The sequence below is a fragment of the Xyrauchen texanus genome, chromosome 10 (assembly GCF_025860055.1).
Source record: "Xyrauchen texanus isolate HMW12.3.18 chromosome 10, RBS_HiC_50CHRs, whole genome shotgun sequence".
In the NCBI taxonomy this organism is placed as follows: Eukaryota; Metazoa; Chordata; class Actinopteri; order Cypriniformes; family Catostomidae; genus Xyrauchen; species Xyrauchen texanus.
In genome coordinates, this window is record NC_068285.1 from 48,395,746 (window position 1) to 48,467,834 (window position 72,089).

Below are 72,089 nucleotides of genomic sequence, written 5' to 3' on the forward strand. Positions count from 1 at the left end.
ATGCTACTACTATGCTCTTTGCTTTTAAACGTGGGAACTGAGTTGCTCTTGCAGGTGTGATACAAAAATAAAATAAAATAAAATAAAATGATAACCTGTCTTATCTCGTTTGTTCCTTTTAAATGTACACTTAGGATATCCACCTCAAAAAGAAAAAATAATGCAAATACAACAGTGTAGTTGTGAATATAATTTAGATGGAATGTAATTTTGGATGGACTCAGTACACATCTTAATCAAATCACTGTCTTAATCAAATGGTAATAAGTAACCTGTTCAGTAGTCTGAAACCAGCCACATGTCACACTAAAGAAAAAAATCAACAGGACAAGTGTGCTCTGAGACTAGTAGCAAGGCAACCATTCCAGGAACATTTATTAGTAGACGGAGCAGCCGTGGCCATCTGCCAGGGGCGGGGGAGACCCCTTCTGTTCCCCGAGAACGTGGCAGGTCATTCCGTCTGCCAAGGGCTGGAGGACTGCCTCTGATCCGCCCAGAGAGGCACGGCTGTCGTCCAGCCCCTGGTGGACGGAACGCCCCGCCGCGTTCTCGGGGAACAGAAGGGGTCTCCCCCGTCCCTGGCAGATGGTCACGGCTGCTCCGTCGGGGTGGACAGTAGTGGCGAGAACTCTCCTAAGGCGTATCCCTCCTCCTTCCCGGGCTTCGGCACCAGTGTAACGTATCCAATGGAAAGTAGGAGGCGAAAACCAGCTTAACGATATCAATAATAGTTTTAATGATAAACTTAAAAGACAACATAAACACACACAACAGGACATGTCCGTTAACGATCTCTCTCTTCCGCACGATCCTCTGCAGTTGACCCGTATCCCTCCCAGTGGCTTAATTAGCCTAATACGGGACCGGGTGTGTAGGATCATGACCCGGCCCTGCCCTCTGCCCTGCCACAAATATTTACCCAGATCTACCCCATCAGTTAGCTTGTTAAAAGTGAGGGTTGTGCAGGCAAGATAATGTCATTAGTGCAGGCTATTAATGTCATTAGTCAAGTGCTGATCAAACACTTTTATGAAACAGGAAAGGTAATTACATAAACAAACAATAGTCAAACAATACATAAACATTCCCAGTACATATAAGGATTCTTGTAGTTGGGGTGACCTCCATGACATCTGGCTCAGATAAGGTGTATCAAGTGCTCAAATAGCTGCATCTGAGATTTTACCAACAATCATCCCTCTTCAGTGTACTTCACCTCTTTATCAATACCAAATCGTGCGAGGACAGGCCGTGACTCCTAGATTATATCTCACCGTGGGATGCAGGTTTCGGAGGAAGATGGTTTTGAAGTCAAGTTCTTCTTCGTCTCAGGTTTGTTTCGAGACTGGTAGTAGTCTTGACATAGTCTGTGGTAGTAGGCTTGTATGGTTTCTTTTCATCCCTGTTTGGTGTTCAGGGCGGTAAACAGTTCTTGTCCAGACTCTGGGTCTGAAAATTCTTTAACCAGGACGTCTCTCAGATGTTGGTAGTCAGACTTTGTTTAATTAGATTGTCTGTTAAGAAAACTTTTTACCTCATGGCAAGATGTTATCCATAGTAGGTAGAAAGTGTCTCTGTTAGTCATCTGAGGCCTCATATTTAGGTGGAAGTCTATGTCACGCAGGTAAGCATGGATCTTGTGACCCTCAGCAGGATATGGTGTGAACTTGTCAATGTTCCTTTCCAGCTTGTCGAGGTCCTTAAGATCCATTCCACATGCTGCTTCAGGGTTCGTTGGGATGTTTACCCTATCACTGCAGTTGTAGAGGGGATCTTGGAAGAGAGCCACGGAGGTTTTGTGCTGTGGGCCTTCGTGTTGCTCATCTTGTGGGGTGCTGCTGTGGGATGCCCGTTCATCTTAAACTGTCGCCTTAACTCGTAAGTGTGTTTCATTTAATCTCTGAAAATGTCGAGCTCATCTTTGGTGAGGTCAGGGTTTTAATTTCTGTTCTGGATGTGTCCAGATGGGATTCCAAGGCCTTGTTTCGAGATTTCATCTGTTTCAAATAAAACATGTCCTTTTCCAGTTGCGACTCGTGTGTTGGAGTTTCTTTTCCAGGTCCTCTTGGGCAGCTTTAGCCTGCTGCTTTCTGTGCTTGGCAGCTGTCAGGGCTTCCTGGGGCCATTCAATTTCTCTCGTTTACACTTGTTCCAGTTGTTTGGACACCTTACGTCGTTCTTGGGCTTCAGATTTTAGTTGGTCTATGTGGCACATGGCATGTGTTAGCACCTTTTGGGTCTTTGTGGACTCTAGCTTTAGGTTGTTTACTTCCTGTGTCAGATGGGTGGCATCAATCTGATTCATCTGGCCAATAAGGTTGTGGGCCAGGTAGTTGGTGACTTTTCCCAGCATGTCACTTCAAGTCTTTCCATTGGGCTGTGGGGTCAGTTTTCAGCCACATGTTGACACACTGTATTGGAAGACTAGGGAAAGAGAGCTGACACAGATCTACACAGGGTTAAGGGCCTATGTGTGGTGTTACAACTAGATGTTGGCTTCAATATGTGGGGACACAAATGAAGGGTAGTAACAGCTAAAGGTTGTTTTCAGTGAATGTGAACAAATAGTGAAGTGTAATTAAAATGTTTCTTACTTTTCGATCTGGCAGGATTGACACCATACACCTTTTTATGTGGTACAGTTGAACCGCTTACCACAGATGCCTCAAAAGCACGCTCGGGGGGGTTGGTGACATTACCTGGTGCTTCTCTCTGCAATTAATTTCCAGACATGGCTGTGTTTGGATACCGGAATTTGTATTGATTTGATAAACACAAAGAAAGTAGTTGCGTGATGTTCAGACTAGGGAGAACACACAAAATGTGGTTAATGATTTGACATTTCAAGATGACTCTTATTGGTTACAAATATTTTAACCAGGGTTATTTGTGGTTCGACAGGCTTTGTCTCTAGACTGTAAACAGTACGGATAAAAAGTTAGAGGGAGACAGAGATTCGAAAATGTAATGGAAAATATACAAAGACTAAATGAGCAAACTCCACCAATAAATATTATGTCGTTATGCTTAATAGCAATAACAGGGATCCTGATTGAGGCTTGATTCTCATTGATCGTGTAACAGAATTTTATTGAAGGGATTTGATTAATTTTTAATTCCACAATGGGGAAGTTTTGTTCTGTATTGTCAGGAGATTGAGTCGATTATGTCTAAAGTGGAGGGCCCATCCACATAGAACAGAATCACTCAGTACCCAACACACAAGTGACATATAATGAAAACAGCCAATAAGAAATTAAAATAAACTGGAAATGAATGGGTGGCAGATAATAACAAGAATGAGAGGCAGCTGTACATTTTCTGTAAATGTACACTGTTTCAGACTTATTATCATCAGGTAGTTCAGTTTAGATAAGAAATTGATAAGTGGAAATAAAACAAAGGTGAAAAAAATATACATTTTATTCAGCTCTCCAAACTCATCTTAAATTGACTTCAACTCAATTGCTTATTGAGAGACAGTAATTTGTGTTATGAGATAATGGAGAGGGAGAAATATTGAGTAAAATGCATGAGAGACAGAAGTTTAAAGATTGAGATAAGGGGTTGCTAAATTGCTTAAGTTTGTTCACGAACAATCAGTATTTAACTGTTACAGGCTGCTGGATATTAATCGCTAGCTTTTGGTGCTAGGGTTGTTATAGACTTTCAGCGGTACTGTGTTATGCTATTAGCTTTAGCTGTGTTTTGCTAATAGCTTAGCTGTACAATGAGCGTCGGCAGGTTGCGCATACATGGTAAGTTGACCTGGAAGAGTCTCTTTATGACTTCCCTTGATCTTTCGTCATCATAGCAACACACACCGGTGAGATGATCTTGGTTCACACTAATGAAAACAGCTTAATCAATGGATATGAACGTCGCACATTCTACAAAGCACAAATAACTTAGTAGTTTGCAGTGTGGTAGTATCACTCAAGTTCTTTTAAAGAGCAATTCTTCAGCAATGCATGTTACTTGCAACTCGTTCGGAGCGAGATTAATCTATATTTAAGCAGCAAGTTAACTGCAGATGTTTAAACAACGAAATTGTGTCAGATTCTGGATAAACAACAGGGTCTTTCACTGAAGTTAAACCAGATACAAGTTCTTTCTCTCTGGTTGTCATGACAACAAACTTGCGCATTTACGTCACAGGCGCAGGACTTTGTAGTTTCTATGTTATGTTTCTGGTTCAAAGAAAATGACTGTATAAAATGACAAATAACTAATTTAGATTCTTGCCCGCATACCAAAATGGGTATTACATATATAATTTAGAGATTTGGACAAGATCAGTTATGTAAAGTATTTTGCACGCATTCTACCACCATTATATGTAGGGTAATTTGCACGCATTCTACCACCATTATATGTAAGGATATTTGGTATGCTAAATTTAGAGTCTCGAAATATGTGAGCTATGAACTAAATTAAACTGTCCTTATTGTACCTTATTAGGTAAGGAAATGTATAATGGAATTATAAATTAGATAAATGACAAATAACTAGATTATTTGTCTTTAATATATTCTCCAACATTGAAATCGTAATACAACGTCAAGTTGTATCAGCTCACAACTTGTACTGTAAGGAATTAGATTTAATAAGTGAATTATGATTAATTCTCTTATTGGAGTGATATTATTCTCATGGCTTACTGAAAATAATATAATATGTATTAAGATACAGCTTTGAAGCAAAATCTTTTAGAAACAGGGATGAGATTATTTATAAAAACATACCACAGTCACATTGTCTTTGAACAAAGACAAACTTTATTACTATTCTAAACATAATCTAACACATATATACATAAGACAGGTTGGTGCAAAGAGTGATCAGTACAGTGAAAATTAACTTTATGGAGTCTGTTGACAATACCTTAAGAACCATTTATCCTTCTTTGAGTCTACAATGATTTGCCGAAATCAATGTATCGGATTACCCAAATTATTTAATTAATACACCAGCACTTTGAGCACAATATTGAAGATGTACTTGTGTTCTTTGTGTTGCTTGGTTCTTGGCGCTTGGTCGAAAGTTCGTTCCGTCTATGTTTTTATCTCTGTTTGATCAAAGTTTACTGTCTGTATGAATTAGTGAGGTTAGCTGTGAAGCAAGGCATTATCACTCCTTCTCGGGATGTTGAGTCCCGAGCTTCCGTGGATCTCACATGGCATGGACCTGATCCCGAGAAGACCACGAGGGAAGAGTCAGAGCGAAGTCTGAGCAGTCAGGAGAGGCTGGACGAGAGATGACGACAGAAGAGCAGAGAAGGAAGAGCAGAAGAGAGGGTGTTCTTCCTGTTTGGAAATATTTGAACTGAAATTGGCCGCATCCCCAAAGGTGTCCTGCGCCAATCAGAAGTGACTTTTTAGAGTTACGAGGTCAACTGGGCTGTTGAGTTATGGTCCTTTGTTTCAGACTCTTATTAATTTCCTGCTCAAAAATAGTGCATATTTAATCATGAGCTTTTATATCTTGAGAATGTTATTCATTGTCATAAGCTTTCTCTGCATACACCAGCAAACGCTTACATACTAAACATGACATTTTTTTAATGGATGTTAAACGTGTAGGTAACAAAACATGAAAATCCCTGGTTACAAAATCACAATGTTTTACACATCATTGCATTTTATCAAGTTAAGCCTTATAGATATCATTCTTAGTAGAATGAGATGAATCATACAAAATTAAAGATTATATTTATCAATTATAGGTGATTGCATATCGCTACAAAAATTTTACAGAGGTCCATCAGTCTATAATCATTCATTTGTCAGGTAAAAACCACAGTTCAAAGCGATTTTCAGCATTATCTAGCAAGGTTAGATTAAGATGAAATGTCTTAGAGTTGTGCAAACCTGATGGTCCTTGTAACTTTACACAGAACAGCCTGGTTTCACTGTGTGGGGGTTCTGGCTGAAGGCCTGTGATTTACAACGTTGCAACATTCCAAACTGAAAGGCTGTGTGTAATGTTTCAAATCATGTTGCTGGAATTCTTCTGCATATATAATCTTACAATGGAGATGAGCGTTATAACCTGTCATGTATTCAGATGTGCGGTTCAGTTGAGCGCACTTTCAGCATTTTAAAGAGATGATACGTGTGCCTGGATCACAATAGTGGATTAATGCTGTTCAGTTCCAGCAGTTTGTCATTTGTCAAGGTGGTCAGCTGCGTCCTCCGCAGTATAGTGCTCAGAATATGTTGCAATGATGCATTTTGACTTGTAATGCTTTCTTTTGCAATAAATACCTTGCATACGAGTGGTTTTAGTTAAAAGTTATGTTTCTGAAAAAGAAGCGCTCTGAAGAAAAATGTCTCCAAACACGTTCTGAGCTCAAAAGTCTCTCTATCCATCTCTCTCTCTCTCTATCACTTTCTTTTCTATCTTTTCATCATTTCACTCAACCTAGCAACCATTTAGTGCACCCTAGCAACCAAACCCATTGATTGCCATTCAAAATGGCTTAGATGGATATCTCATGATCTGAATGTCATAGAGATTTCAGGTTTGACTTATTACACTCAGCCCAGCAAGCAGCCTTTTTAGTATCACCATGGAAACTGCCTAGCAACCAAATGGACTTACCCTATCAACCAAGTAGCAAAACACATATCTTTGCACCAGAACATCATAGATATTTAAACTTTGGCTTATTTGACTCAGACCAGCAAGGAGCATTTAAATATCATGATATAAAATACTTAGCCACACACTAGCAACCATTTAGTGCACCCTAGCAACCAAAATCCATTAACTTCCATTCAAAATTGCTTAGATGGATATCTCCTGATCAGAATTTCATAGAGATTTCAGGTTTGACTTATTACACTCAGCCCAGCAAGCAGCCTTTTTAGTATCACCCTGGAAACTGCCTAGCAAGCAGATGGACTTTCACTAGCAACCATATAGCAAAACATCTGTCTCCGCACCACAACATCATAGAGACTTCTGGGTTGGGTCATTTGTCACAGGGTAGCAAAGAGCCTTTTGAGTATTACGTTGGTAACTGCCTAGCAACCAGATTGTGTTACCCTAGCAACCAAGTATCAAATCAAATTTTTCTGCACCAGAACATCATAGAGACTTCCGGTTGTGTTCAATTGACTCAGTGTAGCAAGGAGCCTTTTGAGTGTCACCTTGGTAACTGCATAGCAACCAAATGAGCTCACCCTATCAACCAAGTAGCAAAAGACATATCTCTGCACCAGAACATCATAGAGAAATCCGGGTTGGGACATTTGAATCAAGCTGGTAAGTGCCTAGCATCCAGATGGGGTAACTCTAGCAACAGAGTAGCAAAACATATATCTCAGAACCAGAACATCATAGAGACTTACAGGATGGTAATTTGACTCAGGCTCCTTGCTAGCCTATCTAAAGTTGAAGTCATAAGTTTAAATACACCTTAGCCAACTTCATTTAAACTTGAATAGAAAACATTCACTCTCTTAGGTCAGTTAGGATCACTACTTTATTTTAAGAATGTGAAATGTCAGAATAATAGTAGAAAGAATTATTTCAGTATTAATTTATTATTAGTGGGTCAGAAGTTTCCATACACTTTGTTAGTATTTGGTAGCATTGCCTTTAAATTGTGTAACTTGGGTCAAACATTTTGGGTAGCCTTCCACAAGCTTCTCACAATGTTACTGGATTTTGGCCCATTCCTCCAGACAGAACTGGTGTAACTGTGTAAGGATTGTAGGCCTTCTTGCTCTCACATGCTGTTTTAGTTCTGCCCACAAATTTTCTATCGGATTGAGGTCAGGGCTGTGTAATGGCCACTACAGAACCTTGAATTTGTTGTCCTTAAGCCATTTTTACACAACTTTGGAGGTATGCAGGGTCATTGTCCCATTTGAAGACCCATTTGAGACCGAGCTTTAACTTCCTGGCTGATGTCTTGAGATGTTTCTTCAATATATCCACATACTTTTCCTTCCTCATTATACCATCTATTTTGTGAAGTGCACCAGTCCCTCCTGCAGTAACATGATGCTGCCACCCCCATGTTTCATGGTTGGGATGGTGTTCTTCGGCTTGCAAGCCTAAACCTTTTTCCTCCAAACATAATGATGGTCGTTATGGCTATATGGCCAACAGTTACATTTTTGTTTCATCAGACCAAAGGACATTTCTCCAAAAAGTAAGATCTTTGTCTCCATGAGGACTTGCAAACTGTAGTCTTTGACTTTTTTATGGCAGTTTTGGAGCAGTGGCTTGTTCTTTGCTGAGCAGCTTTTCAGGTTATGTCAATATAGGACTCATTTTTACTATGGATATACTCGTCTACATGTTTCCTCCAGCATCTTCACAAGGTCCTTTGCTGTTGTCCTGGGATTGATTTGCACTTTTCACACCAAACTACATTCATCTCTAGGAGACAGAATGTATCTCCTTCCTGAGCAGTATGATGGCTGCGTGGTCCCATGGTGTTTATTCTTGCATACTATTGTTTGTACAGATGAACATGGTACCTTCAGGTGTTTGGAAATTGCTCCCAATGATGAACCAGACTTGTGAAGGACCACAGTTTTTTTCAGATTTCTTTAGATTTTTCCATGATGTCAATCAAATAGGCACTGAGTTTGAAGTTAGGCCTTAAAATACTTCCACAGGTAAACCTCAAATTGACTCCAAATAGCCTATCATTGACTATATAATTTCTGGCTAATTTTCTGGAATTTTAAAAGCTGCTTAAATTCACAGGTAACTTAATGTAAACTTCTGACCCACTTGAATTGTGATATAGTCAAATAAAAGTGAAACAATCTGCCTGTAAACAATTCTTGGAAAAATTACACATCATGCATAAAGACTTATCAAAACTATAGTTTACTAATATGAAATCTGTGGAGTGGCCAATAAATTTGTTTTAATGACATCAACCTAAGTGTATGTAAACTTATGACTTCAACTGTATATTACTCCTGTGAAGATGGGAGGAGTAGACCATTATATTTCATTCTATGCGGATGTTGTCCTTTTTTTCCAGAACCAGAAAAATCACTACCATCATTATTTGCTCTCATTAAAGAGTTTGGTAGAATATCTGTGTGACGGCCCTAGGGGTGGCCGCACAAAAGTGGTAATGTAGAAGCATCATTTACACACACACTCATCTACATGGAGGACATGTTCTTATTCAATTATGGTTAATCTCTTTATTTAATCTTCTCTCTTTCTTTCTGTCCACATTTATCTTGGTTACAGTATAATAGTGGTTTACAATAACCAATGGAATCAATCTGTATTCCTTAATTCTTTATTGCTTTAGGTTTGCATAACTTTATTTACATCACAACTTTATTTACATCGTTACTGAATTGGAGTGCACACAAATGAGTTTCATTGTATCTGTTATTTATATGTGTTTCTATTTGAGTTTAAGTTTACCGGTGATGAGTGGTGATGGTAATCAGACACGGATTGCAGAAGCAGTATACTGGGGTGACGAAAATTAGAGTCCGGGAGGAACGAGGAATTTAAGCAATATTGGTTCCGTCCGGGCATACCATTTGCTCAGATTGCATGAGGGAGGAGGAAAAACTGATATTTTTATTAATTGACTTCTTAAGTTGTATATTTATTATATCTTATAAAATTAGCAGTTTTTCATTTTTTATAAATTTAAGTTATGTGTTAAAAATTTACATTTACTTGGTTTTCCCTATGGGCCCCGTGTTGTACGGGGCCCATACTTTCCTTCATAAGCTGTTGCTTTGTTCATTTGTTGGGGGATGCAGCTTTAGTTTGTTAGTTGTTTTCAGTTTGAAGGTTGTGGATTTTGTTATGTCATAAGGAATTTATGAGTTTGTAAGTCTTTTTTGATTTGGGTTCAAATAAAGACCCATTTTTACAGTTAAGCACTTGTGTTCCTTGTTTCTGACCCTCGGTCCCTCACATATTGTGGCAACAGTGGGATCTCCAGTCAGTCAAGTACACCAAGCTTGTTTGTTTTTCTTTGTCCCTCGTGAGTGGTGCCTTGAAGAAAAGTATGCCTAAAGCTCCTCCCTTGTAGCAAGAGGAAGAAAGGGGAGAGGAGGACCAGGTCATATCAGAAGCAATTGAAGGCAACAGGAGACATAGATGTTTCAGTGACTGAGTTGGCAAATCTGCTTCGAGCCCATATGGCCAGGACGGAAGGCCGGGAGACTGTAAGGCACCAAGAGCATGCAGATTTGGAGCGAATATTTAAGGCATTCCAGCAACAATTCAGTTCAAGTACGTCCTACTCCTAATCTTCATTTTTCTGATGTGGACCAGTAGGCCCGGGAAAGGCCAGACATTAATCTTCTAGATTCGGAAGGACACTATTTGGCTTCTTCTCATCAAAGGAGTTTTAATAGGCCCGCCATTATCTCAGGTACCTCGATTGGAGAAACTGAGGGACACTGATGATGTGGAGCACTTCCTTGTCACTTTTGAAAGGATTGCTGTTGCTTGTAGGTGGACCAAAACTGATTGGATTTGATGCCAATATGGATTTCAATGAATCTACTGACTATGAAAAAGTCTGCTATTTTGAAGAAATATGATGTCAATGCGGAGACTTATCGACAAACGTTCCACTCCTTATCAGTAGATCCATCTGAGAGTCCAAAAGCACTTTAAAACAGGTTCAAAGAACTCTTTGGAAAATGGATCCAGCCTGAGGGGAAAACGGTGGAGGAGGTGAGTGAAACCTTTATTCTGGAGCAATACCTTACAGCCGTGGCCCAAAATATTGGCAGTGAAAAATTGTGTTTTCTGCTTCAGTTGTTGTGGTGTTGATTCACATTGTTTCTAGATTATTGTGCAGAGTGATCAGATGCATTTTAAATCATTGTAAAAAGCTTCATTGGCCCCCTAAATAAATGATCACAAACAACCAAATTTCACTGTTTTTTAACCCCTGGCACAAAATGACCAGCAAACATAATTTCTCTAATCATATCAGCAGCACCTGGGAACGTGTGAACGAGTACTAGTCAGGTGAAATCACTCTATCATTCTGATTGGATTATAAGAGCAGACTGATTGCTATAAAAGAAGGGAAGAAGTGCTTCCAATCATTGTGTTCTTGTTAGCAGTGGTTACCTCTAAAGAAAGACGTGCAGCCATCATCGCTTTGCATCAAAATGGCCTCACATGCAAGGATATTGCTGCAAAGAATATTGCACTTGAAAGAACCCTTTACCGGATCATCAAGAACTTCAAGGAGAGAGGTTCAACTGCAGTGAAGAAGACTTCAGGACGTCCCAGAGTGTCCAGTAAGTGCCAGGACCATCTCCTCCTGAGGAGTCAGCTATGGAATAGTGTCACCACCAGTGCAGAGCTTGCTCAATATTGGCAGCAGGTTGGTGTGAGTGCATCTGCACGCACAGTGAGGCAAAGACTTTTGGACAATGGCCTGGTGTCAAGAAGGGCAGCAAAGATGCCACTTCTCTCCAAGAAATAAATCAAGGACAGACTGAAATTCTGCAGGAAGTACAACGATTGGAAAGCAGAAGACTGGTGCAAAGATATTTTCTCTGATGAAGCCCCCTTCTGACTGTTCGGGACATCTGGAAAATCGATAGTCCGGAGAAGAAAAGGTGAACGCTACCATGAGTCCTGTGTCATGCCAAATGTGAAGCATCCTGAGACCATCCATGTGTGGGGTTTCTTTTCATCCAAGGGAGTGGGTTCTCTCACAATTCTGCCCATAATCACTGCCATGAATAAAGAATGGTATGAAAACATCCTGCAAGAGCAACTTGGTGATGATCCGTCCATTTTCCAGCATGATGGAGCACCATGTCACAAGGCAAGTGTGATAATGAAGTGGCTCGGAGATCATTACATTGAAATTTAGGATCCGTGGCCAGGCAACTCCCCGGATCTTAATCCCATAGAGAACCTGTGGTCCATTCTCAACTTTCCTGTGGACAAGCAGAAGCCCACAAATTGTGATCAACTCCGGGTACTAATAAGTCAAGAATGTATCGCCATCAGTCAGGATTCGGCCCAGAAGTTGTTAAACAGCATGCCAGAGCGAAACAGAGGTTATGAAGAACAAAGGTCAACACTGTAAATATTGACTCTTTGCATATATTGAATGTTTTTGCCAATAAAAACCTTTCAAACTCATGGAAAGCTTATCAGTGTTTTCCAGTATACCATAGAAACATGTGAAAAAATTATCTACAAATACTGAAGCAGCAAACTTTGCAAAACACAAAATTTATGTCACTGCCAATACTTTTGGCCATGGCTGTAGAATGCTGTATACTGAACTCCAGGTGTGGATCCAAGAAAGTGATCCTTGAACAGCAGCAGAAGCAGCATCTTTGGCAGATGTATTTGTTGCAGCCAGGGGGAAGAGTAAGCCTTGGGCTTGGGAATCTGCTAATAACCGCCGTTCTCTCGACATGCTGCACTTTCAGCAAAGGAAATTATAGGGATCAGGTTAGCCCCACATGGGAAACCCTGCTTCAGCCAAATTGAATTTTGCTCCCAAACAAACTCCCAAATGTTATCTACAGGTATGTGGTCAAGAAGGGCATACTAAACCAAGGAACATGGTCCAAAACATAGCTGTATAAACTGAACTAAGAAGGGATGTAACCAATATCACCGGCAGTGATCAGACTCTGGTAAACAAAGTATATACCATCATATTTGATCAGCACAGTGAACAAGCTACCCATTTGTTGTGTTCATGGAGATGAGAGATTGTTGCCTACTGTCTGATTGATCAGACTTACCTGGTGGAGGTGGCTGATAACTTATCCTTCCCTGTGATTCTGGATCGAGATATACCAGTGCTGTTGGAGTTACTGCACCTGGCACGGGAGTGTCAGATGGTGGTGACCAGAGCGAACAAGTCAGAAGAGGTTGGGCACACGCTGAGTACTTTACCTTTTTTTAATGCTGAAATTGAGACCGGGGTGTCGAAGAGGAGAAAGACCCAAAGGGAAAAGAGAAAAGATAAGGTGAAATATGTTGCTTCTAAAATGTCTGAAGAGATGGCCTGTAACTTGCCTGTGAAATTTCAGTTGCCCACTAACATCATTCAGATACAGCAGAAAGATGCCAGTCTCACAGAGTGTTTTACCAGAGCTGCAGAGGTAAGAGAGAAGCCTCTAAATGACAGGACAGCAATATATGTGTTAACAAAGGGAATACTCTATCGCCAGATTGGACCACAGAAACAACTGGTGGTTCCACAGTGTGTTCGAGGGGTGGTGTTACATCTGAGCCACTCAATTTCTTGGGCTGGCCACCTGAGAAAAAAATAAGATCACTGCAAGTATCAAGAAATACTTTTATTGGCCCGGTTTGAAAGTAGATGTGACCCAATTTTGTAAGAGCTGTCCTGTCTGTTAAAAGATTTCCCTCAGGGGCCCATTTAGAGCACCACTACAGCCCCTTCCTACAGTGCATCTGGAAAGTATTCACAGCGCTTCACATGTTACAGCCTTATTCCAAAATGGATTCAATTAATTATTTTCCTCAAATTCTACAAACAATAGCCCATAATGACAACATGAAAGAAGTTTGTTTGCAAATTTATAAACAAAAAATAAATAAAAATCACATGTACATTAATTATTCACTGCCTTTGCACAATACTTTGTTGAAGCACCTTTGGCACCAATTACAACCTTAAGTCTTTTTGAGTATGATGCTATCAGCTTGGCACACCTGTTTTTGGGCAGTTTCTCCCATTCTTCTTTGCAGGACCTCTCAAGCTCCATCAGGTTGGATGGGGAGCATTGGTGCACAGCCATTTTCAGATCTCTCCAGAGATGTTCAATCGGGTTCAAGTCTGGGCTCTGGCTGAGCCACTCAAGGACATTCACAGAGTTGTCCCTTAGGCACTCCTTTGTTATCTTGGCTGTGTGCTTAGGATCGTTGTCCTGTTGGAAGGTGAACCATCACCCCAGTCTGAGGTCCAGAATGCTCTGGAGCAGGTTTTCATCAAGGACGTCTCATGTACATCGCTGCATTCATCTTTCCATCGATCCTGACTAGTCTGCCTAGTAACTTTTGGCAAACTCCAGGGTGGCTTCCGTCTGAACACTCTACCATACAGGCCTGATTGGTGGAGTGCTGCAGAGATGGTTGTTCTTCTGGAAGATCCTCCTCTCTCCACAGAGAAACACTGGAGCTCTGTCAGAGTGCCCATCAGGTTCTTGGTCACCTCCCTGACTATGGCCCTTCTCCCCTGATTGTTAAATTTGGCCGGGTAGCCAGCTCTAGGAAGAGTCCTGATGGTTCTAAACTCCTTTCATTTACGGATGATGGAGGCCACTGTGCTCATGGGGACCTTCAATGCTGCAGAATTTTTTCTGTACCCTTCCCCAGATCTGTGCCTCGATATAATCCTGTCTTATATCTACAGTCAATTCCTTGGACTTCATGGCTTGGTTTGTGCTCTGGCATGCACTGTTAACTGTGGGACCTTATATAGACAGGTGTGTGCTTTTCCAAATCATGTCATATCAACTGAATTTACCACAGGTGGACTCAACTCAAGTTGTAGAAACATCTCAAAGATGATCAGTGGAAACAGGATGCACCTGAGCTTAATTTTGAGTGTCATGGCAAAGGCTGTGAATACTTATGTACATGTGATTTTTTTATTTTTTATAAATTTGCAAAGATTTCAAACAAACTTCTTTCACATTGTCATTACTGGGTATTGTTTGTAGGATTTTGAGGAAAATAATGAATTTAATCCATTTTGGAATAAGGCTGTAATTCAATAAGTGAAGCGCTGTGAATACTTTACAGATGCACTGTATTATTGGCACCCCATTTGAGAGACTTGGGATGGATGTCGTTGGTCTGGTTGAAAGGAGTCAATCAGAGAACTAATTCATGCTGGTGATTACAGACTATACCACAAGATATCCAGAGGTATTTTCTTTAAGATATGTGAAAGCAAAACCTGTAGCTGCTTCTTTGGTTCAGCTATTCTCTAGGGTCGGGTTTCCTGCAGAGATCCTAACCGATCAGGGCACTAATTTCATATCTACCCTGTTGAAGAAGGTTAACCAGCTCTTGGGAATTAAAAGTCTGCATAACACTCCTTATCCCCAAACAGACAACATACTTGACAACAGTCAAGTAATGAACTTAGCTAGCATCTTTCAAAAAATTTAAATATGCAACAGTAATTTTAATTAAAACAAAAAGGCAGAACACAGAATGGCAGAGGGCTTCTATTCCACTGATCTATATATAACTATAATATATAAATATATATATAGATCAGTGCTCTATTCTGTTTATGTAAACGTATGTACACTTTAAGTGAAAATTATTGTGCAAAACAACAGTGCAAAACAGCAGTAATTTAACTAAATCCAACCTCAACTGTAAATGACAGATGTATCCTCAAGTGAAGAACAAGTGTAATGTAATTGCTATACACATCAATTTGGACCGCTTTCTATTTAACTACAAGTGACAGGTTTCTCTTCAAGAGCAAAAGTTGCTAAACTTAAGAACATGAGATGCTGCACTGAACAGGCTCTCACTCTCTGTGGTGCTTGGGCAGATAAATACCTGTGCGCAATCCGCGCAAGCAAAGGAAAGCGGTCTTTGTTTATGCGACCGTAATCAAGGGGATTGTCGCTTCTGGCAATGGGTAGTTCAGCTAGATACGTCTCAAGTTGTGGTGTAGCTGCGGATCGGGGCGCTTTCCTGTAGAATCTCTTGCTGTACTCTGTGTATAATAATATATATCTTAAATTCTGCTGAACAAACACTGCAGATCGCAAATGTGATGTCCTTATCAGAAACTTTGAAGAATTTCCACACCGCTGACATGATTGGCCTTTGTTTGGTAGCGCCGTGATAAGGGCTAGATCGATCCAGAGTGAAATCGGAGCACTGAGGGGTGGGGCGAGGAGGTATATTTTCGGCCTTTTTTCTCTTTCGGCCGAAAACCGAAAGTGCCATTTTTGGCGGCCGAAATTTCGGTGCATCCCTATTTGGAATACCTAATTTCCACTACTTAGGTCCTCGTGGTGGTGCGGTTACTCACTTCAATCTAGTTGGCGGAGGACAGTCAATCCACGCATTTTATCATGTGGCTAGTCGTGCATGGCACAGTGGAGACTCATGCCACTCCACAAGACACGCACAACTTACCACGCACAGTAATGACCGTGAGAACCACTAATCGTTACTCCATGTGACTCTACCCCCCCCCCCCCAAGCAACAGGGCCAATATGATTTATTCTTATTTGGTATAATCTTAACATTTGTTTAGGAATACAAACATCCGATCTCAAAAAACAGTTGTACAAGATAGGAATGTTGAAGGGTTAGCCTCACCTCATTTTTAAATATTTTTGGGCAGCCAACAACAGGTCTATTCAGATGTCAGATATATTGGTGGAATGCATGCACAAGTGAAGTACTTCCCCCTGCCTTACCTTTACTCTGAGCATCCCATAAAAAGTTTGGTTCTCTCAAGTGTAAGAAATGGGATAGTGTTCCTTCAAAAGCTTTCTCCGCTGAACAATTATTCCTACATCCAAACCAAAAACTACTGGCGTACTGTCCCTTACTTTTTGCACATGCAATTTATATAGGAATTTTCTTTAGTTGTGTAGTCTCATGTGGTCCTGTGTTGTTTTTATGTAGCACCATGGTCCTGGTGGAAACTGTGTACTGTTTTGCTGTGTACTGTACTAACTGTATATGGTTGAAACGACAATAAAAACCACTTGACAAACCAATTAACCATTCATGAAGCCTTGCGGTTATCTGAATGTTAAAAACGGTAAGTGCGCATTCCTAGTAAATAATTTCACATGAACAAATTGCAGTAAGTGTAGAATTTTCAAAAACTAAGTAGGCAAACAATTTTAGGACCAGCGGTAGCACATCACAAGTTGTTTCAAGGGTGCATTATTGGCATTCCTGTGCTACATTTCTCCTTTCCCTGTCCGACAAAGAATAAAAATACATGAACTCCAGAGATCACCAGCTGATCATTTAAAATTTTTGCTTAATATGGCCTGAAAGACAATTTCAAGACTGCCATTTTAATTCAAGCCAAGCATTTAGCATGGAGGTTTATTTGCACTGAAAATAACTTTAAACTCCAGAAACAAATAATAGGCATTTTATTTATTCAAACAAGTTCAGACAAGACCAACAAACCAAATCCAAAAGAACTGGTACAGCAAGTTTTGCCTAGATGAGTGAGTTTGAAGAGTTCATTCATAGATCCAGTCTAGCGCACAGCTCTTGTAAGCCACCAGCTCTTCAGGCTTGAACCACAATTCTATCTCTTTGTTGGCACTGTCCACAGAATCGCTACCGTGAATGATGTTCCTAAAACACAAAATAAAAAGTGATGTGGCTGCTGCCTTCAGAATTATGAAAACAAATATTAAACTATACATAAACCAATTTTTAACATACATGTCAACAAGTTGCCAAAACAAATCCAACCCAGTTTAAATGGGATCACAACACTCGATATACAGCTTGTCAACACAAAAGCTTGATTAGTTCACAAGCACAGGAATGAGTGTTGTCTGCTGCAAACAGATATTAAAAAAAAAAAACACACCAAACATTGAGAAAGTCTGTGTGATTTACTTCTCTGGAGAAAGACTTTTATGAAGATAAGAGTTTAAACATCTACACACGAGATCAACAACAACAAAAAAAAAAAAAACTTCCCCCTCCGACTCTACCTCCCTATAGCAACCAGGCCAAGTTGGTTGCTTAGGAGACCTGGCTGGAGTCACTCAGCATGCCCTGGATTAGAACTCGCAACTCCAGGGAAAGGTAGTCAAATGGCTTCACTCGCTGAGCTACCTAGACCCCCCGATCAACAATTCTTAAGAAATTAGAGAGGTCTGCCGAAATAAAATAAAAATGGTGCAAGCATGGAAATCATTGTTTAACGCTTTACAATAAAGATTTGTGAAGTTATATTTTTGTAAAAATCTAAATCTTTAAAATACAGTGTCCCAAAAGGGACGTTCGATTCTCACACACAGACCCAGAATTCAACAAATATATATACACCCAAACAAAACATCTCTTTTTTGGGTGATGGAGCAGTCATCGAGATTAAGACAATACTAGTTACGACCCAAATCTTTATGACAGTCAGATGGGGCTCCCTCATTTCCGGTGTGGTGTGTGTGGAGTTGGGAGGGTAGCGTCTTTTGAGGAGGAGATGTCGAGCAGAGGGGGTTCAAGATTTGTTTTATAGGAAGCGGTGTAGGTATTTGGTGTTTGGGGGGACTCTCAGGAGGGGCTGTGGAGAGAGAGAGAGGTTTAGCTTTAAATTTTATAGGATTATAATTTTTTTTTTTTGGGTGTCTCTCTTCCATTTGTGACCCAAGGAGTGTTCATTGAGGGTCGGGGTGGGTAAAAGTAGGGGTTCAATGTGGACACATTCTTTGTTATACAGGAGTAAATAAAAAATAATAAAAAAAAAAACATTTGGGGAGGTCATAAAGAGCGGATATATTTTTAATGAAAAAAAAAAAACAAAAAGACTAAATTCTACAGCACACCACTATCCCACATAAGCAAACCATGAACAAGTTCTTGAAAAGGAAAAATATTGATTGTTTTCAGTCCATCTTAGTAGTACATTTCATTTCGCATAGTCGAATTTCAAACATTACATTAGTCACATAGGTAGACTAAGCTGTGGGCACGCATAAGATTGTGCATACAGAGTACACTCTCCTATCAATGTCCTCAAACTTTTCCAAATGTCTTAGCAGCAGCTATTACCAATGTGTAGGAAATGGCAGGAAAAAAAAAAAAAAAAAAGTTGTGCAAGATGTACAATCCTGCTACGAAATTCAAGTGCACATTCAGTGTTCAGAGTGTGAAAACCCCACACTGTTCATTTTTACATGTTGGTGAATAGTAACATTGGAACACACCCAAAAAAAAAAAAAAAAAAAAGTTCTCTCATTCGCCTTAAGAGATGCGGCGAACGAAACGTAATAAATGTGTTAAACCCCAGTTGTACATGTACCTGGAGATCACAAGCTGCTCGGTATCCAAAATGCAAGTATACATTTAATTAGGTTACAGCCATGGCCAAAAGTATAGGCAGTGACAAATTGTGTTTCACGGTTTCAAGATTTCTGCTGCAGTTGTGGTTGATTCACAGTTTCTAGATTATTGTGCAGTGTGATCAGATGCATTTTAAATAATTGCTGAAAGCTTTATTGCCCCCCCCCCCAAATAAATTCTTAAATCACAAAAACCCAAATTTCCCTGTTTTTGGCCCTGGCACTATAGTATATTTTTCAATATTCTAGTATGTTTTTATATATCAAAATACTTTTGAGTTTCTGGGCCTTTGTGTGACCCAGGAGAGAGAGCATATGGAGGTTACTAAAAGTGTTGATGCTGCAGAGAACACAAAGAATGGTATATAACCTTGAAAAACAGGCGTATTTCTTCAAAAACAAAATGTGTTTGTTAATCAATAGTATACTGATGAGTCGTTGGTGTGTTTTTTTTCAAAGATACTTTTAATCAGTTATTATATGAATGGTGTCTTGTTCTAATAAGCTGAATGTATGATATCTTTGCAGCTGGTGTAATGCTTTCTGTTAATCAGCAGTATTCTAACACATATCCTTGACGATATCTCTTATATGATGTTTTGTCTTGAGTTAAATATCTTTGGAGCTTGCATTTTCTTTCATTAATCAAATGATAATGTGAAGGAACAAACAAGGCCGTGAAACAAACAAGGCCGCCTCATTGTAAGGGTTTCCATGAACTATGACATGTCCAAAATATGTGAAGTTACCGGCTGATGCATGTTTTTTTAAAAATAGACAGGCGGGGGATTTTCCACCAATATTTAATTAATGGAGATAAAACATATCGGTGGCGAGGGAAAGAGACAAGGGCAATAATCCCATTGGTCAGAGATAGTGGGTAAAAGATAACAAAAAAGGTATATAACTGAGAACTTAGGAGGATAATGTCAGAACGGACAGCTGACCGGTCTCATGTTGGTTGGTGTTCAATAAACTACAACTTTGGCATCTGGAACTCAAGACTCCGAGAGTTCTCTTACAACTTAGATTCATCGTGATTTTCCACGACATATTGCTGGCGACCACGAAGGGACGGCAGTGAGGTCAAAGGGGTCGAAAGGTCACTGACAGGACGGCTTGCACGAGTTACGCAAGATCACCGGCGCCACAAAATCAAGGCAAGCGTTTTGCTTAAGGTGATCTTGTGTGATCTGTGATAGCAAGTCCCAGTAAGTGAATTCCCTGAGACTTTTGCCGGTCCGGACATAGAATAATTTGGACTAATTGGCTAAAATAGAGGAGAGTTCCAGATTTCCAAAAATTGGGGGTGGTATTGTTTAAGAAAGTTTATTTAAAGAAGGTAGAAAAAGCCTGGGGGTGAGTCGAGAAGCGACGGCGCGTGAAAATTCCCGGTTAGGTGCATTTATTCAAGGTTTTGCCAGAAGAGTGGCTGAAAATCCTGTACAGGTGAAAATCCTAACACGGGTGGAGAAGTGAATTCGCGTAAAATTCCTCCAGGTGTTAGATTAAGTTATTTATTGCAGTGTTTGACGGAACCCGGACTATGCAGAAAACGGGGAATTGTTGAACTATGTGCATGTTTGAGATAATGAATAATGTGCATGACTAACTATGTTGTTGGTGCATGTGTGCTTACAGTACTAATTGCGCTGTTTTTGGGTTAATTCAAATGCATGATTGCAGTGTTGATGTATTGTGTGCAAAGGCAGAATAATACAGAGAATGAAATGCTAAATGAGAGCAAAAGTGGAAAATGAATTGAAACAGTGAATTGAATAAAACAATTGTTGAAAAAGTATGGCACCTGCTTCTGACATCTCCTTGCCTTGCTCACTGGTCAGCTGAACGGACAGCTCTGTGAGTGAGGGGAAGGGGAGATTCAGAGGAGAAAAACTAGAATAATTGGGAAGATAAAGAAAAGGCTAAATGTTTTCCACTGCAGTGAACAATACTAGAGAAAAATGCAGAGACAAGCGAGTTTTGTAAAGTTTGGAGATCAATGCAGATCTGAAGAGTGGCAGAGAGAATTGGAGAAAACACTGAGAGTCAAAAGGGGATCAGTGATCATTTTTGGAAAGAATCAGAGTATATAGATTATACAGGGCAGTGGAGGAAGTTAACTAAGAAAAAAAAAAAAAGGAACTGGTGACGGGTCTGATTAAAGTAGTAAACTTAGCGGAGACCTTACAAGAATGGCCGTTTGTTGAATGGAAAGAAATTGCAGCAGGTAACATTTCTCTCTCATACAGTACGCTAGAGACTGAGTGCTGTGAAGAGCTGTAGGGGAGGGGCTGCTAGAGTGAGGTCTTTGAGCACGCACAGAGAAACAGAACAACTTTCTTTTCTCAGTTTTCCTCCTGAAACAGAAATCATAATGTGGAAATAAGCTGTTACTGAATTTGAGAGGAGACTAACTGAGAGGAGAAAAGAAAAAGAATTAAAAAATTAATAATAGAAACACAGGGAATTAGTGATCATTTCTGGAGTTATGAAGTTAAGGTGATTTTTAATAGAAAAAGGAGAATTAGCACCAATGTAGAAACAGAAACCCAAAATGGAGGTGACCGATGTGGGTGGAAGTATATGGGTTTTAATATAAAAAGTAGTAACAGATATAGCAAATCAACCACTGTAAATAATGAGTCTTTTTATGGAAATAAAAGCGAGAGAGTGAAAAGAGGAGAGCAAAAGGAGGGGCAGAAGTAATAGGTTTGTTTTAGTATAGTATTTTTTTGAGAGCTCTGGGTTTATAAAGGCCTTGTGTTTGTAGGTTCTGTGTTTGTGAGAGTATCTGTGTTTGAAAGTATGACTGAAGTGTGATTGCGTATGGAAGTGTATGATGAGCCCTATAAATAAATGGAAGCAGAGTGTATGTTATATGAGCCCTATAAATATCCATCCAGATAGAGAGGTTGATCATTTGCTGCGTAACTAATGAGGAGTATGTATGCAATTTACATAAAAGAAAATCTATTTAGACTATTTTCATCAATATAAGAGGCAGAAGAGATCTGATGATTAAAAACAAAGAGGACACTTAATAAATATTCTGGTTGTAGAATGAAAACCAATGATAAAAATATGTGTATGTCTGTAAGTGTGTGTATGTATAAGGATAAATATAATATAAACAAATAGCTGTAAAAAAAAAAGTGCATGAAATCAAAAAGTTAACCCTTAGCGGACTGGACGATGTTTATTCTTGGGCTGTTTTCATGCCATGAAGGAAGCCTAATGTAAGATTAACTAAACTGAGAGGGAGGAGCTGTTGAATGGACATGTGTCAGATCATAATTCCTTTTATATCAAAGTGATGAGTACGAATATTTAGATTATAAAAAAGTGATCACTTTAAAGTGATTGAGTTGCATTTGGGAAATCACATTATCTGGACAAACAATAAAGCTTTGAGTAGAGTGTATTGCATTAAACTAAAGTCAAATAAGTAATTGTATTTTAAACCAAGGTTGTATTTAAGATAAGTGTTGTTATATTCAAGCAAATGGCAAAAGAGGACAAATGATATGATAAAAAAACTAATTAGAAAATAATATTTTGTATCTTATGCAGTTAAACCTTAAATGTGAAAACTTCACATTCATGTGTCTGTTTTATGTTCTGTCTGGTCCAGTTTATGAGAGAATACCATTTTAACATTATTAAATTAAACACGAAAGTTGTTTTTGATTTTTCTATGATTTAAAAAATATCTAGAGAACAATTTAAATGTGAGTGCAGCATTATCGGTGTAAACTTGATCAACCAACTAAAGACAGGCAGAGATTTTTTTATTTTTGTTAGGGACTGTCTGATGAAGGCATTGAGGATGACTTTGAGGGGAAACAGGCCTCTCTTGGTGTCTTCAGACAAACAGAAAGGGGCCCCGACTTTAGAAAAAGATAGATAGATATTTTATTTTTGGTATACACAGAATAGGTCTTGGTTGATCATGGGTACACTGAGATGCTGCATTTGAGACTAAAATTAAAAGGAAATTTAAGAATGATTTGGATCATTTAAAAATTGGTCTTTGGGGCAGGTGAAGCTCATGGAGAAAGGTTAAGATTAAATTGAACATCATAACTTCCTCAAATATAAATGTTAATAACTTCATATTCATGTGTCTTTTGGGTTTCATTTGTTATTATTATGTGTGTTGTTTCACTAACTCATTCTGGAACTAGTTTCTCACCATTGCAGATGGCTGAGAAACATGATTTTATAGAAGTTACTAATGCTGCAGGAGTAAATCCGGAGACAAAGACTGAAAATGATGTGATTGATCTGATATATCCTCCTGCGCTCATTACTGCTGGTAATCATTATTGATTTGCCATTTATAATGTGGATTCAAATTTCTCTGGAAAAGTTTATTTCAGTCTTATATGATCACTTTATGATTTTCCAGAATGCCATCAATGGGGTTCAATGCCCATGTCTAAATTGTTCTGAGGGTCTAAATTTAAATCCAGCAGCTAACCACTGATTTATTGATTTGAAGAATATTACAAACGTATGGCAAAGTTATAGAGTTACCTATTGGATTGGTTACTCCCCAAATTTTCCAGAGAGTACCCTCATAAAGAAATTAACAAAATGTATAGTGGGTGCTACAAAGTGTTGATTGTCTATTTCTATTACTACCATTTCCATTTGCCATAGTTAATACATGAAAGTATCATATTAGAGGTATAATAGTGATAACTGTTGAATGATGAAACATTTGGATAAAAAAAAAAAAAAAAAAAAAGTCATGAAAAATTTAAAAGGACGTAGTGTATTTTACTGAGCAATTATTTCAAAACAAGAAAAGATGTTTCGATATGTTTGTCTTTAAGACTTTATTCTGTTTAAACTTTTACTTTTCTGTTAGTTTAAAAACTCTATATTATTTTATTAGATAGAATGGAAGTTCCTTCGCCTGAGAAAGTGTAAGAAATGGAGATAGTAATAAATTTAAGATGTAAAAATGTAAAGCTCTGCATGAATAGAAGGCTAGAAATAAGTTGAATTGATTATATAGAGAATGTCGAAAAAGACATTGTGTTCTGTTTTATTAAAGATTAGGTTATTTGTATGTTGTTTGAATGAAGAAAGTTGAGTATTTTTATTTTTTTTGTTTTTAAATGGTGTGAGATGAGAAAGTTTGAAAGCAGTTACTATAATCAGTTATTATAAATATCACTATTTTTACTGTTGAAGAATAAATTAAATATATGTTTGTGAGATTGTAAAATGAAAAAATAAGAAATAACTAATGAGATTAGAAACAGTGTGAGGGAGAGGAATGCCCCCCCCCCTTTCTCGCTCAGTCTAAAATTGACAAGTGTCTGCTTGAGACACAAGAGCAGATTTTGAAGAAATATCCATAAGTTGTTTTATTTTGATTTGATTATGTAAAATGATGTGCCTTGACAATAATGTTAGAAAGAGTGATAAGATGTTTGAACAGCTCTCATCAATGATTCAAGATTTTATATATTCAGATGGCAAACTAAAGTTAAGGGTTTATACTGAAGACAACAGATTAAGTTGAAAATTCATCTAAAAGAATAAATGTAGGTTCAAAAACTATCTAGAGACTATTATTGAATTAAGGTGATGTTTTTAAATTAAGCTTCCTAGAAGCTTGACAGGGCTTTGATCTGATGTTAGTCCCCACCATGATACATAGTTTTGTGTAACATTTGCTAAATGTAGCAGAAATAAAATCTGAATGGAAATTAATTATCTATAAATGAGTTCAATTTTAGCATATTTTACTTTTACTTTGGACAATTTTAATAGATCGATTAATTTTTAATAATGCCTTTTTGAATTTAACCATGTTTTGAATTGTCTCCATATTTAAGCATTTGTAGATGTTCCATTGGCTGTGTTGGTTCTCTGGTGATACTCCCTGAAAAAGAAAATATCTGTTTACTGATACCAAATTATTAAGGATTGAGGACTGAGCAGTATCAAGACCAGTGGCAAGAGGTGACGACCCAACGACGGGGGCGTCACCGCCCAAGAAGGTTTGAAAGGGTTTTAAGGAAGTGGATGAACGCTCTTAGATCAGAAGCATCAAAAGGGAGGTCTAGAAGAGAGGGAGAAGAGATCCAGGAAGGCCCAGACTCTCCAGGTGAAGGACCATCAAGACTACTATGGTATGATGAATTTCCTACAATTGACATCAGACCTTAAATATTATTTCCCCAAATGAGCAGAGACTAGATGACATAGCACGAGAAATCAGAAAGAAGTGAATGACTGGATCACTAAACAAAGGTGAACCCGGAAAGCAAAGAATCTGGATAAGCAATTTGGCTAAGCAGAACAAACTGAATAATCCACCTAAAAAGACACCTGACAAAATAAAAGACTGAAAAAGCCAATACCTTTTGAAAATGATATGGAACCCATAGAGTCAGCAGGAACAGAGGAATTATTAGAACACGCAAATCAAAATGACTGGTATAAATGGGCCAGATATACAGCTAAGCAAGCAAAAATGACAAACTGTGTAATGTGCTCACCCTTTCCATTGAAAAAATTGGTAGTAGTCCCGAATCAGTAGGATTATAAGCATTGCACTGAGTATTATGCCAAAAATTTTGGTAAAACAGGGAGAACAGTGTTCTGCCCAGCAGAATGTTTGGCATTCTTGGGTCATCAGGAATATTATAAGATGATAGGGTGGGGAGATGAATGCAGAAAATTAGACGTACGTGTGGATGAGAAAAAAGAAAGCCCATCATCATATACAATAAATCGTCAACTGGAGTATGAATGCTTTAACAGAACTCAAGGAAAAATTAATGTAGGACAATTTAAGGGCAATTGCGCAGTAATATGGCACTTAGATGAGGAAATGTTTTTGAACAATAATGTAATTAGGTTTAGTGGACCACAATATGCAACAGCGACATTAGGACAGAACTTCACTGCAAACATAACTGCAGGATGTCTAGGCGTAGTTGTTGGTCATTGCCTTACAGGATGTGAAAATCAAACTCTAGTATCTCCTGCGAGAAAAATCCATGCGGAACAAACGGAAACTATAGCAGACTATTTTTGGTTATGTGGGGGAGATCAATTGAAAACCGCACTACCTAAAGGCTGGAAAGGACTGTGCGCTAGAGTAAGGCTAATACAAGTAACTATGGTAGAATGGGACCCCTCTGAAATCCAAACTGCACCAAAACCTTTAGTCCACAACAAAGCAAGGGTGAAAAGAGCGTACGCCCCAGATCCTGATGTTTACCTGGATGCAATTGGCCAACCGAGGGGAATACCTCAACAGTTTAAAGCTAGGAATGAAATTAAATCAGGCTTTGAGTCAATATTCATATGGGTAACAGCCAACAAAAATTTAGAAGGGATTAATTACATTTACTATAACCAACAGAGATTTATATATCATACTGATGAGGCACTGGAGGCGTTAGGACACCAATTAGCAGCAAATAGTAAAATGGCATGGCAAAATCGTCAAGCACTAAATTGGTTATTGGCAGATAGAGGAGGAGTATGTGTTATGTTCGGAGAAGATTGCTGTACATACATACCAAATAATACCTCCCCAGAAGGAGCATTTACCCAGGCAATGAAGAAACTGCGTGACCTGCGAAAGGAAGTTAAATCTAATGCAGGGAGAGATCAGCGGTTTGGGCAATGGTTTGATGATCTTTTTGGTTCATGGAAGATGGGGCTAATGAAAATAGGTATAATAATAGTTATAGGACTGACCCTATTTGCATTATTGTATTATACCCATTCTGAGATCAATAATGACTAGAACAGTGGCCAAACAAATGGTAACGGTTTCAATGCTACCACCGGGAACAGGGCTAGAAACTAGGTACTGTACCATTGGGCCAGGATTGGATGAACTTGATGAGATTTACTGAGAAGCAATCCAGAAATAACACTGGAATTTAAGGGGAAATTTATTTTTGAACACTTTTCTCATGTTTTTGATAGTAAGGGAGATATAGCATGACTATTGTACTTCATTTTACATAACAGAATAGATCGCATCTCAAGAAAGGAGTTAGAGGATGTTTTGTTTGTCATTTTTTATATATTCCCCTATTACTCTCAATGTAACCAATTACTTATAATGATTGATGAAGTATATCTTTATTACAAAGTATCTAATCAAATTGTAGTAGTATTACTGATGATTAGGTTTAAGCATAATATACCTATGAAGTAATTGCCAAGAGAAGACATGTGAGGGAGACATTTGAAGAAAGGAGCAACGAGCACCTCAGTGCTTGGCTGCAAGAGCAAATAGACTCAACTGGTGGTTTAAAAACCCGCTGTCTGCTCCAACACACCACCAGATAGCGCTCCAGGCTACTGGAATTGTCTGAGTTCCTCTGGCAATGAAGGATGAATATTACCATGTTACTTTTACTAGTGTTTTGTTAAGCGTGCGCATACATATATTCTACTTAATGGATAAATCAATTGTACTATACATCACACAAGGCTTCACATTTGCATGCACATGCTTATTACAAATGAGTTGATTTTTGTTACCCACCCCCAGGAACAGTGCTAGCTAGAGGACTGGGATCTTTTACTCCTTCCTAGCCAAGTGTGGAGGGAGATGTTTGGTCCCAAGTTCTGCAGAGTGCAGCCCCATAAAGATGGCATTGGATAGTGGACTGAGTGGCCCACTTTGGCTACATGATGAAATGGGACAGGCTGGCTTGTGTGACTGCACTCTGGTTTGAGGGAAATAGAGTGTGAGACTTTTATAAGTCTCAGAGGTGGGAGTATATAGTATATTTTTCAATATTATAGTATGTTTTTATATATATATATATCAAAATACTTTTGAGTTTCCAGGCCTTTGTGTGACCCAGGAGAGAGCATATGGAGGTTACTAAAAGTGTTGATGCTGCAGAGAACACAAAGAATGGTATATAACCTTGAAAAACAGGTGTATTTCTTCAAAAACAAAATGTGTTTGTTAATCAATAGTATACTGATGAGTCGTTGGTGTGTTTTTTTCAAAGATACTTTTAATCAGTTATTATATGAATGGTATCTTGTTCTAATAAGCTGAATGTATGATATCTTTGCAGCTGGTGTTTTGCTTTCTGTTAATCAGCAGTATTCTAACATATATCCTTGACGATATCTCTTATATGATATGTTTCTGCCATGGTGTTTTGTCTTGAGGAGTTAAATATTTTTGGAGCTTGCATTTTCTTTCATTAATCAAATGATAATGTGAAGGAACAAACAAGGCCGCCTCATTGTAAGGGTTTCCATGAACTATGACATATGTCCAAAATATGTGAAGTTACCGGCTGATGTATGTTTTTTAAAAATAGATAGGCGGGGGATTTTCCACCAATATTTAATGGAGATAAAAACATATTGGTGGCAAGGGAAAGAGACAAGGGCAATAATCCCATTGGTCAGAGAGATAGTGGGCAAAAGATAACAAAAGGTATATAACTGAGAACTTAGGAGGAGAATGTCAGAACGGACAGCTGACCCGTCTCATGTGTGTTGGTGTTCAATAAACTACAACTTTGGCATCTGGAACTCAAGACTCCGAGAGTTCTCTTACAACTTAGAGATTCATCGTGATTTTCCACGACAGCACCAAGTGACCAGCTAACGTCATTTCACTAATATCAGCTGCACCTGGGAAAGTGTGAACGAGTACTATTCAGGTGGAATCACTATCATTCTGATTGGATTATAAGAGCAGACTGATTGCTATAAAAGAAAGAGGTGCAGCCATTATCGCTTTGCATCAATTTCCTTGCATGCGAGGCCATTTTGATACAAAGAATCATTTACCGGATCATGAGGAACTTAAAAGGAGAGAGGTTCAACTGCAGTGAAGGCTCCAGGATTTCCCAGAGTGTCCAGCAAGCACCAGGATAGTCTCCTCCGGAGTCGGCCAGCTATGGAATTGTCTCACCACTAGTGCAGAGCTTGCTCAATATTGGCAGCAGGTTGGTGCGAGTGCATCTGCATGCACAGTGAGTGCAAAAGTTTAAAACTTTGAAAATGGCCTGGTGTCAAGAGGGGCAGAAAAGAAGCCACTTCTCCAAGAAAAACATCAAGGACGTAAAATTGCAGGAAATAGGATTGGACAGCAGAAGACTGGTGCAAAGATATTTTCTCTGATGAAGCCCCCTTCTGACTGTTTTGGACATCTGGAAAATCGATAGAAAAGATTTAAGCTACCATGAGTCCGGTGTCATGCCAACAGTGAAGCATCCAGAGACCATCCATGTGTGGGGTTGCTTTTCGTGCAAGGGAGTGGGCTCTCACAATTCTGCCCAAAAACACGGCCATGAATAAAGAATGGTATCAAAACGACCTGCAAGAGCAACTTCCCAATGATCCAGGAGAAATGTGGCGATCTGTGCATTTTCCAGCATGATGGAGCAACATGTCACAAGGCAAGAGTGATAATGAAGTGGCTCAGAGATCATTATATTAAAATTTTGGATCCATGGCAAGGCAACTCCCCGGATTTTAATCCAAAATTAAAAACCTTTAAAACTCATAATGCGTATCATTGTTTACATCTACAAGTACAGAAGCAGCCATTTTTACAAAAAAATTAAAATAGTCACTTCCAATACTTGGCCACAGCTGTAGCTTCAAAACTTAATCATTATTCGAAATGGCAATGGTGTTTGATATGAAAAGCAGCATGATAACCATGGCTATTAGGATTTTTATATTTCTGAGATTCTGAATTTGGGGTTTTCATAAGCTGTAAGCCATAATCATAAAAATTATATCAAATAAAGGCTTGAAATATCTTTGCTTGTAATGAGTATATAATATATTAGTTTCACCTTTTAAGTTGAATTACTGGAATTAATGAACTTTTGCACGATATTCTAATTTTTCGAGTTTCACCTATATATATATTTTACATGAATCACAATGGATAAGTGATCTGCCTTGTCATCTCATACAACGTGAATAATTCACAATGTTTGTGGAGTTTCTAGTGGATGAGAGGTTGGATTTAAAGTACTCATCTCTTCCACAGCAAGATTGCAGCCTTTATCGTTTAATAAATCATACTACGGCATGTCACGATTTTAATTTGATTAATTGTCCTTTGTGTACAAGTAGTAACGGAGCACGAATTCAAAATAAGCCTGCGAGCATTTTAAAGCTGTCGGATGCGTGTCAGTCATCCTGTGCACTGGTACCGGGTAGATTCGGTGCTCAATACTACAGAAACACTGGTACCGTAACATCTTTTTTTATTTTAGTATCGACTTGGTACCGAAGTACCGGTAATTTTGACAACATTACCTGCACCTCTGCCTGCAGAATCGCATCCGAACCAAACGCTGCTCAAAGGTCGATCGATTTTCCTTCGGTAGTGCTCCGCAGGAAGCGGTACAGCAGCAGTTGTGGTAGTAGTAGTTGCTGAAGAGGTTACTTTGTCGGTCACGGCGAAGTAACGAGATTAATTGCGGTCTGCCTTTTACAGCCGATTTGTGGCAATCGGACTGCATATGAGATTTAAAGGCTCCATGTTGACAACCAACCATGTAAGCAACCATGTCCTAAATTCCTTGTCTTCTAGCCACTTTTGCTGGAATTTGCACTAACCCATTTCTTTGCAACTATACTAAATTTACGTTCTCTGTTCTACTCCACCAGGTCCCAGCCCGCCGCGGTCCAAACATCTGGCGTTACGTCAATTTTGCACCGGCCGGAGGCAATTACCAAACCGGATCCGCTTGTATAGCACGCCAATTTAAATTTTTTGCGACAGCAAATCAAAGTTATTAATTGTGAAGGCTATATTCCAAATAAATTGGTAAAATAATTCTCTCAACTAACATTTCAATGCCTGTAGGAATAACATTTAAAGCTTTTTAATGCTATTGAAGGCCTTAATTTTCACAAAATCCATTTAAATGACTTAATGCTTTTTAATGCCCCCGCGGTAACCCTGTGAAACACCAAATACACTTCTCATTTATGGACCATACAGGTATTTTGTTTTTGTGCATCAGGCTGTCTTCGTCTTTAGAATGTTATACACACGTTATACTTAATTCAGATTAAGCCCAATATTCCCCCAAAAAAAAATATATATATATATATATATATATATATATATATATATATATATATATATATATATATATATATATATATATATATATCCAGTCACAACAGATTTGGAAGTCTCTTCTCATCTGAATCACTGGCCCGACCAGGCCAGTAGATTAAAAAACCCTATGTTGATGAATTTCAAATAAAAAAAAATCTGCTTCATTTCTAATTTGTAGATTTGTTCGAGCAATGCCACAATTTACAGGGATGCAAACTCATGGAGGGTTGAAAAAGGTTAGATATCACTAGTCAATGATACATTTTCTTTAAAGAATAAGCTAAAAAGCACCAAGTAAAGCTATTTTAGTGATTAAAGTTCACAATTCACACGTTCACACACACAGAAGACCAGCACGGTGTACAAATAAGCAGGAGGAACGCCGAACAGAAGCTTAATTGGTTTTCATTTGTATCTGTGCACTGCATCAAGTGCATTTGTGTGCTTATCCTGGATGTCTCAAGAGAAAAACCTTGAGATTATGTCCATAACATGCCAACGTGAATAAGTCACAGGAGAGACCACAAACTTGGCGCTCTCGTGGATGCACATACTGATGCTGACTGGATGTGGTGCTTTATGGCTAAAAAGTATACTGATCTTTTTCACACCAAAAGCAATCATTTTGCTTTAGAAGGCATAAATGTAACTACTGGAGTCGTATGGATGAGGTTTATGCTGACTGTCTGTGATTTTACGAGCTTCAAAAAATAAAAAAATAAATTCTGATCACCGTCCACCTGCATTTAAAAAAGGACCTACTGAGCGGAGATATTTTTTGTTTTCTTCAAATGTGTTTGCTGAAGAAAGTCATACATGCCTGGGAGTAATCATGAGGAGTAATGTTTGGATGAACTATCCCGTTTAAGTCTTGTTAGGTTCACTGATCACTTTAGTGTGTCAGGATGGGCAATTTAAAGAGTGAAACATAGAGCTGGATCCGTCTGTTGGGTTGTACTGAACACAAGACTAATTTCTCCTGCTGCACATGGTACGTGCAACACCATGTGAACGGTCTATTGAAGCACCCCACCCACTTGAAAATGAAGTGCTTTTATTTTTAACAGCCAGGATAAACATTTTCTATGCAATAATATAAAGGTGCTTTATGTATTTAATGTGATCTCTTGGACCAAGGAAAGCACATCAATAAAAAAAAAAAAAAAAAAAAAAAACACATTACTTTAAAATTATTCAAATTTTGAAAATATTAAAATGTAAAGATTCAAACTTAGTTTCTATGCCCAGTTGACAGCTTATTGCACACCATTGGCTGTTTGCTCCCCATTTATGTGAACACTTGTGAACTAATACAATTCAGGATCAAACTCTAAGTTGATAAGAGAAAGTTGATGGAACATCTTGACACCATTTAACGGTAATGAAATCCTGCCCTCTAAAAGACGGAAACTAACTTTGTTCAAACTACACTCAAACTTACCTGGGTTGCCATTAAAACAATTTCATGCAACAGGCCTGTGGCTACCCACCTAAACTGGCCCCGGTTCTAATAATAGTCATATATATATATATATATATATATATATACACACACACACACACACCAAGCAAACAAATGCTTCCCAAAATCATTATAAACAAAAAGCTATGAAAACCACTTACCTGCCCACTTCAATACAGAAGTCACCCCTGATTGTGCCGGGTTTGGAGTCAGCAGGATTGGTCTCGCCAAGCATCACCCTTCCAGTCTTAACAACATTAAGACCCTCCCAAACCTAACAAATCAGAGAGCAAATAAAAGGGCCCAACAGGTTTAAAACAGACAAAAAAAATTGAAGTATTCTGTTAAATTAGTTCATGAACCACACTTACCATTGCAAGAACTGGTCCAGAGTTCATGTACTTGACAAGTCCTGGGTAAAAAGGCCGGTCTTTAAGGTCAATGTAATGCTGTTTCAACATGTCCTCTGATGCCTGTGATGTCACAACAGCAAGAAATCTCCTGGTTTGTGTTTTCATAACCAAAGGTTCATTTACACTTCAATGAATCAAAACAATCAACTGTGCGGATTAACAAGTTGAATTAAAGCACTGTCAGTACTGTTCCATTAACACGTGAGCCACACCGTTTTTCAGGTCTCTTAGAAAGTGGTTAAAAAGGTCAATGTAAATGATAAAATGTTCGGAAAGTTACCTCTAAATATGCACAACAACTTAGATAAATTGACATATGAAATATGAATGATTTGGTATTCCCTTCCCTCCTGTGAATTCTTTAGATGTCGACCAACCTGCAGAAACTTCATAGCCACCAGTCTGAAGCCCTTCTGTTCAAAACGCTTGATGATCTCGCCCATGAGCCCTCTTTGGACACCATCAGGTTTAATAGCAATGAAAGTGCGTTCGATTTTTGCAGCCATAGCTCTGGAGTGGAAATGAGAAGAAAAAAAAATACACACGAATTAGAGCACTGTGCTCTGAGCACATAAGGCTCAACATTAAAACAATGTATTGTAAAAAGCATTATACAAATAAAACGGACCAGTCCTTAAATAACTTCCTGTAATCGAATAAGACAACATCAAAAGTAAAACAATCTTCATTGTCGATGTGCGAGTTTTGTTTTTCCTGGACGTTTAACCTTGATTTGCAAAATGAACTTGTTTTGCATTTAGTGTTTGCATAAAATCAGACAACAATACACTGGATACAAATTCAAGTTCATTGTCTGAAGCCAACAATTACGAAGCCAACTTGCAGCGGAGTGTACATTACTGAGAGCAACTGCTGGTGGCAGCCATATTAGTGCCACATGCTCGTTCATGCTTCCCCGCTTCCTCCCCCCCCCGAAAGAACACAGCTAATGCTGCAATCAAATTTATACTTGATCACGGAGTATATTGCAACCATTCATTAACAATTTTCTCAAGAGTCGTGCGTGTTCGCTCATTGTTCGGTTACGATGGATTACGCCTGAGGTGAGAATGATACAGCCATATAAGGTGACATAGTAAACGACACTAACGAAAGGAACAAAGACTGACTTTCCATAAACAAGGAGGTTGTACACTCATAAATGCATATAAATATCAGAATATCACACGACTACTTCAAATGAGGAAGTAGTCATAAATATTTATTGCAAAGTTCATGCACATAGCTAAACAAAACGGCGAAACGCAAGGTGCATACATATGAAACACACCACTTTCTTACACGCCTTACAAATGAGATGTATAGATTATATCAACCTGAATCCCACGGACGATGAAAGAAAGAGAAGTCAGAGCGCTGTGGGTAGAGGGTTTATAAGGGTTGGGCTGGTGGGCGGGGCCGACAGTAGGCGTATTTGTGTATTATTGGGAACAGTTAAAAATGTAACATGGTTCTCATGAGATACATTTCTTAAGTTCCAAAAGACAGTAAATAATAATCAAAGTGCAGCTCGAAAAGGATTTTTTATTCATTCTTTGGAAACAAATAAAAAAATATAAATAAAACGACAATTAATAAAACGGCATAAAACGACAATTAATAAATTAATACAACTTTTATCATTTAAACTTTAAGGTATCATTATATTCACTGTTATTTACATTAAGTTAGAATTTGAGGATTTATCCAAATTTTATTGTTGTTTTATTGTTGAATCGGTATGGAGGACTAAGTCTGCAAATTTTAAAAATATATACATTTAGTAAATATATATTTAAGTAAATATAAAACTATGAAAAAATAGTGTACATAGACATAAATAAATAAAATGAAATGTGAAATAAATGAGTACATTTATTTATTTCTACATGGATTTATTTCCTCATTTATGTATTTATTAGGCATGTAACGATACACAAATTTTACGATAAGATGCAAAGCCTCACAAAACGATACGATAAAAAAAAAAACACCACCCTCAAATGTCCTTTTTCCCAAACATCCTTAAACTCATTCAAGGATTCAACATAAGTGTCTTTTAAATCATAAATGTCTGACATTGGCAACAAAAATCATATTATAATGTAACTATAATAAAGTAACTTTAACAATAGCACTGCATTTATTTTTGAGAGAAACACATTCAGCATACTCAAGTCAATTGTATTTGTATAGCACTGTATATGCATTCATATAGTATTTGTATAGCACTTTTCACAATACACACTGTTTCAAAGCTACTTTATAGAAAATCATGCCTTAATGTATTAAAGCTCCAAGTGATCAAACTAGCCTAAAGAAAATGTAGCAAATAATGATAAAACATCTTTCAATGTTATTTAGTGGTGAAAAAAAACTTGAGAGGAAACTGACCTCTGGTTTTATGATATATATATTTATATACATAATCCAATATTATTTAGCGGATTGAGCAAAAACCGATCTGCACACATTATTTTTGAGATACAGCAAGATCAAATCGCAGCAGTGAGCTCAGATTCCGCTGACTTTAAGGTATGTGCCGCTGTTTGTGGCTGGTGCCACTGAATTTAGACAGCATATGCCGCTGTTTATGAATGATGCCAGTGAATTTACGAGGCAACTGCCGCTGCTTATGAATGATGCCAGTGAATTTACATGGCATCTGCTGCTGTTTTTGAATGATGCCACTGAATTTACATGGTATCTGCCGCTGTTTATGAATGATGCCAGTGAATTTGCACGGCATCTGCCACTGTTTAAGAATGATGCCAGTGAAATTACACGGCATCTGCTGCTGTTTATGAATGATGCCAGTGAAATTACACGGCATCTGCCGCTGTTTATGAATGATGCTAGTGAATTTACACACCCTCTGCTGCTGTTTATGAACGATGCCAGTGAATTCACATGGCATCTGCCGCTTTATATGAATGATGCCAGTGAATTTCGCCGGCATCTGCCGCTAATAACAGAAAATTGGCATCTCCATAACAGAAAGGGACAAAAAGGGACCATCCTACTGATTTTATGAATGGTTAACATTTTTTTCAAAATGAGCAGGTGGTAATACAGAATGTTTGTTTGTATAGCTACATTTTGTTACTCAATAGCCTATTAAGACTTTGTTTGCTTTGAAGCAGATTTTATTCAATTGGATCAGTTCATTTCAATAGATTTTCAATGCAATATTCCCAGTGATGAGTTAATAACGTCTGTGATACGTTAATTTTAAGAACTCACTATAAGGGACTATCAAGCATTTATCACATTAATATGGTCTTATTCTATTGGCATACTTAATATTATTTTATAAGAAGTTTTTATTGCTATTATTTACAGGAAGAGGTTCCTACATGCAGGTACAAAATATTACAAACATCTTCATTACCACAACCAATTCGAGGATAGCTACTTTTTTTCCAAGAATACTTGTGCTAAAATTTTATTTGCTGTTCATAGGTTACATATTGATTCAAATGCATTCAAAATTCACCAGAATCCAGGAAGTATCTCTGGTACTTAAATTTTCTTGGGAAAAAGTAAAACAAAAAGTACAAATATACAGCTATACAATCTAAAACCGAATATATAAATAGTGGCATCTGCCCCTGTAAATTCACTGGCATCATTCATATACAGCGGCCGATGCCGTGTAAATTCAATGGCATCATTCATAAACAGTGACAGATGCCGTTTAAATTCAGTGGCACCAGCCACATACAGCACTGCAGTCAAGCCAGCCATGTTTCATAATTGCACGGTCAAGCCAGCCACGATTTAAATCAGATAAATCAGAGTGCGCGCATATTGTAGTAAAAACGGTACTTTACGGAAAGAACAGAAAGAAGTGCTTCTTGACTCCTGTTGAGTGCAGAAGATAGCGAGTCTTACTATATTGACAAATAAGCGTGTATTAAGTGTTTGTGACATGCTGGTGTTTATTAATAGGTTTGATTTAACCTATGTGAAAGGTTGTGACGGACATGATGCACTGAGTCACATGATGCACTGAGTCACATGATGTGTGGAGCACATGGTTTAAGAGAGTGGGAAGATGGCAGTTTAGAAATGCCTGGTGGAAAGATGTGGGAAGTTAATCCCTGCATATCTCCTTAAAAAAAAACCTGTGAGGTGAAAAGGAACCTTTCATTGATTTGCCTTGGGATTTATGGATCTTTTGGAAGTTGATGGATGTTCAGAGAAACTACTTATGTTCCAAACAACCATGGAGGACAGATCATTTCTCTAACTGACTGACTGGACAAAACCAAACAAGTATTGTTTTGTTTTACTATTCTTATGTTGGGTTTGCCAGTGGAGACTTTTGACCATGAGACTGTGTAAATGTTGTTTAAAGTGCTGAGAAAATTCTTTTTGGACTGCACAGTGGACTGGTTGCTCAGTGCTGGTCTGAATGACTTGGGTAAAGTTGGTTTTATATTCGCATATTCGCACATTCGCGGACTTCCGCATTCAATAACTCGTGAACTAAACGTTGTTGCTACACACAACACCTATCACATACAGATAAAACACCAGAAGCTGCAACATAAATTTCCTCAAAACGATCTTTCCTTCGCACTGGACAAAATACATTGATCTCTATGCGCAGGCTGCTAAGAAGGGACCATCTGCAAAGTGCAAACCCGAAGGAAAGCTCGTTTTGAGGAGATTAAAATATTAAAACAATGTTATTTGTGTAGTAACAATATTCAGCTCATGAGATATTGAACGACGCAAATATGCGAAGCGAATATAAAAAGCAACTTGCAGACTTGATCATGTAGGACCTTCAGGACCACATAGCCTACGTGGACAGCACCATGAACATAGTCAAGTTTAAAAAAAAAACCCCAACCAGGGTAAAATAGTTTCAGGTTTGATATTTGCTGCGTATTCACCTAGACTGCTTTAGTGTACTTTTGTGTAGGCTATTGTACATACAGTACTCAAAAATGTTTTATGTAAAAGTTACAGTAATTCACCAAAGGGATTTTTTCATGTTCCAAAGGTTGTAGTATGTTCCTACTGACCAGACTGACTTACTACAGGTGAAATTTTGACAACAACTCCCTTACTGTACATACTGAAGGGTTGGGGTCAGAATCCCCTGTCTCTTCAATTTAATTATATATATCCTTTTTATATATATCCTTTTGAATGATTACTTTATTCTTATTAAAAATTCAACAATCAAGTATGTATCCTAATCATTTCTGTATTCATTTTCTTTTAGGTTCATTCCAGTGTGTGCCCTTGGGTTGTGTTCACATGCAAGGGGCCTTTTGATGATAATTGTCTTGGGATTCAGAGAGCAGCGAGAGAGACTCTGTACTCATGTATTGCATAATATTATATATATATATTGTAAGTAAATCAAAACCAAATAATTTACAAGCTTTTAACTTCATGAGGTGCAATGGCAAGGTATCTAACACCGGAGACGTCCTTGGTGAATCTGCCTCTGGCTGGACATTTCTTTACAGTCCTTTTTAAAGTCCATCAACTTTTTGACATGTTCAGAAATCCCCTCCTGGAAACTCCCTCTGCATACATTCAGTCTTTTACAGCCAATTGGTCAAACACAAAATCTTGAACTGTCATTATTTCTGGAAGACCCCTTAGGACTTTTGCATATAAAACTCTTTGTCCTCTTTTTCTGGACCTTTCCATCATCGCTGTATCTTCTGTATCTCGTCTGCAACACGTAGACGGTAATGATGGCATTTTTCTCCTTTCTTTTGCAAAGCTCTTTCTAATACATTTTCAACTCCTCTCTACTCTGCCACCATCATCTGCTTAATAAATGCTTACAACATTCAGTGTGGTATGTTTTTCTTTATAAACCATTTTCATAATAAGAATATTTATAAAAGAAGTTACAGTATTTTCCTTAATAAACCAGCTTCATAATAAAAATCTTTATAAAACAAGTTGAGGTGTTTTTCTTAATAAATTATTTTCTCAATATATGGTTACAATGATTATTAATACAAGTGTTTTACAGTAAACACATTCTTAATAAATTGTTTAACAACTACTTATGGTACCTTTCATTATAAAACCACTTTTTATTAGTTACAATTGTGGTTTACTATGACCCAGAAATACTTCATATACTAGAAGCCATGATTAGAATAGAATAATTGCATATTTCACAACAATATCCACATATCTGCATCTATATATCTGTCTTAGTTGACTTGTATAAGTTTGAGGGTCAATTTATACATAATTTCACCTTATTTTCATTAAGTGAACATCTCGTGTATTTCTTTAGGGGGTGGAGTAAAGGGGCATATTATAGTTCCTGCTTTCCTGGAGTGAAATGTTTTATCAGCCTGTTAAGGTGGAATGCTCTTCTGATAATTAGCTCAGGCCTTCTTCAGCCTCGAAGAGAACTGTTATTTGTCAGTGTTCTGTGTGTGCGTGCGTTTGATATTCTTTGCAGGTTCTGAACTTTGTGATATAGCCTAAAACATTCTCGGACCCTGGAAGAAGGTCACCACGGACTTAAATCTCGGAAATGGACGACAAATATTCTGATTAACGGCGATATACCCACTTATCTATCAAAAATGTATTATTGTTTAGACTTTATGTTGTCTTAGCCAATCACAAGTAAACGATTATGTATGTAATGCATGTCCTTGTAAAAGGTATACTTGTGTGAGATTTGTTTGTAAGGTAGAGTTGGCTTGCGACCTCCTCATGACTTTGACGCTGGCTTTACCAATTTAACTGCAAAATGTTCTTCAGTAAAATTGTACTTATTTGATTGAATTTCACGACTCCTGGTCTTCTTTCATCATATTATTATCTGGTCCTGGGTCTTACAACTGTACCCCCCCCCCCCCCAAACAGTACAATTTTCAAATAATTTTTTCCTGTTCCAATGGCTGTAATGCTTTCCTAGTGATCAGACTGACTTACTACAGGTGAAATTTTGACAATAACTCCCTTACTGTACGTACAATAAACTAATAAGTTCAAGAAAATATTACTGTAATTCCCCTAAAGTATTTTTTCCTGTTCCAAAGGCTGTAGTGCTTTCCTAGTGATCAGACTGACTTACTACAGGTGAAATTTTGACACTAACTCCCTTACTGTACGTACAATAAACTAATAAGTTCAAGAAAACATTACTGTAATTCCCCTAAAGTATTTTGTCCTGTTCCAAAGGCTGTAGTGCTTTCCTAGTGACCAGACTGACTTACTACAGGTGAAATTTTGACAATAACTCCCTTACTGTACGTACAATAAACTAATAAGTTCAAGAAAACATTACTGTAATTCCCCTAAAGTATTTTTTCCTGTTCCAAAGGCTGTAGTGGTTTCCTAGTGATCAGACTGACTTACTACAGGTGAAATTTTGACAATAACTCCCTTACTGTACGTACAATAAACTAATAAGTTCAAGAAAACATTACTGTAATTCCCCTAAAGTATTTTTTCCTGTTCCAAAGGCTGTAGTGCTTTCCTAGTGACCATACTGACTTACTACAGGTGAAATTTTGACACTAACTCCCTTACTGTACGTACAATAAACTAATAAGTTCAAGAAAACATTACTGTAATTCCCCTAAAGTATTTTTTCCTGTTCCAATGGCTGTAGTGCTTTCCTAGTGGCCAGACTGACTTACTACAGGTGAAATTTTGACAATAACTCCCTTACTGTACGTACAATAAACTAATAAGTTCAAGAAAACATTACTGTAATTCCCCTAAAGTATTTTTTCCTGTTCCAAAGGCTGTAGTGCTTTCCTAGTGATCAGACTGACTTACTACAGGTGAAATTTTGACACTAACTCCCTTACTGTACGTACAATAAACTAATAAGTTCAAGAAAACATTACTGTAATTCCCCTAAAGTATTTTTTCCTGTTCCAAAGGCTGTAGTGCTTTCCTAGTGACCAGACTGACTTACTACAGGTGAAATTTTGACAATAACTCCCTTACTGTACGTACAATAAACTAATAAGTTCAAGAAAACATTACTGTAATTCCCCTAAAGTATTTTTTCCTGTTCCAATGGCTGTAGTGCTTTCCTAGTGATCAGACTGACTTACTACAGGTGAAATTTTGACAATAACTCCCTTACTGTACGTACAATAAACTAATAAGTTCAAGAAAACATTACTGTAATTCCCCTAAAGTATTTTTTCCTGTTCCAATGGCTGTAGTGCTTTCCTAGTGACCAGACTGACTTACTACAGGTGAAATTTTCACAATAACTCCCTTACTGTACAATTATCACATATATTTATGTAATAAACATTATTACATGTGTTTATTACATATGTTTATGTAATAAACTGTAATTCCCCTATAGTGTTTTTTTATATTTATATTCAAATGGTTGTAGTGCTTTGCTAGTGATCAGACTGACTTACTACATGTTGAATACTGCCAATACCTACCTTACTGTAAGTATATTACAATCATATTATTCTGAAGAAATTATTCTATTTTCACCTTTTTTCATGTTCCAGAGGTTATAGCATGTCCCTAGTGATCACTCTACTCAATTAACTTTGATCAATGTATTAGGTAAAAGTATGTATTATAACTGCTGTTCCTTGTACAACACATTTCTTTCATTGATTAAAGAAATTCAGATACTTTACATTTATCATATTTTCAACGTTATAAATAAGCAACACCCTTATTGTAATGATTCAAGTTAGGTTTTTGTTATAAAGTCCTGAAGAAGTGGATTCTGGAATACAGGATAATGTATGGAATTCAGAACCATGGACAGCGCCGTTTCCAGCGTGCGAAAAACATGTGTTGTGCCAAATTTCAACCCCCGCCAAATTATTATCCTCTATTGGTACGTTTAGGATTAGTTATGGGGAGTGGTTAGTGTTAGGATTAGGCAATCAGGTACTGACTTCAACGAGGGGGGGTAATAATTTGGCAAGGGGTCGAAATTCGGCACAACACCGGAAAGGACACGCCCACACACTCATCTTATGTTCAAAAATAATTTCTATAATCACAATTCAGTCACTGCAAAGATTGAAAAAAAAAAAAAAACATCTTACCTTAAGTTAGAATAGAGTATTATGCCTTGGCTTGACTTCGATGTGAACCCAAAGTGTGTGAGTGATACACTCTGGTTTAGCTATCGCTTGCTTGCTAGACATTTTTAGTATGACTTCTCAGTTTCTTCTGTTTGGCGCACATGGTTAATTGGCATACGTGCACAGGACTGGTTGGCTCCACTTGGCAAAAAATAGAACATTTGTGAAAAAATGTTTTGAATTCTGAATACTGGACATGGTGAGCTTAAAAACAATTTAGTGACAATAACAGTTTACTTAGAAATATTTATATTTTGCTTTTGATGCTTTCAGAGGGTCTCACCCAGCTAACACAAATACGTGACTTACATAACTGCAACATTTATAATAATATGGGAGGACATATTATAAGTTGTCTAATTTAAGTTGTCCTCATTGGCCCAAAACTATTTTAGGGACTTTTTCAACGACATATGAACGATACAGACTCAAAAATTTGTGCATTTACTATAAAACAAAGCACAAACAGAAAAAACAGTATGCAAACAGGTTACATTTAAATGAACAAGGTTTGCCCCAAAAGCTTGACGTCTTCATTTTGGCCCTAATAACAAAGCAAGAATAAGAAAAGAAAAATGCAAGAATAAGAACAGTTCAGTGTTTTCCAATTGAACATTTAAATACACAAAGCAATTAGCACTGAAAGATAGAATCTGTATAAGCAGACCGTTTTGTTTAAAAATCGCTCATATATTTTTCTAAACATTGTCACAAAGTTATGTTGTGGCAAGTGCATTATTTCCCTTTACAAAATGTTTATAGCTTCATGACATGTATCACTATAATCTAGAAAACCTTAGTTTGAAATCATTACTTTTTACTTTTAATAATACATATTATTTTGTTTTTCTTCTTCTGAAGTTGTGATTACGCTAAAAAAAATTTTAAACTAGGAAACTAGGCCTATTTATGATTATTGCTGAAGGCAGCATTAAACCCCCAAAATGTCAGGTGGTGGTGCAACTGTCTGAACAAATGAACAGACTAAGAAAACAATTTAACATGGTGTCTTAATAATAAAACATTTGAAACAGTGCCATCATTTTAGGTTTGAAGCCTTTCATGTTATTGTTTTTTTTTTTTTTTTTATAAATATCAGTAGTTTTAAATCTATTGAGGTAATTGAGAAACTTTTGTCCAGCAATTTGTATATTCTCAAATATTATTATGAATTTACAAGGTAATAACAGTAAACATGATAATGCATCATCCAGAGGAGCCTAAATGATCTCTTTGGCAGAGTGAAAAAGTTTGTAGAGCTCTCTCAAATACTGATAAAAAATGCTAATTTCAAGTATGGGTAGGTTGGTGGTACACTTTCCATGTCAGGTGGTACAACATAATATTTTTGTTGTACCACCTGACATAAAACTGAAATTAGTTTAAACACTTTAAAATATCATTTAACATCTGAAAATTGTTTAAACACATTGTCTTCAAGAGTGTTGATGTCATTAGAAGTCTTACCAAGTGAGGCTGGATCTGAACTGGAGCTGCTGTAATCTCTAGTAAAATATGCTGAGCATCCTGAGATACAAACAACGAGACAACAGGAGAAAGATTAGCATTGCTGCTGGTCATATTATTTCAGGCAAAAGATGGTCATGTGCACTTTTTACTATTTCATCACATAGTACAAAATTATGATATGTGTTAATTGAATGCTTAGCTAAAGAGATGTGTCTTTAATCTAGATTTAAATTAGGATAGTGTTTCTGGGCCCCCAAACATTATCAGGGAGGTTATTCTAGAGTTATTGTCGTGGAATATCACGATGAATCTCTCTAAGTTGTAAGAAAACTCTCAGAGTCTTGAGTTCCAGATGCCAAAGTTGTAGTTTATTGAACACCAACAAACATGAGACCGGCCAGCTGTCCGCTCTGACATTATCCTCCTAAGTTCTCAGTTATATACCTTTTTGTTATCTTGTTACCCACTATCTCTGACTAACAAGGTCACTGCCTTGTTTCTTTCCCTCGCCACCAATATGTTTTATCTCCTTCATTAATTAAATATTGGTGGAAAATCCCCACCTATCTATTAAAAAGAAAACATACATCAGCTGGTAACTTCACATATCTTGGACATATGTCATAGTTCATGGGAACCCTTACAGTAAGGCGGCCTTGTTTATTTTATGGCCTTGTCTGTTCCTTCACATTATCATGAAAGAAAATGCAAGCTCCACAGATTTTTAGCTCATCAAGAAAAACATCATGGCAGCAAGAAAAACATCATGGCAGAAAAACACCAGCTGCAAGATATCATACAAGACACCATTCATATTTTGTTTTTGTTTGCTCATACACCTGTTTTTCAAGGTTATATACCATTCTTTGTGTTCTCTGCAGCATCAACACTTTTAGTGACCTCACATGCTCTCTCCTGGGTCACACAAAGGCCTGGAAACTCATATATGTATTTTGATATAGAAAAACATACTAGAATATTGAAAATATACTATATATTTCCCTTACATTCTATAGGAAATCATCTGATTTTAATGAGAAATCATGGCCCAACAAGTCGTCATTTTAATTTAGTGCATTTTTATGTCTATGCACAAAAAAGGGGCTGACATTTAAGTGTTTTTTAAGGTTAGCACTGTTATGGGGTTAACAGCTGTCAGATCCAGGACAAGATATGATGAAAGAAGACCAGGAGTCCTGAAATTCAATCAAATAAGTAAAATTTTACTGAAGAATATTTTGCAGTTAAATTGGTAAAGCCAGCGTCTAAGTCACGAGGAGGTCGCAAGCCAACTCTACCTTACAAACAAATCTCACACAAGTATACCTTTTACAAGGACATGCATTACATCTTTGCTACTTCTGATTGGCTAAGACAACATAAAATCTAAACAATTATACATTTATACTTTATTCTTTAGAGACATACACATGAAAGAAGTAATATTTTGTGAACTAGATCATGTAAATCACATAGAGGTTGACCCCTGTAACCTTTACTTGGTCAACAAAAATCAGACACCATAATGCACTTAAAAATATAATGGTACAAATGCTGACAACAAAATATGATTAAAACTATATATGAATCACTCTTTGAATATAGTAATGATTATATTGTTGAATATAGTAATGATTATATAACTTGATTCGCACTTGTTGTAAAAACTCTACAAGTGCGAATGTAAAAACTCAAAAGGATATATAGATATAGTGAAGAGACAAGGGATTCTGACCCCAACCCTTCAGCACAAAATATAATTAATAATATGAAACTAAGATTAACTCAGTAAACTACATGCATGCATGAACTAAATAATTTTGATCACACATAGTATTTACATTACAACAGTACATCATCAGACATGCTAATTTACATGGATTCAAAACACACCATAATTTTTTTTTTTGTGAGACATCTCTTACATTTAAGCAAGCTAACATATACCCTTCTTCTTAACTCTTACAACAGTTATCTCGTACCACAGATTACATCTGCTCTTATCCTCCTAATCATTACCTTGTCACCCTAGGTAATTAAGTTTAAATGTCATCTTCACTGCCACTTTGACTGGAATCATATGTGTCACATACATGCAAATCATGATGATGTTGAAACGTAGATGACACAGCATTTATAATCAATTGCATTACACATGGCCACAAACACAAGATCAACAAGAACGAGCAAACTATACAAATTACCATCATCATCGCATTTGTCACATTACTAAAAATACCTTTAAACCATCCCCATCCAAAAGAGAATGAATTAGTTTCCCGATCTGTCAGAGTCTTTGACATGAAGGTCAAATTATGTATCCCTTCTTCAATGACATGGCCTTTTGCATCATTATCTGGAATGTATGTGCAGCACGTTTCTCCCACTATCACACAAACTCCATCTTGTGATGTCGTAAGTTGGTCTAAAACTAAACGATTCTGCAGAACCGTGAGTCTTAGTCCTCTCAGCTCCTCCTTGATGCCTTCCATCATAATATTTGTCGTGTCAATGAAAGAAATCAGTTCATACCTGGTTACCTGTACCTCTTCCATTACTGATGCAACACCTATTCCAGGCACGAAACAAGCCAGCAATTTCTCAGCTATGTTCCAGATGTGATGATTTCTTGGCACTGGGCTGTCTTGCACAATGTTAAGCAGTCCCCTTTTCTTTGGTTTCATAACTTCATGTGGTTGGTGCTGTATGACCATTGCTCCTCCTTGCAGTTGAACTAGAGCACATGTTCCTGTCCAGTTTATAGGCAGAGACACTTAGATTGCATACCCACACTGCCAGTATACATTTTCTAGTACTCCTGTGCCCTCTTCATCTGCTACATGCACAGTTGCACAAGCAGCCTTACATGCATCACGTATGGCTTTGTGTGATTTCAAGTATTCGAAAGCCATTACAGCTTGTGTCGAACTCCCAACGGCAATAGTAGGGTCAAATAAGCATCTATAACAACGTCGTTGTGTGATAGGATTACTGTCGTTCTCTTTGTAGATTACGTTGCATTTACTCTTTGGTGTTTCCCCTAAAGCATAAGTTCCTGAAACTCTGCTGTAACATGTGAGATTAGTTGGTATGTTCCGAACAATTGCTGCCTTGCCAAACACTCTTTTTGTCACCTTCATTGTTGTCCATTCCTTGTTGTTTAAAAAGAGGATAGTATTCTCGTTATATAAAGCTGCTGCCACAGCCAATGTAGCCATGAAGGTTGATGTGTTGTGATCTTGGTGCGGCCACAGGTCCGCTCCAGCGGTACTGTGCGCGAACTGTGTGCACACGTAGCAGTTCGGAAACCCACTTTTCTTTGCTGTATGGTTGGTTAGTCTCCACCATAGGTTCGTAGCATATGGATGAGGAGGGCTGGGATGGTCCATCCAGGACTCAGATAAGCTTGCTAAAAAATCTTCTGCTGTTTCTCGTACTCGTCTCGGTCGCAAAGTATGGTTAACTGAAGCAGTACCATTCATCATCATCATCCTCACAGGCTCAGGATCAATGCCTTTTTTTGGAGTGAGCAGTAAAACAATCAATAATGACAGAACAGCCAGTACGCATGTCGTAGCTCTCAGACCGCAGTGTCCAAGAAGTCTCATAGGATGCCATGGTCGTCGGTGTAGCTCCATATTGCTCCCAGTGGCCTTAATTGATCTGGGTCATTCAAGTCCAGCCCGTGTCACTGCGTGTTCAGCTCACAATACACTGGCTATGTGTGCCTGTCTTTCCCAGAAATAACGACTTTAATTCCCCCCAAAGAAAGTATGAATAACAATGGAAAGTTACCACAGGCCTCGATGTGAACTTTGTTTTATCTTATCACAAGTAGCGATAGGGTAAAAATGTTGTCCATCTCCAAACTTTCCCATAAGAAAGTTATGGTAACTTTCTTATGGGAAATGTTGTCCATCTCTGTTGTTATTCATACTGTAATCATCTGCTGGTCAGATGGAGTCAGAAACAATGACTCTGTGAGACAGAGAGAGGGACAGACGTTTAGTGAGACAGTGAATAGGGATGTGAATGGCATAGTCAGACTTTGACACTATCTCTCACACTGTAGAATGGGGAGGCCTAAAAAAGGCACCACACCTGTAAGATCAGATCTATGGTCACAGGCTGGAGGGATTGATTCTATGATAAAGACGCTGCAGAAAGCTGATATTTTGAATAGAAACACAGAATATTCCTCAGAGATATGGTCCCAACTTGCCATAGATTTACTTAATGAAGACACACAGAAAAATCGCCATTGGTTATGGGTCGTCTGGAATCATAACCGCAGAGGCCTGAGAGAACAAGTACATCTGGCTGCAGAAGCACCTTTGGAATCCCCACATCATACCAATGGGACTGAAGAAATCCAACCCGCAGATCAAGGTAAAATAATTCAATCACAATACTAAAATAAATAAGAAGCTTTTACAGTGTGCTTATTTATTTCAATATTTTATATTATTTGTTTAAGATAACAAAAGTATTAAAAGTTTTTATTCGCTTTGGTACTATTTTCACAAGATGTACATTTTCCAAAGTCTTAGTGCTAATATCACAACAGATCATCAAAAGTGCATTTTTTTCAAACATTTCATCATGTTTTCAATTGTGTAAGTACAATTCACAAAATCACAAAGTATCCTTTTCACAACACAAAATAAGTGTTTCATCTACATAAATGTTTCATTCAAAGTCACTGTCTTTCAGAAAGCTCTTACTATCAAACTTTTGATTTGCATCTCTTCTTGTTTAGTTTACTACATTTGTCTATTATTTAATCCAAATGATCTTAATGGTTAATCAATGAATCATTTGGTACACCTATGCATTTCTAGAGATATTGATTCAATACACAGTTTCTATAGAACTTGTTTGCAATTTTTCAATATGGATAACCAAATGAATTATTTTTACATAAGTGATTTATAGATATTAACCACCACAATGTTCAAAGTGTGTGCACAAGCATGTGTGTGTGTGTGTGTGTGTGTGTGTGTGACAGAGAGAGAGAGAGAGAAAGATACAGATAAATTTGTCATTTGTGCAAACACTGTAAAGCAGAATAGAGTATAAGGGAGAGGAAACCCTCAATGAAAACATCAGATTGATCAGAGATGCATCAGTGGAAGGGAGACAGATGGAATAAAATGCATTTTACATTACAGTATGTATGCCATGTGATACTGTAAAAATGGTAGTTACATTATTGTAACTCAACCTTCATCTGTAAAGGTCCACTACTGTATAGATTTGGTCAAAGAGTGAAATCATTCACTGTATTACCAGCAAATTCTGTTAGCACAGCACCTCATGGCTGTACTTCATCACACCTTTTGATAACACACTGGATAATATTACAAACATTATGGATTCAATTACTTCTAATGTGGCAACTGTAGCCTGTACTGTATTGTAATTAATTCAGCAACAATGGTGATTTGAAACATGTATCTTGCATTGTTTGCTGTTGAATGAATTGATTGTTAAAAGTACTAAATTGAAAGAAGATCATACTGTTGCGGGGATTAAACCAAACGTCCTCATGACATATTACAATAATCTTGTGTTTGAAACAATGATTATGTGACTGAAAAGTGTATAACTGTAAGGAAAGCATGAGATCAGGTTCTGAAAGAATGACTAGCTGTGTTACAAGTGTGATCAGTTTGGATATTTGTACTAAGAGTTTTGAAAATGTTCACCTTGTGAAAATAGTACCCAAGCGAATAAAAAACTGTAATTAAATATAGAAATGAAATATGACAAATAACAAGGTTCTGTTTGGTCCTAATAGGGACACACTGAATTTTTGTCCGAAAGAGAAAAAAGTCCAAAAATATAAACTGCAACTATGACGCCCCACTTATTTTAATATAGGGATATTTTCTGTTTAATTTTTGTGCTACTTTAAATAAAAGTGTGGTTATTTGATATTATTGCCTTTTTTTTTTATTGAGATTCAGTAAAATTATTGCTTTTAATTTAAAAGTATAATAATAATAATAATAATAATAATAATAATAATAATAATAATACAATTCTAAAAAATAATTGAAAATAAGAAATTAATAACTATATATATATATTTGTTTTTTTGGTTGTTTGTTTTTTAAGGACCAACATTTTTATTTCGGTGCATATATTTATTCATTCATAATATTTTCTTTATACATAATAAATACAATATTTTTTCAGTCATTTTCCATTTATAAATGAAATGATTGGTAAAATTTGCACATAACAAAACATTTATTGTATTGGAAAAATGTATTAATTGATTAAAATGATCTACCAAAGATACAGAAGTGGCAGATGTGGAAACCCAGTTTGACACAGAGATTTTGAAAAGAGAGACAGACTTTGACTCACAACCTATTTACCAAGAGCCAGATACTGACTCGGAGGGTCTAAAGAGTACACCTGAGCCCACAAAGGTACAGGAAGGAGAGCCTGGAGTAAATGTTCAGAGACAATGTCCAGAGGTACCAAAACAATTTGTTATCTCTATGAAAAGAAAAATGTGGAATGGGATCAAGCCACGAATATGGTCCTCAAAATTAAGACCACCTTGGACAGACTATGTGTATGACAGCTTTAAAGAACAAAATCCATGTTGTACTCTCTCATTTAAATATCAACATGCCACGACTCCCTGGAGCAGAAAAAAAAAACTTCCATATTTACATATAAAGGCAGTCTGCACATTTTCAACTTGCCCAGCCAAATACACTTTCACAATGCAAAATAATCCTGCTGCACTGGGAAAATGTGATGTGAAAATGTTAGTCCAACAAACTGGAGATATACACCACAAACTTTCCGAGAAAAAGGCTAGGCCAGCAACCAAACTAAAAAGAGGGAAAATAGCAAAGGCCCTAACGCATGGACCCAGTCAGTATTTTTACAGTGCACTACAATCAACACCAAACGAGCAGCTCCTGGCTGGGAACATGACGGAATCTCTCAATAAAAAAGTGTTGAAAGTTATAGGCTCAGAAATGAGGAAAAAGGAGTCCATTCACTCCAATGTCATGATGGAAATATACTTAATGCAGACATTGCTCAAGGAATGTGACACAAAATACTTCAAGGTACCAGGCTACGTACAGCTTTTCAGTATGAATTCGTTCATTGTTCATTCGTACACCGAGCTTGGCATCAGCATTCTTGTGCATCATTTGCGAGTAAGTCTCCCGTGTCCCTCTATCTTGATGCCACTGGAGGAGTTGTGTCAAAAATACCGGAACAGCCGAGCGTGTGCTGTACTATGCACTCGTTCTTCCAGGGAACGCTAGAGATGCTCCACCTCTTCCCATCTGTGAAATGCTCTCCAACAATCACTCAATACCACCAATCACATTCTGGCTCATGCAATTTACATTGCATTTGTCAAAATACACACAAATAAATGTTCACCAGGTCGAGACTGATTACAGCTGGGCTTTAATACAAAGTGTAATGCTTGCTTTCAACAAAGAGCACATCAGCTCTTACCTCGACAAAGCATACAAGTTCTGCATTGGGGAAAACATCATGGGATGAAATGAAGTCATATACTGTCTTGCACATTTGCTCTGCACACATTTTGAAAGCTGTCAGACAGGCAATCTCTAGGCAAACAGATGACAAAGGACTGAGAGACTTTGCCACGTATGCTTTCGCAAGACTCCAAAATGCCAACAACATGACTGAATCAAGAATTGTGTTCCGTGCATTTTGTGGCCTGCTCACAACCCCACAAAACACAAACCTTGTCAAAGAAAGTCTGTGTGTTTTGGAGAGTGTCATTTCAAGATCCAAAGAGGATACACTGGAAGAAACTTCCCAATCTGAAGACTGGGAAATGTGTGAAAGTGAAGAGAGAGACATGCAATGACCATCATTGGCAGATCACCATTCACTGCTTTCTTCCAGCAGATCATGAAAGAGCTGAAGGAAGAAGAGGAAGGTGATGAGACATGTTTGGCCAAAGAGGACAACCCATACTTTTGTCCGGGCATCCTCACTGTCCTCTTTGATACCTACCTTGCCATTTTTCCTCTTTGGAGTGGCTTGCTGTTGGGAGACCTGACTACCGGTAGGTATGAATCTTGTGAACAGGATTTGGTGACAACATTGACACTACCAAAAACAAGAGATACCAATTGTCACATAGAAAGGTGGTTTGGAATTGTCAAACATTCCATAATGCATAAACAACAAAATGTCAAACCAGGAATCTTCATAAGAAAAATGCATCAGTCTCTGCAAACAAGATATACAGAGCACATCATTCTGCATAACCTTCCTCAAAAGCTGTTGCTCCAGCCTGAGCCACCTCTGAACCTTGATCAGTGCAAAGAAACTTGGATGAAGAAGAAGGAAGAACGTTTCCCAAACACCAAATCCAAATTCTTTTCTGTTCCTCAGAGAATGCCTGTTCCACAAAAAAAGAAAAGAAGGATCCACAAAGATAAGCCAAAAAGCCACAAACAGTCAAGTCCTGAGCCAGTGCAGCTTCCTGCAGAGGCACTCCCTGTAGAGGAAGAGGTAATTTAGTACAACAAATGAAACTATTTATTGCATATATTCAGCTAACTTATTATTGACTATATGAAGTGTTTAATATTCACAGATTGACATGTTATGGACAAAACCGCACAATGAACTGGTTGTAGCCATCGTGAAGTCTGAAGATCAGAATCTGGAGTTCCTGTTACATCACGAGGAGTTCCTAACACTGAAGCCGCATGACTGGTTATTTGGAGAGGTACACATATCATAACAAAAATATCTAGTAAATACAAAATTGTACTATATATAAATTTATAAACTACAAAAAATGTTGTACCTAAGAAAAAGTAAATGCCAGATACTAAATGTTTTTTCTCAATGTACGTACTAATTGAAATAAATTGAATAATTGCAATGATTTATCTTTTTGTTTCCCAGACGATCGAGTGCTATTTAAGAGCTGTACTTAATGCAAAGGGTGCAAATATCTACCAGCTAAGCCATTACACCACAAGTGTCATTTTAAATGGCCCAGAAGACCAGGTCATATGACAAGGTTTGAAAAAAGTGAGTGCAACTACTTATGATTCTGCATTTTTATATGTCCATGTATTTTACAGTACACAAATACGTTTATTTACTTTTCTGATACATAGGTCAACTTTGAGCAATATGATGGGGTCATCTCTGTTGTAAATATCAGACACATGCACTGGAGGTTTGTGGTAAGTAAAAATATATTATAAGTAAAAAATACAATTATTGTGTTGTATGACTATTACAGATAAACATTGATACACCCATACATAAATGTTTGACCTTTTCGCAGACATTTAATTGAATGACTAATTATTATTCTTTTTTTTAATATTTAGTATCTACATGCTACAAATAACACCATTTTCATACTTGACCCTCAACGTGGTAGTGATGAAATGAAACTTGCCACACAAGCATGCAAAAAATTTGTGTATGTTATGTTGTATAAAAAATCTGTAACCTTTTTCGATCTACAACACTAATATTGGAATATTAGCATATGGATGTTGCTGAAGACCACCACAACCCCACACACTGTATTTTTCCTACAACAGGGAATATTTCAGGAAGAGAGGAAACCAGCATGGAAGAAAAGACTGGGTGGACACTATGTGGAAGCCTGGGACAATACACCATTCGTTCCAGGAGGATGCTTTCAGCTGTGGTGTCTTTGTGATGCAGGTAAATGGAGGGAAAACTACTTTACATAAACACTGTTCTCACATTTTCCCATATGAGACTAGTAATGTTCTCCGCTCTCCTTCTAGATGGCCAAGCAGGTGGTGGAACACTTTCCAAAAATACCTGAGAGCATCAACATAATACCCAGCAAAGAGGAGATGTGCCACATCAGGAAAAATGTTGTCAAAACAATTTTGCAGGCATCAGGTATTGGCAAACTATTTTGAAAGAACAGTTTATTTCCAGAGACAGAGTGATGGAGTATAATTATCTACATTATCACAATTGCAGTGTCGAGAGATGAGTATTGCTCTGTATGTGGACAAAAAGACACTAAGAAAAAAAAAGGCCAAAAGGACCAAACAGAGGAGCTCTGCACCTGGGTATTCTTTATGTCATTATTGCCTATTTGTTGAAAGTGAAAAGAAATTGAAGAGAAAATGTGTTTTCACAAATACATTTCATAATTACAACAGTTTCAGAATAAATCTAACAATGTCCTATTTTTCTTCCAGGTTCAATGTGAATTATGCCAGAGGTGGTTTCATGTCCAGTGCCTCGAAATTAATCTGCCACCAAAAGAGGAACCATGGATTTGTGGTTTGTGTTTGTAAGCTATTCAGTTAGAGGAGCTCATGCTAAAAGTGTGTTTAAATTGTAAAAAATATGTATGTATTTGATGAAGCAGAAAAAAATACATACGTATATATATTTTCTTGCTTATGTTTTATCAATTTTGCTTATGCTTTATCATTTTATCATTTAATCATTTGTATATTAAATATCATTTAACCAAATCTAATCACTCATATTGTAAGAAACATTAGTATTAGGTTGATGTGTTTACCATTATTATCATTTGAAATGTATGCTTGCTGCTTTTCTTTTATTCATTTGTATGCCTCAAATGTAGCTGACTGATTTAGAAGTCTGTAAGTGTCCATAGACAGACCACAAATGCTTGAATGTCTCAGAATAAAGTGACAAATGAATGTTCTCTTAGCTAAACCTCTTGCAGAAGGGACATGTTGTGCAGTTCTGTATTGTGTATTGTATTAAGATGAACATAAAATAAACAACTTTCTGACTGACACTTTTAGGGTACCAGACAATGTGTGTATGCCTCACCCCACTTGTCCTGGCAAATTATCTCCGCCCCATAATTCCCTTTATAAAACAGACAATATAATTTTCCTTCAATGACTTAATATCAACAAAATATCTCAACATTGCTGATTCCAGATTCATTTCTGGAAGCCGGGCTAAATTAGCAAGCACTGTTACTGCATTCAGATATCAGATAAAGACATTAAAGAAAAGAACATTTCAGTAATTACACTGGTAACTTCTATAACAAAGTAAAATCTCACAAGCCTAGAGAAGTCATTCAACTCATGTGAAATTTAGAAAGAAAAATATTGATGAATACCTTGATAAGTCACTTATACATTTACATTGAAGCAGCAGTTTATTCCAAAATCCACACCCAAAATAAACATCTTGTTTGCTGTCATGTTTTCTGAGTACTTGTCAATAATCTGATGGATTCAGTACCACGGACAGTAATATTTCTGCAGGACTGTAAACATCAATCAATGTACATGAATTGTGTTATTGTTAGAGTTCCATGTTAAACACAGATGTCATACAACAGGAAAACATAAAATAGAGTTTAGCCATTCTTTTTATTCAACACCTGGAGAACACTGTTACACAGTCTTTATCACAGATAAAAACAGAAAAACAGAGGTGAATAAAACAGCAAGACATGGGCTGTAGTATGTTCTGTAGGGTCCAGACAAGATGATCCAACTTGCTTTGTAGCAGTCATCTCGATGCTTTTCAAAACCTTTTGAAATAAATCATATGTCATTATTAAAACCACCACACTTACACACTTCTTTTTCATTATTTTCTTAAATAAATAAATATAAACGGTTGTAAAATGAAGCAATTATCTATGTTCAGGAGATTAAACATGATTTTCCTTTCTACAGTCTGGATTGTTACCAAATTACAGTTCATGTACAGATTCATTCATTATTATTTCATAAACACATTTTTAAACACCATCATTATAATGCAGGTTTTGTTGCTAAAGGACATTCTATAGCATCAGAACACATAATGTGAGAGATATTTGCCAGTAGGCTACATCTGCAGTTGGCTAAAATGTAGTTGTCTGTTTGCACACGATGAAAAACAAAATTAACTTTTTAGACGGTCCCTATCTTGGTTACGACACACATTGAATATTCATCTCTAAAGTACATGCTTAAAAATATACTTGCCCATTTTGATCAATTGTAAAAAATGTTGTAGTTCACAACCTTTGTTGTCAATATCATGTAGCTGCTTCGAATCTGAAAAAAAAATAGCTTTATTGACTATTTAATTGAAAAAGTTCTTTAACGCGAATGTGCGAATATAAAACCAACTTTACCTAAGTGTCTAAGTGTATGTGCAAGCAACTATGCTGGGTTGAGAACTCAGTCATGAACTGTTCATATGAACTTGTGAAACTGGTGGTTTGCACCCTAAATGAGTTGAAAAGAAAGGAACTGAATTTGAATTAATTTAATTTTTGAATGAACTGATTTGTTTTGTTGAAAGATTTTGTCATGTTAAACGAGCCCCAGAATTGGGAAATGAGTATTTAATTTCTGGGATTTTTTGGGTTTCTGGTTTTGTTGTTGTTAGAAATAGGTCTATATCTCAGTTATGTCCAAGAGAGAAATGCTGTGTCTGTGCATTCTCAAACATCTGTTTCATATTAACTTGGAGTTGTACAGAGCCCCCTCCTTGCCTCATTTCTTTCTTTCTGTATGTTTGTGTATATTGTATGAATGTGTATGACAGAGGTCCGAAGGATCCTTAGGATTCGAAGGAGCCTTTGTCATATGGAATCGTTATCTGTGATATCTGTATGATGTAATGCGTGTTCTCATTGGATAATACTGTAAACCTCCCTGATAGTTTCGCACTATATCCTTGAATGCAAGACTTTAGAAGGGCGAGCTTTTCTATTCTTTATTTTGCTCCCCAACGTTGGTTCAATGCTTTGTGTTGATTCACGACTCAATAAACGACGGAGAAAAAAGGCACTGCTATCGTTTAGAAGACTCTTTATTTCTAACAATTCGGGGCTCGTCTCCGGGATTTCTCCAAACGGTAAGAATCTAAGTTTCCTTTAAATGAGGGGTTGATTCTTGCTGTTTGATGAGAAATAATTTTAAAGTATATGATTATAATGTTATGATAGTGCCGTATTGCGTTATTGAAAGACCGTATAGGTCACCAGAGACTGGTCAGCAGAGACTGGTGACTCCTCGTGTTTAATTAATGCGGGAAGGGCGATAAAGGACATGATCAAGTTTATTTATCGTTAGTAGTGTACGGTCTCCTCGTATTTTTGATAAATGCGGGAAGGTTTCCCTCGTACTTCTAATGAAATACGGGAAGAACAACGAAAGAGACTTGAATTCCCTCTTTTTTGTTAGGTGATTTCCCCGTAAGTTTTTGATAAACTGCGGGAAGAACGTAAAGAAGATCCGATCAATTTTCTTCGTTGTGTGATATCCTTTACTTTTGTAAGAAGGATTGTTGTGAGATATTTCATAAAAAATCTCCGTCATTTTTTTTTGGGATTTGTGAAGTGAATCAATGCACAGTTTATTATTTTTTTCCCCTTTTTCCTCTTTCTCTATTCCTCTTCGTTCTTTGCTTCCTTTGATTAAAATGCTTTACTAACAAATGACACTGCAGCATTTTTCTTCTTTGTTTTCTATTTGATTATTTGAATTTTGTTTATAGGTGTATATTTTTGTGGTTTCAAAAATGGGAAATAAAATAAATCCACCTTTATTTAATGAATCTCATAAAATCTTTAATGAAAGATTTTATGGATAGAAATAATCAAGCCTTTTTTACGGAACCTTATCTATCAAATTTAGCTGGCTGGTCAGAGGGTAAAATACAATTAGATCCATTTCCGCGCGAAGGATCCTTTAGAGATACAGACATGTCTGCAGCGAAAGACATGATCTACGGAAACTGGGGTGATCCAGAATGGGACTTTGATTATATGAAACAATCCTATAAAACTTGGGAAATGATGAAAAAGTACTGGGATCGCGGACCTGACATAGATAAAGCGGCTGGAAAAAAATAATAAAGATCGGAAATTCTCTCCCCCACGGGCTGATCTCAGTGAACAGCCTGAGGAGAGAGAAGGAAAAACTTTCTCTTCCCCCGCTTTCCCTCCGAGTTATGAATATCTTCAGCTCCTATAGTGTGTGAGCCCGTGAAAAATAAACTGTATCATGATTTGAAGGCTGCGACTGCAATTCCATTTGTGGAAACTGCAGAAGGATTTAAGGTTCACCCGTTGCCTCTGGCTGATGTTATAGCTATCACCACGAATAATTTTTTAACGATGTCAATTGATGACCTTGATAAGCGTTTACGTGAGCTTTCCTCTGCTGGAGCTTTTGCTTCCTTCAAAGGGAAAACTCTGATCATGTTACAGTTTGATGCTGCGGCTCAAAAACGTCCCTTCGTTTACACAAAAAAGCCTGTTAAATGTTACTGCTGCGGTCGCTCAGGGCATCTTGCAAAGTCCTTCAGACAAAGAACTGAGCAACAGCCAAATAGAAACCAGATGGGTAAACGCTCAGAACCTCCTCCTTCGTTTCCTCCTGGCCACAGACAGAGTGTAAAAAATTCAGGACGATATACAACTGAATGGAATCGCGCCTGACGGTGCGAGAGCAAAGAGCCTGAATTTTCACAACTTTCGTTACAATATCCAAATAAATCAAATGTTTTGCCATTCCTTGAACTAAATGTTGACCATAAACCATACATATTTTTAATTGATAGCGGCGCTTCGGTGTCCTCGTTATCTTCCGATGTGTACTCAGGCTCCGTCACGGGAAAGCAAATTAATTCTGTGGGGATTAATAATGTTCCTGTGAAATGTGAATTGACGCCCACATTACCAATTACTTCTAAGGATGCACCGACGTTGTTTAAAATGCATTCATTTGCAATCATACCGAATTCTCCATTCTGCCTGTTAGGTAGGGACTTGATGCATAAACTTGGTATGAAATTGAATTTTGACTCTAACTCTTTGACACTTCTGTTCCCTTCAGTTTTTTCCATTACAACCGACACCGGAAGTGCTCTTGTAGAAGATTCATCTGCAACTGTGCTGATACCAGAAATTTCGGGAGTCAACCCTAAATTGTGGGCGGAACACAAGGATGACGTAGGGTTAATAGATATCCAGCCCTACAGGGCGAATTTGATACATAATAAGCCTGTGTTTCAGAAACAATACCCGCTTTCTAAGGATAAAGAGGAGGGGCTTAAACCTCTCCTTACTCGATTTTTGGAACAAGGCATTCTGGTGCGAAGTCATTCACCTTATAATACACCAATCAATCCAATTAAGAAAGCTACTGGTACTTGGCGTTTAACGCAAGACCTAAGAAAAATTAATGATTTGATCAAACCACTTGCTCCTATTGTACCAGAAGTTCAGCCGATAATTAATTCTATTCCTTCAGAACATAAATTTTATTCTGTTATTGATTTAAGCTCCGCATTTTTCAGTATTCCTGTTCATCCTGATACTCAGCCACTGTTTGCATTTTGTTTTCAGAATTGTCAATACAGTTGGACACGTCTCCCTCAAGGGTTCAGAGATTCTCCGGCTGTTTTCTCCGCTGTAGTGCACGACACACTGAAAGATGTCAAACTTCCTCCAGACACCTGCTTGCTCCAATATGCTGACGACATTCTTGTCACCGGTGCCTCTGAGGACATGTGTGCTTCTGCAACAAAGATTGTTTGCAATGTCCTGGCTGAAGCTGGTTTCAAGGCATCTAGAGACAAACTTCAGTGGGTGCAGAGAAAAGTCACTTACCTTGGACATGAACTGTCACAAGGCCAAGTTCGTCTGTCTGCGGACAGGATCAAAGCCATCGCTACATTTAAGTATCCATCCACACGGAAGCAAATGCAAAGCTTCCTGGGACTGGTCAATTACTGCCGCCTGTGGGTGCCTAATTGCTCCATGTATGACAAAATCCTGCGAGAAGCTACGCTGGGTGACAAAGACGATATTACATGGACAAGTGAGATGAATCAAGCATTCAAACATTTGCAAGCATCACTCTTAAGGCCGCCTGCCCTTGGCCTACCCTGTTACACACAAGACTTTCATCTATACGTGTACGAAAGTGGTGGCACAGCCACAGCAATCCTGGCCCAAGAGCATGGGGGCACTTTCCGTCCAATAGCTTATTTATCTAAGACCCTTGATTCGGTGGCTAAGGGCCTTCCGGCTTGTTTGCGTGCAGTGACTGCTACAGCAATCATGATACAGGATGCTGAAAAGGTTGTTTTGTCACATCCTCTTATTGTACATGTTTCTCATCAGGTAGGATCCATTATGCATAATATTTCGACTCAACACATGACTGCCCAACGCCGTTCCGGCTATGAGGCTATATTGTTAGCTACTGCTAATGTAACGTTGAAAGTAACTTCTGTTATTCATGGCCCTACTGTACATTTGCATAGGTTGCTGACACAAGGTGAATTTGAGAGCGACAACCACGACTGCCTGAACAGGATCCAAATTTCGACTGCTTGCAGGCCAGACGTTTCCACGTCTGTCCTGGAGGAGGGAATCCATTGGTATATTGATGGATCCTACTTTAAGCCAAACGACAGTACATATTTGTGTGGTTATGCTATTGTTGAATTGCCTAATAAAGTTATTGAAGCGTATTCACTGCCACATAAATCAGCACAAGTCGCAGAACTGATTGCTTTAACAAGAGCTTGTCAATTGGCAAAAGGTCAGTGTATCAACATATATACTGACTCCAAATATGCGTATGGCGTAGTCCATGATTTTGCTAAATTGTGGGAGGAAAGAAATTTCAAAACCTCCGAAGAAAAACCTATTTCGCATCATAACATTGTGGCCGAGCTGATTAGTGCAGCACAGCAACCATCGAAGCTTGCTGTAATTAAAGTAGCTGGTCATAAAACAGGTAAATCTGACAAGGCCAAAGGTAACAGATTTGCGGACGAAGTAGCGAAATGGGCAGCAAAAGAAGCAATACGTAGTCCGCATGTAAATGAACAAAACAATGAAGTGCCGATGATGAATTCATCGTTGATTAATGATTTGGATGTTAAAATCTTACAAGCGAATCCTACTCAACATGATTTGACTCATTGGGCAGCCAATGAAGTAAAACCAGATCAAGTTGGTATTTTAAGAGATAAACAAGGTAGAATCGCGCTACCAGCATCTACTGTTGTAATGCTGTGTAGACATTATCATGGTGTATCACACGTGTCAAAAGAGAAAGTGATACAAAATTTGAATCAATCATACTGCATTGCGAACGTTCGAAGAAATACTTTGTTGATATTGGATGCTTGCCTGGTGTGTGCGCAAACAAACAGGCACAAGGCAATCAGCCATGATGCTTTACCGCATCCTGAACTTCCTTTCCAATATTTACAGATCGATTTTACACACATGCCTCCATGTGGAAATCACAAGTATTTGCTCGTGATTACTGACCGATTTACTAAGTGGCCTGAGGCTTTTCCGTGTGGAAAAGACGCAAAGACAGCAGTGAAGGTTCTTGCCAAAGAAATTATACCGCGTTTTGGTATTCCAACTGTTATAGCAAGCGACAATGGAACTCCATTTGCTTCTAAAGTAACACAATTGTTAGCTAAAGAACTTAGTATTAATTGGATTTTCATATCCCGTATCATCCTCAGTCTTCGTCAAACATGGAACATTTGAATAAAACGATAAAAGAACGTCTTAATAAAGCGTGCTTGGATACGGGCAGAAATTGGGTTGATTTATTGCCTGCCGTACTGACGGAAATGAGAATGTCTCCGTCAGCCACTACAAAAATGTCTCCCTTTGAAATTCTCATGGGTAGACCTTTCCCGACTCCTTGGGTCAGAGGTCGCGCTGGCAATCTTTCCACAGGTGACACGGAGGTGATCATCGCGGATTATGTGGGTTCCCTCATTAAAATATTAAATGACATAAATGATGATATCTCTCTCCCTCTGCCTGCAGAAAGCTCTACTCATTTGTTCCGAATCAGCAGGTTCTGTTGAAGTATCTGAAACCAACGAAGTTGGGTGAGCCAAAGTGGGCCCAACTATTGTACTGCCGGTGACCCGAATGGAGGTGCTGACTGATCTTCAACCACAGTGGATCCACGCAAGCCGCGTGAAGCTTGCTCCAGAGGAGGGCCTTACTGATTCAAGGTGAACGGTGAAAGCACTGGAGGAGCTGAACACGCAGCGCCAGTGCCTAACCGGGATCTTTGAATTAGCAGGACCTGAGGAGGGACTCGGAACAGTCAACATGAAAACACTCCTACTGACACTCTGCATAGGGCAGGTGTTCGTGCTTGCCTATGCCCATTCAGTATCAACACAACAGCAAGGAGTCACAAGTGTAATTCTAATTCCTAGAAATAATGTATGATGGTTTATGTTTTATGGTAATGTTGAAGGAAGATGTCTTTGTTATGAAGGTACGGGTAAATATCCAGAAACGAAGATACATAGAATGTGATGCCTCAAATGACCCTGAAGTATATCTAGACAGTGTTGGATAGCCAAGAGGTATTAAATGTTTGGATTAATTCTTGGCTAAAGATAGAGGAGGAATATGAAAAATATTTGGTGACAAATGCTATACATACATCCTGGGTCACATTGATGATGATGGTGAATTCATGAAGGTATGAAAGGAAAGGGATAAGTTGAATAAAGAATTAGCTGATAACGTCAGGGAATATGGGGACATTTTCCAATGTGTTTGGGTGGTTCAGCACCCTGGATGTCTTCCATTATATCGATTGCTGTATGCATTCTACTTATGTTATTATTTGGCCTATGTTTGTTACAATTACTAATGCAAAAGAGTGACTGTTATGTTTGTACATATATACCCGAAAATGATGAAGATGGTCATATCATAGCTGATGGTATAAATAATATGAAAAAATTGTTGATGAATTACAGAGAAGACAAATTAATGATAGATTGTGGGTTTGGAGATTGGATTACAAGTTGGAAACAATTACTTGTATCTTCTTTAATACCAGTTGGAGATATACTGTTAATCCTTTCATTTATTGTTTGCCGTATTATTCCATTCATTAGAATGTTGATTTATCTTTGTATGAATACTTTTGTATTCTCTCAAATACGCCTTAGCAAACAGAACTATCAAGTACTAATGACTTTGAAAGAAATGTTTGATTGAAATATGTTTCATGTATTATTCTGTAATAATGGACATGCTGAGAATAATGTAATGTGATAATTATGTTATACTATAACTGTCATTATCAAAGGGGGCACTGTTAGAAATAGGTCTATATCTCAGTTATGTCCAAGAGAGAAATGCTGTGTCTGTGCATTCTCAAACATCTGTTTCATATTAACTTGGAGTTGTACAGAGCCCCCTCCTTGCCTCATTTCTTTCTTTCTGTATGTTTGTGTATATTGTATGAATGTGTATGACAGAGGTCCGAAGGATCCTTAGGATTCGAAGGAGCCTTTGTCATATGGAATCGTTATCTGTGATATCTGTATGATGTAATGCGTGTTCCCTTTACAAAAGGCTTCACTTTGATGTTGCGCTGCTAAGTGCTACGGGGAACAGCTTTCGCTGTGAGCCGAGCTGAAATAATGTGTGGAACACGTCAATGAACATTGACCGGAATTTATAGCCTCGGTTGATGTAATCATTAGATGCACCTGAGGCCAGGCTATAAATGGATACGTCACCAGGTGTCGTCAGAAACTCTTTTTTCAGAGCGATTCTGTTTCTGTGTGTTTCACACACCCTGTCAAAACTTTCTTTCCTCTGTTAGGAGATAGAATCAGTTAGGCAGTGTGCAGTGAATGTTGTTCTATTTTTCTCTTCTGTTTAGAAAATATTATATATATATTTAAAAAAAGAGAGAATGACTGAAAGCAAGCGGTGCGTGTTCCTCTCTTCTCGCTCTATAGCTGAAGGCGGCACACATCAGTTTTTGCTGTTTGTTTGGGGGTAAGAGCACGCTGCTCTCGCGTTGCAGCAGGGCGGGTCGCGAGCACTGCGATTTGCTTTAACAGGCAGAGTGCCTCGTGCTGCGCCTCAGCTTGCTTCGGAGTCAGCACTCACGAAAAGATCGTTCGTGGGGCTCGTGCATGGATTTGGCTGAGGAGCAAGAGGCGGGTTGATCCCTTTCTCACTCTCTCCCCAAACCCAGCTGGTCCTTCACATGATCTCGAGCGCGTTCGGCGCTACTCGGATCATGAGGTGGATCGCAATTCTCTTCCTGCATCCGAGCTTTCCGTCCGCGATAAAAAAATATACGGAGGAATTTCTCGATGTTGTTAATCGTGCGGTTGCCAGATTGGACTGGCCACGCGAAAAAGAGACCCCCAAACGCTCCAAATTAGGGGATAGATTTTATCTTCCAGTCTAAGAAAGGGAACGCCTCACGGGTCCCTTCCCTTTCTTTGATAACCTCCATGAAGAGCTTTTTCTCTCATGGAGAACCCCTAAAAAAAGCGAAAAAAAAAACAATATATATATATATATATATATATATATATATATATATATATATATATATATATATTTTCTTCCCGTGTTTACATACCCTCGACGTCATTATATTAGACTATCGTGGGTGCTGAGGCACGGGGGTATTCAGGTATGCCGCCGGTCAAAGAGACACTTGAGGGCTATCTCTCGCCGGGCTCGGCATCGTCACTTAAGAAGCCCTCTATCCCCTCAAAGCCTTGTAGGACAACCTCCACTTTAGTGGGAAGGGCTTATCAAGCAGCAGGTCAGGCTGGTGCTGCTCTGCACACTATGCTGTTTTTCAGGCGTACCAGGCTGACCTCCTGGACGACCTGAGTGTGGGTTCTGCGCTTGACAAGCAAGCCTCAGACCCACCTCGGTCCTGACTGAAGGGAGGCTCAAAAGCAAAGCGTGGCGAGTCGTACTCCTCCTCCCAGGGATTGGGGACAGTCTCGCCACCCTCGCCAGCCCCCGAAGCAAGACCTCAGGACTATAAATTCTAGTAAGAGAAAACCCTGACGGTCTTGCGCCTAGATTAGGGGTAGCTCCCCTCGGGACGGAGCGCGTGCTTCACTTCACCCCTCCCGGTACCCCCTCGAAGCCCCTCCATTCCCGCCACCTCTTGGTGTTTCAGGTTGCAGAGGCTTCCGTCAAAATCGGGTGTTTTCGCTGTTCCTGCATTTTATTCAGGACGCGAAACACCCGACAACCCTCAACAGGAAGTGTTAAAATATAATACCCATCTCAGAGATCCTGGCAGCGTGGAAACTTCTGCCGGATATATTCTTTTCTGTGGGTCTTATAAGGGCGTCAGGATTTAATTCTCTCGCCGCTTTTCCGTGTTTCAACGGCGTGTTCTCACTACCGTAAACCGGATTTCTTTTTGTAAAAACAAAAAAAACTCAATCTCCTGGTTAAAGGGGCCATGGTATGTGTTCCCCTTCCAGAGAGAGAGTTAGGTTATTACACTAAATACTTCCCGTTTCCCATGGAGGGTGAGGGGTGGTGTCTGGCTTAGATCTTAAAGCTTGATCTACCCGTGGGTGTTCAAGTCCAAGATGATGCCTGTCAAGACGGTCGTGTCTCAAGCCCTACAACTCGTTTGGCTGGTCACCATCGATCTTATGACGCACTTCTATACTTCATTTAGAAGTTCTGCCACAACATGGAAAGTTCCTGAGGTTCTCTTCCGGGGGCGAAGTCTTCCAGGGTCAGGTTCTTTCACTCAGCCTAGCCCTTTTTACCCGCACATTCACAATGCATGATGTAGCGCTGGCTCCTTGCGACTCCGGGGCATCTGCATTCTGAATTACGTAGACGACTGGCTGATCCTAGCGCAGTTCCAGGAACTGGCAGTTCAGCACAGGGACATCGTCTTAGCTCATCTGTTTCTCTGGGGTTGAGGCTCAACGCCAAGAAAAGCGTCCTCTCTCCCACTCAGAACAATGTCTATCGGGGCATCGTATGGAGTTCAATCTCAATGCGGGCACAACTGTCTCCCGCTAGGATTGAGTCCATTCAGATCACCCTGAGCAAAGTCAGGCTAGGTCAAGGTTGAACTGTTATCAGTACCAACGATTTCCAGGTCTCAGGGCGAACGCGTCCACGGTGATCCCTCTGGACCTTCTGCTCATGAGACCGTTTTTGTTGTGGCCAAAAGCCAGGGGATTTCTTCCAAGGGCCAAAACCCCTGGGCTAAATAGGGTTACATGCCTCAGGCTTCGTTCCCTTCCTATGTGGTTCAGACCCCGGTTTTCTGCCTTGGGTCCCACTCTAGGTGCGTTTTGTTGTTGCAGACTGCTAACGACAGACGCCTCCCTGATGGGCGGGGTAGCGGCCTTAAGTGGTCGTCCAGCTTAAGGAGATAGGAGGGTCATCAGCTCGGTTGTCACAGTCTCTGTCTCTGGTTGATGGCTGTATTTCTGGCCCTGAAATACCTCCTCCTGAGGCTGCCATGTCTTGGTGCGGGTGGACAATACAGCGGTAGCCTCTTACATAAATCTTCAAGGAGACCCACGTTCTTGTCAGCTGTATTTCTGACACGTCGGATTCTCCTTAGGGCCCAGGGTAAGCCCCTGTCACTCAGGTCAGTTATATCCCTGGATGCCCATATACGGGAGCAGATTTACGGTCCAGACAGGAAATACCAACGGGGGAGTTAAGAACTCCACCCTAAGGTAGTAGTTGCCCAGAGTTCGCCAGCAAGGGTTTTTGCCTCTTACTGATAGCACCGCGCTGGCCAAACAGGGCTTGGTTCTCGGAGCTAATCTCTTCCCTTGACGGCTCGCCTTGGGCGATTCCGAACAGGAAGGATCTTCTATCTCAGGCACAGGGCAATATTTCATCTCTGCCCCAAATTGTGGAATCTTTCATGTTTAGCCCCTAAGGGTACCAACTGAGGGACACAGGGCTCTCTCCTGAGGTTATCGAGACCTTTTTAAATGCCAGGCTTTTTCCACTTGGAACAAGTTTGGGTGAGATCTTAGGGCAGAAGAGGACATCTTCGCCTCTATGAATAGCACAATGTCTCCTCTACTTCTCCCTGAAATCACCCAGCCCCCCTTGGGTCTGGATGTTAAGACACATACATGACCCAGAATGCGTCTGTATGTGTTTCTCTCCCCGGTTTCTCTGCTCCCGGGAGTCTTGGCAATGTTCGCCAGCAAGGGTCTTGCCTCCTAATAATGGCGTTGCGCTGGCCGAACAGGATATGTTTCTCTGAGTTAATTCCTCTCCTCGACGGCTCGCTTTGGGCGATTCCGAACAGGGAGGACCTTCTCATCCTTGAGGTCATCGAGAGCATTTCAAGTGCTAGGGCTCCCTCCACTTGGAACTGATCTGGGTAGATTTTACAGGGCAGAAGAGGACCTCTTCGCCTCTGTTGATAGCGCAATGTTTCCTCTACTTCTCCCCGAGTCGCCCAGTACCCCCCCTCCCCCTCGGGAGGGGCAGAACGTAGAAACGCAAATGCGCCTGCATGCGTTTCCTTCTGCTAAAGTTATTATTACAGAACCAGCTAACTGCCAGTTTGCTTCAGTTCTGGATTTTCTGTAGAAAGAACCGTCAGCGGGCACTTGCCTCGCCACTGCCAGGCTGTATTTGGCCACTGCGGTTTGCCACGGCTTGGTGGGCGGGGTGCCCTCAAAGAGGCATCCTCATTATTGCCCGGACCTACGAGGCGTGCGGTCAAGCTTCGCCAGTATGTTTCAGGGCGCACTCTACCAGAGGGCACTCCTCCTCTAAAACCTTGGCTAGAGGTCTCCCTCTGCAGCAAGTTTGTGATGTGGCAGGTTGTCCTCTCCGCACACATTCATTAGATTTTTATAGTTTGGATGTTTTGCCACTCCGGGCTCTTATGCCCTTGAGTCGACATCTCAAGCTCATGTCTGGACAAGTTTGTGATGCGGCAGGCTGGTCCTCTCCGCTCACATTCATCAGTCTTTATGACAAGTTTGTGTTGCGATAGGGTTCTCTTCACACACATTCATCGAACTTTGTGGGCTAGATGCTTTGCTACTCCGGGCTCTTATGCCCTTGAGTCGACATCTCAGCCCATGCCTAAACAAGTTTGTGATGCGGCAGGTTGTCCCCTCTGCACACATTCGTTGGACTTTTTTAGTTTGGATGTTTTGCCACTCCGGGCTCTTATGCCCTTGAGTCGACATCTCAGCTCATACCTGAACAAGATTGTGATGCGGCAGGCTGATCCTCTCCGCTCACATTCATCAGTTTTCATGACAAGTTTGTGTTGCGATAGGGTTCCCTTCGCACATATTCATCGAACTTTATGGGTTAGATGCTTTGCTACTCCGGGCTCTTATGCCCTTGAGTCGACATCTCAGCTCATGTCTGAGCAAGTTTGTGATGCGGCAGGCTGGTCCTCTCCACTCACATTCATCAGTTTTATGGCAAGTTTGTGTTGCGATAGGGTTCTCTTCGCACACATTCATCGAACTTTATGGGTTAGATGCTTTGCTACTCCGGGCTCTTATGCCCTTGAGTCGACATCTCAGCTCATGCCTGAGCAAGTTTGTGATGCGGCAGGCTGGTCCTCTCCACTCACATTCATCAGTTTTATGGCAAGTTTGTGTTGCGATAGGGTTCTCTTCGCACACATTCATCGAACTTTATGGGCTAGATGCTTTGCTACTCCGGACTCTTATGTCCTTGAGTCGACATCTCAGCCCATGCCTAAACAAGTTTGTGATGCGGCAGGTTGTCCTCGCCGCACACATTCATTGGACTTTTTTAGTTTGGATGTTCTGCACTCCGGGCTCTCATGCCCTTGAGTCGACATCTCAGCTCATGCCTGAACAAGTTTGTGATGCGGCAAGCTGGTCCTCTCCACACACATTCATCAAAATTGAATGGTTTAGATGTTTATGCTACTCCGGGCTCTTATGCCCTTGAGTCGACATCTCAAGCTCATGTCTGAGACCTCTCGCATTTTTGTGAGTACACTGCACAACCGTAGGGGGCGGACAGCCCCAAGTGCGGCGGCGTGGGTATTGCGTTCCCCGTAGCGCTTAGCAGCGCAACATGAAAGTGAAGCCTTTTGTAAAGGGAACGTCTCGGGTTACATGTGTAACCCTTGTTCCCTGAAAAAGGCAGAACGAGATGTTGCGCTGCTTTGCCGCACTGGGACGTCCCAGGACTGCTCTTCAAAAAGAAGTATCTGACGACACCTGGTGACGTATCCATTTATAGCCTGGCCTCAGGTGCATCTAATGATTACATCAACCGAGGCTATAAATTCCGGTCAATGTTCATTGACGTGTTCCACACATTATTTCAGCTCGGCTCACAGCGAAAGCTGTTCCCCGTAGCGCTTAGCAGCGCAACATCTCGTTCCGCCTTTTTCAGGGAACAAGGGTTACACATGTAACCCGAGACGTTCTCATTGGATAATACTGTAAACCTCCCTCTTAGTTTCGCACTATATCCTTGAATGCAAGACTTTAGAAGGGCGAGCTTTTCTATTCTTTATTTTGCTCCCCAACGTTGGTTCAATGCTTTGTGTTGATTCACGACTCAATAAACGACGGAGAAAAAAGGCACTGCTATCGTTTAGAAGACTCTTTATTTCTAACAGTTGTTTTTTGTGTTGGCATTTGTGAATCATTAATGTTTTCCCCTCACTGAATATTATCTTGCTCAAAAAACTAATAACAATTTATATGAATTGAGCCTATTTCTGTTTGTGTGTTAATTCTTCATCCACATATTAAGGGTTCCTACTTTTTTATGTTTGAATCCTTTGTATGGTTGACTGACTCAACGAAATGTAGTAGGTTTAAACACCTGCTTGGCACCCCAATCAATTAGGTCAATCTGTTACAAGGTGACTGGTTTAGAAGACTCTTGGATAGGGCAGGTAAATAATTTATAACCCAATTGTTCTGAATTAACATAACATAACATTACATTTACATATTAAATATAATACATTTTACTTTTCTGCCAAGGACCTCTCATTGTCCTTCATACCTTGTAAAAAAACTTTGAGTTTTAAATCCTGTAGATCAATTAAAATATATATATATTTTTTATTTATTAAAAGGCAAAATCACCCCAAAATTATCCAAGGATGAAAAAGTTAATCCTTGGATAATTTCCTCATAATCAAACACTCATAAAAAGCTTTACTTTATGTGCTTGCTCACTATTTCAATGGACTATAGATCAGAGTGAGCTGACTGTTACTGTTTCAATTTTCAAGTCCTTTTACTGTATAGTCTTTGAGAAAGTTAAAGGCAAAATCATCCCAAAATTCAACGTGCATCCTTGCAATTGGATATTTTCCTCATATTCAAACACTCAAAAGCATTACTTTATAGGTTTGCTCACTATTTCAATGGATTATACTGACAGTTACTGTACCAATTTCCAAGTCATTTTATAGTATAGTGTTTGAAAAAATTAAAGGCAAAGCCACCCCAAAATTCAAAGTGCATCCTTGCATTTGGATATTTTCCTCATATTCAAACACTCAAAAGCATTACTTTATAGGTTTGCTCACTATTTCAATGGAGTATAGATTAGAGTGATACTGACTGTTACTCTATCAATTGTCAAGCCATTTTACTGTATAGTCTTTGAGAAAGTTAAAGGCAAAACCAACCCAAAATTCATTGAATCTAAAGCGTCTCGGGTTACATGTGTAACCCTTGTTCCCTGAAAAAAGCGGCTTTAACTTTCTCAAAAACGATACAGTAAAAGGACTTGAAAATTGAAACCGTAACTATCAGGGTCATTCTAATCTATAATTCAATGAAATAGAGAGCAAACCTATAAAATAAAGTTTTTTATGAGTGTTTGAATATGAGGAAAATATCCAATTGCAAGGATGCACATTGAATTTTGGGATGATTTTGCCTTTAACTTTCTCAAAGACTATACAGTAAAAGGACGTGAAAATTGAAACAGTAACTACCAGGGTCACTATAATCTATAATCCGTTTAAGAAATTACCAAACCTATAAAGGAAAGCTTTTTATGAGTGTTTGAATATGAGGAAATTATCCAAATGCAAGGATGCACTTTGAATTTTGGGATGATTTCGCCTTTAACTGTCTCAAAAACTATACAGTAAAATGACTTGTGAATTGATACAGTGACAGTCAGCTCACTCTGATCTATAGTCCATTGAAATAGTGAGCAAGCATATAAAGTAAAGCTTTTTATGAGTGTTTGATTATGAGGAAATTATCCAAATGCAAGGATGCACTTTGAAATTTGGGATGATTATGCCTTTACTTTTTTCAAACACTACACAGCAAAATGACTTGAAAATTGATACAGTAACAGTCAGGGTCACCCTAATCTATAATCCATTGGAATAGTTAGCAAACCTATAAAGAAAAGCTTTTTATGAGTGTTTGAATATGGGACATGATTTAAGTGCTAGGATGCACTTTGAATTTTGGGATGATTTCGCCTTTAACTTTCTCAAAAACTATACAGTAAAATGACTTGTGAATTGATACAGTATTAGTCAGCTCACTCTGATCTACACTCACCAAAAGGATTATTAGGAACACCATACTAATACTGTGTTTGACCCCCTTTCGCCTTCAGAACTGCCTTAATTCTACGTGGCATTGATTCAACAAAGTGCTGAAAGCATTCTTTAGAAATGTTGGCCCATATTGATAGGATAGCATCTTGCAGTTGATGGAGATTTGTGGGATGCACATCCAGGGCACGAAGCTCCTGTTCCACCACATCCCAAAGATGCTCTATTGGGTTGAGATTTGGTGACTGTGGGGGCCATTTTAGTACAGTGAACTCCATTGTCATGTTCAAGAAACCAATTTGAAATGATTCGAGCTTTGTGACATGGTGCATTATCCTGCTGGAAGTAGCCATTAGAGGATGGGTACATGGTGGCCATAAAGGGATGGACATGGTCAGAAACAATGCTCAGGTAGGCCGTGGCATTTAAACGATGCCCAATTGGCACTAAGGGGCCTAAAGTGTGCCAAGAAAACATCCCCCACACCATTACACCACCACCACCAGCCTGCACAGTGGTAACAAGGCATGATGGATCCATGTTCTCATTCTGTTTACGCCAAATTCTGACTCTACCATCTGAATGTCTCAACAGAAATCGAGACTCATCAGACCAGGCAACATTTTTCCAGTCTTCAACTGTCCAATTTTGGTGAGCTGTTGCAAATTGTAGCCTCTTTTTCCTATTTGTAGTGGAGATGAGTGGTACCCGGTGGGGTCTTCTGCTTTTGTAGCCCATCCGCCTCAAGGTTGTGGCTTCACAAATGCTTTGCTGCATACCTCGGTTGTAACGAGTGCTTATTTCAGTCAAAGTTGCTCTTCTATCAGCTTGAATCAGTCGGCCCATTCTCCTCTGACCTCTAGCATCAACAAGGCATTTTCGCCCACAGGACTGCCACATACTGGATGTTTTTCCCTTTTCACACCATTCTTTGTAAACCCTAGAAATGGTTGTGCGTGAAAATCCCAGTAACTGAGCAGATTGTGAAATACTCAGACCGGCCCGTCTGGCACCAACAACCATGCCACGCTTAAAATTGCTTAAACCACCTTTCTTTCCCATTCTGACATTCAGTTTGGATTTCAGGAGATTGTCTTGACC

The 72,089-nt window shown here is 38.7% G+C and overlaps 1 protein-coding gene and 1 long non-coding RNA gene across 2 annotated transcripts; both read right to left on the bottom strand.

Annotated features, from left to right (window-relative positions):
- Positions 1 to 17,110: 17,110 nt before the first annotated feature.
- On the bottom strand, positions 17,111 to 34,443 carry LOC127650258 (nucleoside diphosphate kinase A2). Its single transcript, XM_052135577.1, has 5 exons — positions 34,384 to 34,443; positions 33,424 to 33,556; positions 33,005 to 33,106; positions 32,795 to 32,907; positions 17,111 to 17,338 (listed from the first exon to the last, which is right to left on the bottom strand). Exons 2-5 carry the CDS (start codon positions 33,550 to 33,552, stop codon positions 17,221 to 17,223), a joined length of 462 nt encoding a protein of 153 aa, XP_051991537.1. The 5' UTR covers positions 33,553 to 33,556; positions 34,384 to 34,443; the 3' UTR covers positions 17,111 to 17,220.
- A 3,952-nt stretch (positions 34,444 to 38,395) lies between these two features.
- LOC127650269 (uncharacterized) lies at positions 38,396 to 39,765 on the bottom strand. The gene is made up of 2 exons (XR_007971416.1): positions 38,678 to 39,765; positions 38,396 to 38,646 (listed from the first exon to the last, which is right to left on the bottom strand). It is a non-coding gene; the product is annotated as an uncharacterized LOC127650269 (long non-coding RNA).
- Between the last annotated feature and the right edge of the window lie 32,324 nt (positions 39,766 to 72,089).

Excerpts from the sequence above, each read along its gene's own strand:
- LOC127650258 (XM_052135577.1), bottom strand. The coding sequence starts at position 33,552 with ATGGCTGCAAAAATCGAACGCACTTTCATTGCTATTAAACCTGATGGT. Across the intron at positions 32,908-33,004 it reads CTGGACCAGTTCTTGCAATG|GTTTGGGAGGGTCTTAATGT; the intron begins GTAAGTGTGGTT and ends CTGATTTGTTAG. Across the intron at positions 17,339-32,794 it reads TTCTGTATTGAAGTGGGCAG|GAACATCATTCACGGTAGCG; the intron begins GTAAGTGGTTTT and ends TTTGTGTTTTAG.